We start from the raw sequence: 71445 nt of genomic DNA, 5'->3' as shown, positions 1-71445 counted from the left end.
ATCAGTTTTGGCATGTGTAATTTGGTCAGCTGGCTTTCACAAAAAAGTTTAGCAGACCTAATTTATACCTGTAATTCAGGTGAACAAGTTCATATATTGGCATGCTTGTCTGCATGTAAGCAGGATACGTCATTGTTCAAAATTGCTGCAGCGATAAGTGAGAATGGCACTGGCCACAACCCCATGAAAGAAAATGGAAACACTGAAAACATAAATAATACAATGTCTGGAGAAGGGGAACTGAGTACCGGTGATGAACAACAGTTGGATGATGTTTCTGATGTTGAAAACCTTCTTGAAAAAGAGGGTCTCAAAAAACAAACTTCAATATTGTTGCAAAAGTTTGAAAATTCTCACTTCTTTGTGAGGATTTCCGAGTCAGATGATCTTCTTTGGTCCAAAACAAGCTCTTCAGAAAACACTTCTAATGCAAATAATGAAAAGGGGTCAAAAATCACATCTGAAGGATCCACATTGTCCTCTATTTGTGCTGTTATTGATAAAGGAAATTTTGATTCAAATGTTTCTGGTGGAGTGGCGAGAAATTCTGCGAAGTGCGGTGCTTTACCTAATGGAGACATAGTGGTATGTGTCATAAAAGTTGGAAAGTATGATTGTGGATTTAATTGATCCAATATTGGTAAGGAGAGACAGAAGTGTTTTTTGTTTGTTACTATTTGAATTTAAAGTTCCACTGTCAGATAAACTACTCTTCATTCAATAAATTTGGGATTAATCAGTATGTTGGTAAAACCATTTTGAAGGAGTTAGAGGTTAATAGTTTGTCAACAGACACGATTTATGATAATAAGTTATGTTGTTGTTTTATTCTATGTAGCCAATCCCACGTAGTGGGAAAAAGATTTCCTGTTGTTGGTTGTTGTGTACGCTATTTTTTCATGTTGCTAGCTTATGTCTGTTGTTTTCTTCTTCTTTTGGAATAATTCTATTTTTCATGCCGTATAATTTCTTATGATGTTGTTGTAATGAATAACATGCAAATTAGAGGAGGATCCAAATCTATATTTTGGTTTAGATGCTTACTTTATTATTGTTGCCACTGAACTTATTATAGATATAATTACGTTTATTGTCCCTCTTTAGTCTTCAGTCGTGCTTATGTTTTTACCCGTTTTTCTTGTATCTAGGTTTTCTCTTGGATGATATCTTGCTCTTACTCTAGTTGCATTTTCCTCTTCTCTGTAATGAAATTTCTGTCTTCAGTACAATAATCCAGTCCAATACATTGTTTGTCCCTACTTTTGTAAGACTAGAAAAAGCTTTTACAGAACTAAGACATGCAACACTGCAGTTCAATCCATTTGTTCGTCTTGTTATTGTTAGTTAATATGGAGAATCTTTAAGTTAGATGGTAATGCTCGAGTGCATTTAGATGAGGTCGTAGAATGGGTTTATCGTATTCTCTGCTTTGAGTCACTGTTTAACAGACAACATCTGCAATTTTATATTTTCTCTAGAGTATTTAGAGCATAAATTTCAATATGCATTCGATCTTGGACCTACTATTGTGGAGTATATTTACTTGTGTAATTACATCATCACTGGCCTATCTGTAACATGTTCTTTACAACTGAAAATTCATTGCTTCAAATTGTTTTTTGAATGCTTTCACCTCAGTCTCTTCTTTTTTATTGGACATTTCCTTTTGTTAAATTTTAAATATCTTTTCGCAGTGTATACCTTTCCTCTTTAACGCCTTTGAAAGCATTTGTGAATTTTCGCCGGGGAAAATCAAAAAATTCTTTCTATATAACTTCTTGACTTCTGGGGTGTTATCCTTTAATATGCAAAAAAACCTTGTGGCAAGTTTAATTATTTTAATAAGTCTGATCATTGGTCTAATTCAGTTTTCCTATGTGGAAGGATGCAGGTTATTTTACAGGTGAATGTTGCTGTTAATTTTCTTAGAGATCCTTGTATAGAAGTTCTTCAATTTGAAAAACTTCAGGAGAGAATGTCATCTCCTGACAGCAGGGTGGATACAATTTATACTGATCGAGATTCATGTGCAGACCTGTTAAATTGGATACTTCCTTTGGATAACGGGAAGCCTTCTAATTGCCCACCATCTCCTCATTTAACTTCAACTTCAGGAATTAATAACTCCTCTCAGAGGTCCAACATGTCAGGATCATCTAGCTCTCAAATATTCTCCTTTAGCAATTTTAGAAGTTACTCCATGTCATCATTGCCGCAACCTGTGAATCCTCCACCTGCTCCTGTTAAAGCAGCTAGTTCCAAACCAAGTTTTGATATTGAGGAGTGGGATCAAATCTCATCTCAGAAATATTTATGGAAAAAAATGGGGGCTGAAGGACTTCTATCTTTTCGAGGTGTTTCATTGGAACGAGATAGATTTTATGTTTGTTGTGGATTAGAAGGCCTATATACACCAGGAAGAAGGTGGAGAAGGAAGCTTGAAATAATCCAACCATTAGACATTCATTCTTTTGCTGCTGATGTCAATTCGGATGATTTTCTTTGCGTTCAGTTAAAGGTTTGAACTACGATGTCATCCATCAAATTTAACAATTATTTTGTGTATTGTTTCGTGAACATACTATCCTAATATCTTAATCTGTCAGATGAAGATACATGAGTGGTTTTATATTATATTTCAAGCACTCTGTCACGCAAGAGCCCTTAAGCTTGAACCATGGTGAAAAGAAAATATCTTATGATGAAATTAAACTTAATTTTATAAGAGAATGGGACTAAGAGAGATTGAACTCTAGACTACTTGATCCTTGAGACTTTGATACCATGTAATAAATCAACTATACTAAAAGCTTAAGCTGTTAGGTGAAAACATGAATAGTTTAACTATTTATATTATATTTCTAACTATTTTATATTATGTTTCATGTTTTTCTCTATTTCAACTGTTTTTTTTTAGTTCTGCTTTTGTTAATAGTTCTTTACCTGTTCTCCAGAATGTTGCTCCTACACATGCTCCAGATATTATGATATTTATAGATACCATTACTCTTGTTTTTGAGGAGCTAGCACAAAACGGATCAGTGTCATCGTTGCCGATTTCATGTATTGAAGCTGGAAATGATCATTCTTTACCAAATCTAGTGCTCAGGTTATTTTACGGAATCAATATTTTAATGTTTGTTATAACACTCTATCATTAATTTTCTGATGTCTTGGTTGATCTTAATACATGGCTATCAAATTAAATCTGCTTGTGTAGATGGATAACTCCATCCCCAAACATGTAAAACATTGTCAAACAAGGGAAGGGGGTTCAATAATCAATATACACTTGAGAAAGTACTAACTAGAGTTCCCTAACAGTTTGACTTCTAGAATCTATACCATTACCACCATTAAACTAGATTCAAAAGATAAATCAATATGTGGAGACTGATAGGGCATGCATCGTGTTAGAATGGATATCTCATCTGTTAAATGATTGGCTTGTGCTTTGTGAAGCTACTAAATAAGCTACTCTATATTATAATAATTGTAACAGTTGTTCAGTTTGCTTTAGGCAATTGCTTTCTGCAACCCATTAATTTCTATCTGCACCACATCATCTTTTGGAATTCTACTTTTACCCTTGATTGTTTTATGTGAAAGTTGTCTCCTTCCTAGTGACTGGTTTACTGTGTTCGTGTGGGTTCTCCGGAAAGCTTTGTTGGAGGTGCGTATTGGATAAAACGTTGAAGGTAAGATCTCCGGAAATAGAAATCTGGAAATAGACTTCGGAGAAATATGATCTGGAATAGGTGTGGGAGGTGAGAAATGGTTTTCCTTTTTCTGGAAGAGTAAAGTACCATCCTGGAAGATCAATTTGGAAGTAATTGAAGTGACATGCATAAGGCTTTCCAAAAATGAATTTCATATTGTATTGTTGAAAGTGTGTTGGAAAATGAAATTCCGTAGTATAGATGTGCTTTTCGAAAGGCCATTCCGAAAGTGTGGAAATGTTCATTTCGCAATTCTTTATCCCGAAGTACAATTGACAATTCCGGAATGCCTTCGGAATTGCACCACTGCACCGTGACCAAGGAGGGAGAATCTGATTAATCGACATAGATCGTGAAGCTAAAAGAGGAAGTTGAATCTAAATCCAAATTCCTCCGAAACAAACTAAAATTTCAACTACCACTACATAAACTATGAAATGGACTTCAATCGAATAAATAGCTAGGTGTGAAACCTAGAGTCACGGCTCTCTGATCTTACAACGAAGAAGTTTTCGGAGCTTATAACGGAGTGAGAGAATCTTCCGTTTCCATTTTCTAGAATTTTGTGAAGAAACTTGAAGGAAATTGAAGAGAGGAAAAGATACCTCCATGGGGAACTCGGCACAGAGACGGTGACAGAGGAAGATGGCATTCCCGGATTACGAATCCCGGAAATGCTTTCCAGAATGGGAAAACTTGCGTAGCTGCAATGTCCAGGTGAAGAAGAGGATTAGGTTTACTTTTGACACTTCAAATATTTTATGGATGCAGGTTGAAATTGAAGGGGATGCTGGAAGCAATTGCCTTCTTGGTATAGCTAGTAAAGTAGCCTGGGCTCATGGTCTAAGGTGGAACTAGTTTACAAACTTATGGACTGATATATTTTTAAAATGAAAAATAATAATATTATATATATATATATATATATATATATATATATATAATGACTTCAATTTAAAAAAGTACGTATTTTTAACTTAGAATAACTCTTTTTTAATGTTCTTTTAAATTGGGTCAAAATGTTTTTAAGTCATTTAAATTATGTGTACTGGATAGGATCAGTACAAGGCTGATGCTTCCAACACCTTATCAAATTTCTTTCCCACCCCGATATCAACAGCTTCTCTTGAAAATATTTTTGTATTAAAATGGGATGATTTCTTTCCGAAAAAAAAAATTCTGGAATTATATATCGTATTCTAGAAAATAAATTCCGGTAGTTGTAGGGTGCCACAAGAATTTTGTTAGGGTGCAGGAAGCAATTTCCCCATACCATTTTTCATTTGGCCCATTTTGTTGGCGTTCTCTCAACTGTACCATGGGCTTTTGTGCATTTTGGACTTCACTTCCATTTGTACGGCCCTGTAGAACACTCGTCGCTCTCTCACCTATTTACTGTGTTCAAATAAATTTACACAGTCTGTTGCCTTGTCTCTTAAGTTAAACACGGAAAAAAATACCAACAATAGCTCCTCCTAATATCACCAAGCCATTCATGCTATAAAATTGTCATCTGTTACACTATTTACTATAGTTTTGGGTACAGTCAGTTGAAGATTGTTTGTAGGCTTCATACATTGTCCACCTGGCAGTTGGCATCGTCCTTGTTCATGATGGTCATAAACAATGTATTCCCTTTCTACAACGGGTTTATTTGTTACAGAAATAGAGTGTTCATATTTTACTCTGACCTCCGTCAAGCTCTCTTGTCAGAATACCTCGACTGGTGGCCCCTCCGACACCAAACTCACTTTGCCTCCACTACAACTTCACTCTAGTAGCTGCAACTGAACAAAGACACTCTGGAATCGCATTATCCATCAACAAAGTAAGTACTTAACTTCCGAAAGGCAAAATATGCTCAAGCCACCTTCCACACCAAATCAAGTTTGTAAAGATTTAAGCATGGATTTCACTGCTCACCTTCCTCGTTCGTGATCGCCTTAGCTAATATGACCACTTCCTAGCCCAAACTTTGGGCCTCCGTTTCTTTGTCGATATTAGACACCTTGTAATACCCACATCTGCTTTCCCAACGCCACTTCACGAAGACTTAACCTACATGACCTGCCCCACTGTCCCCTCTTCCCAATCAAAATCACAATCCAACCATCTTGAAGCCTCCATCTCCCATGTGTTTTTTTATCAAAAATAAATAAATAAATGTTAGTCATTAGATTTTGTTAGTGAAGAACCTTACACCTCATTCTGTACCCTTCAAATCAACCTTATATATCCATGTTAAGAAGTTGAATCTACAACATCTGTCACCCATCCCATTCAATTTTTACTATTAGACCAACCTCGTAGCTCCTCCATCTTCCATGTTAATTTATTTTCCTCCCTTTTTGTGTCTTCCTCTTTTGTCTTTTTTATCTGTCCCTCGCACCTCTCTTTCTATCGTAGTAGTAGCAGCACTCTAACAAATCCCCTCCAAGCCTCAAGATATAAGTTGGTTGAGTTGATTGTTTATACTCTGTGGTCGATCTCTCAGCAGAAATGAACTGGTTTGGTATTAGTAGAGCGTGAAGTTAGCTTTTTATTTTTCTTATTGTTTAAAGCTTGTGAATTCCTTAATGTATATTTCTTTTGGCCATTTTCTAATGAAGGCTGCCCTCAAGCATGTCCCTTATCTTGCCCCCTGTTCTCTCATTCTTGAATGAAATTGCATATGATGTTTCTGAGAATTACATATCATGTTGCATTTTTTCTGTTACTTTCTAATAATGAAGTGTACAATAGTTTACGTAATCCAAAAATTACCTTGGAGGATAACGTATGTCTTTGTTCATGAAAAAAAGAATATATCAGCATCTAGACCGTGAAGGTGATGCGTGTGTTTCTTGAACACTTGATTTTCTTGTTGAAATCAATCTTTTAGTGGTTTTTAAATTTTAAATAGATGTAATATTCTTATTCATATTAGTAAACGTTTCTAATTACAGGAGAGGTGAAGAGCATTCTTTTATTCTTAGACCAGCAACTTCTACATGGAAGGGTCCCGAGATTCAGAATGATAGAAGTTCTCCCTTGTCAAAGTTCCAGCTTAGAAATAAAACATCAAAAATAAATCTCAAAAGACAAAAGACTGCTTTAATTAATGATCAGTATTCAATTTTGGTGTCATGTCGATGCAATTATACAGGTAGGCTTTTCAGCCACCTCGGTTTGTTGTTGTGCTATATCCGATCAATTAAGGTGTTAATTATTATTTTTTTTTCGCTTAATCTAGCGTCAAGGTTGTTCTTTAAGCAACCAACCAGTTGGCGACCACGTAGCTCAAGGGATATTATGATCTCTATTATGTCAGATACGTCAAGACAGTCTCCTTCAGCTTGTGAGAAAACTTGCCAACCTCCCGTACAGGTTAATATATGGTTAACTATTTTCCAAATCAACTTGTGCTTTCATGACAGCTCATTTATTTTTGTTTTATTATTTTCAGGCAGAAATTATCCGTATAACCTTTTATACTGCCATTATCCACCATCACAATTAATTTATTATTTGATTTAATTTGGTCAGTTCTTAACTCTCCAAGCTTCAAATTTGACCTCTGAGGATCTAACTTTGACAGTGGTCGCTCTAGCCTCATTTACTTCAAAAGCCTCCCTGAATTCATCGACGAATCCAACAAGCGCTTCTATAGGTTTCTCAGACATTTCAGAAAGAGTAAATGACGATAGGGGAATTGGGGCCACCCAGGGACAAAGTTTTACTTCTGTTGTAAAAGATAATGAGAAACAAAGTAATGAGGACAATGCTCAGGCTGTTTCTACGAGTGATGAAGTCATTCCTAGTGCCAATCTTAGCTGTACACATCTATGGTTTCATAGTAGAGTACCACTTGGGTAATGTATCAAATCTTTCTATCTTTGTCTCTTTTTTCTGTAAATTGTGTGTTTAGACTTGTACTAATATATTTGAAGCCGTGTTTGGGCCACAACAGATGTGTTTCTTCTCGATCCAATGCCACTATCAAGCTTCAACTACTTCCATTGACTGATGGCATAATTGTTCTGGACACTTTGCAAATTGATGTCGAGGAGAAAGGTATGGATTTACTGTACTTTTGGACCCTTTTTTTCCTCTTAATTTTATTGTTTGAGCATCTACGTAAAGAAATATTTGATTCATACAAATTAACGGGAAGAGGATCTGGTGGTTAAAGATCCGTTACTTGTATGATTGTTATCTCTTTAGGTATTTATTTACATGTGAAGAGCATATGTTCTTACGAAACACGGGTGAAAACTATGTAAACAAACAACATTGTTTATTTTACATTCCGCTCTATTGGTCTTAGGAAATACTTATTTCTTTACAAAAATAGGCAAGCCTGTCATGATACAAAATGGCAAGACGATACAACTCAAGTTCTCACTAAGTTTCATTTGGTTGTAACAGGTGTTACCTATATTCCTGAGCGTTCGTTAAAGATATATGCAACTTCCGGTATTTCCTAGGGAATTATGTACATTGGACGTATAGCTGGTTGCATTTTACTCGGGTGCAGTAGAAACAAAAATGGATGATTTGCATACTGAATTTTGCAAACTACTCTTAATGGCACAAAATGGGTAATTAGCTTGGACTTCAAATTGATCTTTCGACTTACTTTCAATAGCTCAAATGCCCTTTATTAGTTGAAAATTGGGATGAAGTCGGGATGTCAGTTTATGTTAAATATAGTTACACTTTTGTGTTGTAGACCCACGAGCTTAAATATAAGCTTGTTACACATCTCTTGTAGGGGAAGAATGTAATTTTTATTCCTATCATCTAACTCGCAGATTTTTCACTGTCTTGAAGGAGGGAAAGAGAAAGAAAGAAAGTGTTTGGTTCTTTAAATTTCATTTCGTGTAAAATTTCTCCTTATTTGATATGTTTTTTAACTGAAAGATTATCGTCCCAACTTCCAATTATTTAATGCTTATCATGGATCTGAAGTTGGGTCGAGCAATGATGATGAGTCTGTGATTTATGATTGAGGCCACCTTGGGATTTGAAAATTCTTTTTTCTTGTTTCTAAGCTGAAAGAAACTCGAGCTACAGGATAACCCCACATATATCCTTCCCATCAGAAGGATTTGGAACATACAAAAGTTCCAATACTTGCTACTGTTGGGAGTTATGGTACCAGAAAAAAAAATACAAAGATCTTAATTTCAGTTCACACTGTAGAACCTTCCTTTCGGTTCTCAACTAGTCAAGAGACTTTGTTAAATGTTTATTGTTACATTGAGATATGAATTCAACTTTGATCCATACCCTTTGCTGACCATAAAATGAAATGTAACGTAGATAGAGACATAAATAGCATAGAACCATAATTAAAGTAAGGAAAATAATTTTTTTGACTATTTCACGACTTTTTCTCAAATCAAAATACGAAATCAGAAGCAGTGAAGTAAAGCTCCACATGCCACTTCGATCCCTTATAAAAGCAAGAAATCTCCTAATCAATCTATTCTCATGAGTCTCATGTTCCCTTTTACTCTCACTCCTATTCATTTATATCTGTGTATCTGTTTCCAGACTATAGTTTTAGGTATCAAATTTTGGAAACTAATTCTAGCTGCCACGTTTTTGTTTTCTCAAATAAATAAGCATGGGAATACAAGAAAAGGCCAATTCTTCAATAGATTGGGGAAGTAATAAGAAAATTGTTACCTTAATTTTTTTTTTAATTAAAATGTTATGCGTTGATTTTCCATTATTTCTAGTAGGTTGTGCACAACTAATATCTATAACTACCTCCAAGAATATTCTTTTACATATTTTACTTTTTGTTATACTCTTTAACTTATGTAAAATTATTTTGTATTATGTTTTATGGTATCAAAATTGATTCTCTGTCACTCATCGTTTTTAATTTGTTTGTTTAGAAAGGTTTCTATTAGATCATATGTCATTGGTTAAATGTCTTTTTGTTATTTAACTTTTAGTGAATATTAAAATTAGTTTCTTTCTGAAATTTTTGTTTATCCACCTTTCAATTTTAGAAATGTGTGAATTTAGTCATTTTAATCAAATTTTGTTTCTCAACTAATATTGAAGTGAAAATGTGTCAAATGGTGTAAACAACTCATCTATCATGAAACATATTTGAAATATCAAATAAACTTGACAAAATCTATTTTTAAAATAACTAAATCCACACATTTCTAAAGTTGAGGTACTAATTTTGGTTAAAGTGATCAAAGTTAAAAGTTAAGAGACAAAAAACATAATTAATCTAATTTGTTATTAATTTAAATTTTAACTTCGAATTCTTTTATTCTTAATTTTAAATAAATAATATCTTAAATTTAAACAAAAGAACGAAACCATAAATATATATTAAATAATATAGTAAATTTAAAATTAATATATCATAAATATGAAAAATAATAAAAGATATAATAACTTATACCTTTATATGAAATGGTTTTATATTTTTTTTATCCACAATTTATTTTTGTTATGTTTGTTTTTAATTAAAATAATTAACTTATCAGTTTTATATGTGATCCTTTTCAAATTTAATCATCTTTTCTATCTCATAGTTTTTTTAAATTTAACTATTTTTTTAAAATAAAGTAATTATTTACACTATTATATAAAAAAAAATATCTTTGGTATATATTATATTTGATTACCTATTGTACACTGTAAATAATAATTTTTTTAAAATTAAAATAATTAACTTACCCATTTTATCCTTTTAAGTAGTTTTTTTTTTTAATTTTAACATTTTTTATTTGACTTTTTTAGTAAAATTTTTAAAACTAAAATAAATATGTATAATAACAAAATTATCTTAAAAATAAATAAAATTATTTATAAGAAAAATTAAAAAAAAAAATATTTATATTTACTTTTGTAATTATAATAACTAATTTTATTATTATTATTATATATGTATATATATTTCTACTGTTAATAATAATTATAATTAAATTTGAATTTTAACTCTTAAATGAAATAACAATGAAAAAATTCAGACCCATGAATTCATTAGCACTGACTATAGATATAATTAAGTGTAGATGAATATTATAAATCTAGATGAACGGGTGACATCACTACAAAAAAACATAATTTTACTTGGGGTTTTTTAGTTGGGGGTATAACAAACTCCAATAAAAAATGATATACTTGAGGTTTTAAAAACCCTTGATAAGTGCTAGAGGTTTTTAAACAACCTCCGTTGAGTACTTAGGGGTTTTCCAGAAAACCCCCGTAGAGTTTAAATCTTAATTTTAATGTTTATCATTTTAATAGACAAACCTCTTCCTTTTTTTTCTTTCGCGTTGCATATTAATCCAGAAGAAATCGAAACAGAGTAATACATTTGCCACCACCGTTTGTCTCCACCATTATCTTCTCCACTGTTCGTCTCCACCGTTCGTCTCCACCATTATCTTCTCCACCGTTCTTAAGGTAACAAATATCAATCTTCGTCCTTCCAATATCGTCTCCCTATTTCGTCTCCATCAATCTCCCTATTTCGATTTCGATTTCATCTTCATATTTCTTCAATTTCGATTTCGATTTCAGTTTCGTTTCGATTTTGTTTTCCTTCGTCACTAATTGCGATTCTCTTTTCCTAACTCTGTGGAAAGTGAAGTTATAACCACTTGGATATGATTATTATGAGCAAGAACAAGTGAATTTGGGGTTCAGAGCTGTTAGAAATTTTGGCAATAGAAATTAAATGAGCTTTGCTTTAGTGTTCTTTTTAGGTATAGCTTTTCATTCTTCTTAATTATGGTAACCCAAATATCATGAGGTTTAAAGTTATAGTATTGATTAGCATCATGATTAAAAACTAAATTTTGCTAATAAAGATTGTAGTTTATTATTGTTCCTAATTATTACGTACCCCGATGGCAATAAATAGATCCGAAAATAGTTTAGTTTCATTGAATTGAACATTGAAGTGGAGTTAGTGATATGTGGTGAGGCTACTGCACAACAAACTCCTTGATTTAAGGTTTTAGAAATTAAGATTAGGATAAAAAAACACTTGATTGTTTGTTCGTTAGGAATAATAATGATTTTGCATATGTTATTCCTACGACAGAAAGGAAGTATACATTGCAATATCAATGAACTTACTAATAAACTACGACCAAACAAACTCTGGTATGGTTTTAACAAATAGAAACTTCCAAGTTCCAATGTTATATCTAGCACTAAATGGAAATTACTTAATTTGATAGGTCACAACTAGCATCAACTAACGTATCATTGAGAAAAAAAGTAATATAAAGAGAATGAAAAATAGAATCTTGCTACATATGCTTTTGGCTTGAAGAATTATGTTTCTTCAGAACTAGAAGTATTTCGTTTTCTGGATGCGATGACCCAATTTTCAGAGTCTTCTTGATTTTGTTTCACTATACAATTCCCACATTTATTGTTTGACGTGATGATTGCTTCAGTCTTTTTCTCCAAGTTCTTTTAACTTACATAAAATTATTATATAGAATCATGTTCACATAAAATAGTATAAACATAATTTACACTCTTGGATTGAGTTTCTTGGTTGATTGGTTGAGCTTGATACTTGTAATATTTTTTAAGAGTTGTTTTTCTGCTTTTCCCTTTTGAAATGAGAACAAAAGGTGATTAGTCCTCTGAAGCAAAATTATGAATGCATAAGTTCAGTAGTTTCAATCACCTTATAAACTGGTCTGAAACCTCCCTGTTAAATATTGGCTTAGTTATGGAAACAAATTACTTGATGGCTTCAATTTCTGGGATTTAGACATGGAAGGAAAATATTTATATTATTTGAGAGATTTATATATACAAGAGGGGTTGTACTTATTTATAATTCTAATGATGTTGATAACTCTAAATATGTAACTGCATTAATTATCATTAAAATAAACATAATATCTATTTGTTGACAAATATTTGTAGACAACATTTTCACCCTGAGGCAATGGTGTTCGAACAATTTCCCCGAGGCTAAGGAACAACTTGAAAATTTGTACAAGGAGGTTAGTCATTTCAGTTAAATGCCTCAATAATCAACTAAAGTGTCATTTGCCAGGACTGCTTTTAGCTATGAAATAGATACACGAAAGGAATGAATGTAACTTGGAAAACATGGCCTTAATTTAGGTCATTAAATTTGACTATCCTCGTCTCTTTGTTTCTTTGTTTCATATATGGCTTGCTCCTTTTGTCTCCGTGCAGGTTGGTCTAAAAGATGAATTTGACTATTTGGAGTTAGTACCACATGTCCCACTCAAAGCAGTTGCTGAATAATTACTTAGCCTATCAATGACCATTGCTTGTTGTCGTGCTGCTCTCAAATACTGACAATAAAATGCAAAGTTGAGCATTATCAATGACATCCTCTAAGATGGTAGGTTATTTTCTATTCCTCTCTTTCTGTATTGATCATGAAGTTTGAGAAGCACTTTGCTTCCTGTGGCAAAATATATTGCATTACAGATTATGTATTCTGCCTCTATCCAAGTATTTTGGTCCCCATTTTGAGTTAGGTTGGCGTTACTTGCCTTAAGGAGGCTACAATCCTCAGTATGATAGATATATAGATCCTTTCATTTTTTATGTTTGTTTTTATGGATAGAGGAAAAAGAGGTTGGTGTATGACATAAACTAAGAACTGCTTTATTTATTAGGGAACCATTTTAAATCCTCGAGCCACAAGAACTTCGTTGCTTGATATTATTCTTTTTTAATCCTCTCAGTTCACTTATATTATCATGGAACAGAGTTCTTTTAGCCTTTAAAGGTCAAATACTAAAAAAGCTTAATCCCTTGAAGTGACCTATCAAAATATATAAGTAAAGGGTTGAGTTTTGTTCCTAAATGTAACTTAACAATTACATTTTATGATGGCTCTGTGAAACCAAGTAAATGTAGTAGCTATGGGGACCACATCATGAATGGCATTTCTTTCCTTCTCTTCTCTTTTGTCAAAGTACATCTTGCTTAAGTCCTCTTTTATCAGGTGTTGAAGAACTGGAGCAGCAAGGGGACCCTGCTACAAAAGAAATATTGGTTATTTGTAAATTTTTAAGTGAAGAATAGTTCACTAATTCAAAACACTGACATAAAACAGACTAAGATTTTCTTAGACTAGATAACATGTATAATCTATAGTTTTTCTGTCAAACATTGTAGAAGAAAATTGAGGGTATTTATATGTGTGTGTGGTGTATGATGAAATAAAAGAAATGATTGATTTTATGATTTGTTGATACGAAGGAAATGATTCTGCTATAATTGATAGATAGAAGTCAACTATAATTGGTATTGTAAGAAGCATTATAAAATGTAGAATATATGTGTATGTATGACTAGAAATGAGAACAAAATGCAGGCATTATATGCAGATAATAAGGTAATTATTAAAAGAGATAGCAACTTTGTCTTTCGGCATATTATTATCACTCAGTAGCTTGCTTCGTTTCAAGTTGCATTTTATATTAGCAAAAAATATGTATTTTAGGAGATTTTCTATCATTACTAGAAATAATTTTGCACTAATTGTCTTACATCATATTCTAATGCATTCATTGTAAATTCTTAGTAGCTATGGCAGCAAGCTCTATGTAATAATAGCACCAACGAAACAAAGTTCTGCATACAAACATTTTGGATATTTAGCTTCTCAAAAAGTCATTTGCCACCATGCTGTGATTTAGTTCATGATGCTTAAAATAACTTTTTGCAACATGATCAACATTTGTGATAGAGTTAAGAGAGCTAAACATTGTCCAATATTGCAACAGAGCTTATCCATACAAATAAGCCAGGCCCGAATGCAGAAAAATCTACTTTTCATCTTTTGCATTCATTACAACTACTCTTGATTATTAATGAGTTTACTATTCATGTATACTTTTCTTTGAGTCATTTTATTTAATCATAAACAAAATCTATGTAATTTCATTCTTCAAATACCGATTTTTGAGTTGTGAAAGAGAGATCACATTTAGTAATTTGGAACCCCGGGCATTAACGGGGTTTTTGAAACCCAGACATTACCGGGGGTTTTTGGAACCTCACGCATTACCGGGGGTTTTCGAAACCCCAGGCATTATCGAGGGTTTTCGAAACCCCATGCATTACTGGAGGTTTTCAGAACCCCAGACATTAATGGGGGTTTTTAGAACCCCAGGCATTAACGGGGGTTTTCAGAACCCCAAGCATTAACGGGGGTTTTCGAAACCTCCGGTAAGTTGCGCTACTTCTAGGGGTTGCTAAAAACCCCCGGTAATCCGTTAGCCACGCTTGCTTTTCTGGGGGAATTTCAAACCCCTGGTAAAACCATTAGTGGGGGTTAAAACCTCCAGAAACGCCAAATATAACCCCTATTAAAAACAATTATTTTTGTAGTGCATAATACACATACATACCACGTACAACTCTTAACTAGATCATTAAATATCTTTTATTTTCTTTTAACCAAATTTGAAAAGAATATTTCTGATTTCAAGTATTATTGTAATATAGTGAGAAGATTTTGAGTTTTAAAGAGATGTATAGAGAATATTCACTTAGAAAAGATTATCAATTATATATATAATTATATATGTGAGTAATGAGAAGAAAATTATATATTTATTGGACTCATATGAAATTTGAAGGACAAAATATATTTAATCCAAATATGAATTATATGTTTATTGGACTCACGGATAAACAAATATAATTTATGTTTAACAATTTTTGTTATTTGAATTTTTTTTAAGATAATATATTTATAAATATCTTATATTTAAATTTTACTATCTTGAAAGGTAGCACACAAGTCTTCAAATTTGGAAGTTATAAATGAGATACAAATGAACCAATTTGATGGTCAACATCAATATAGATAATTAATTGTATTTTTTAAAATAGTTTTATACAATTATTTTGATCCGATTAAGTGACTGTTTGTTTTAAAATGATTTTCACATATTTAACTTTCTTTCACATATTTTAATGTTTTAAGTAGAGATGAGATAACTTTGATTTGAGATTTAATAAATTTGATTGTGTAAGTAACTGATGGATATACAGGATTTGAACTTATATACGTCGGATGCATACAAGCTTATTAGTAACTTACAATATGTCAAGTGCATCTACCTTTAATTGTATCTTCCAACGATTTGGGAGGTCTAAAATAAATTTAAGAAATAAAATTTTTTATTTAAAATTTATTTTTGAGTTTTTTCTATGTAAAATTATTTATTAAATTGTCATAATTTATTTCATTTAACATTTATTTTTTAATAGATAATAGAACTAATTTGTTTAATCTTTTTTGAGACATTGTTGATTTTAAATAAGTTTTTATTATCTTTAATTTTGAGAAACTCTTTTTTGACAAAAACAACTTACACTATAATTGTTAACATTATTCTATAAGTTATATATTCATTTGGAAAAGAATTTATTCTTTTTATATAATTAAAAATGTCAATTCACTTATCATTTTCTAAACCTATAATTTCTCTTAAGATATTTAATTTTGAAATTAAATTAAATTCATCAATATCCAACAAATTATCATGTTTTAAAAATTTTTCAAGTTTTAATCATTTTTTCTTTCAAAAATGAAATATCTACAATACACAAGACATTTGCTATTTGCTCTTTTTTGTTCATAGCTCATTTTTGTTATTCAATTAAAATCTCAATTCTTTTTTTTTTTTTTGAATTCTTGAATAGCCTGATTCAAATTTTCTAGTTAACATATCTATATATTTTTATATGAAATAAAAATGATAATATATAAAACACTACTAAAGATAAATATATAAAAACGAATGAATTAAAACAATAAAATTTAGTTTTGATTATCAAGAAAATAAACTCGATAGTAGACTTTATCTTAAAGTCTCAAGTTTCTTTTTCGTTCTTAAGTCTCAACTTTTTCATAAACTTGCAAAGTTATTTATTTTAAGACTAATCAATAATAAAAATAATTAAAAAATAGTGTTCTTCTAAACTCAATAGTAAGTCTTTTTTTTTTCCTAAACTTGAATTATCTTTCTACAAAAAACTTAACTTTGAATTATGCTCCAATTAATCTATTACCCACTAAAAGACTAAACCATAATCTAATTCATAGTTTTGTAAAAAAAAAAATTCAGTTTTTCCTTAAGATATATCAAAAAAAAAACTATGAAAATATAAAAGTACTGAAAAACAAAACTAGATAAAAGAAACACATTTCTAATTCTAATACAAATTCAAAACAAAATAAAAATAACAACAACACAAATAGAAAGAAAAAACACACTAACCATAAATGAGATTGATACACACGAGCAACATGAGATTCAAGAGATTTAAAGGATGTAATCTCTCAATACCCTAGACAAAAAACTATTAGAAGAAAATAAAGTAAGGAGGGGATAAGAGAAGTCATAGGGAGAGAAAAGAAAAAGAAAAAGAATCCAAATTGATTATAAAAGAATAAAGATAACTAATAATTCTTTTTCTTATAAACAAAATTATAATTTATAATCTACTAAACATATGTTTTAGCTCATTAATTATTATTTTTACTACTAATAAAAATTAACATACACTAATAATAATTTAATTAAATTTTATTCCCAAACATAAACTTATAATTAATTTAATAGAGCTATATTAGTAATAAAATATTTTTTGGAAGTCTTTTTTATCTTAAACATAATTCTATAATTAGTTGAATAGAGGTATATTAATTAGTACTAAAAATTGATCACAATTTGACGAAAATGAGGACATAATTGAATATAAAACGAAAATAGGGACCAAATTGAATAAAATTAACAAAAATAAGGACCAAATGTATATTTAAGTTTTTAATAAATAAATATTAGTAATAAAAAATAATTTTGAGACCTAAAATGAATGTTTTACTAGTTTTATATTTAAGTCGACCCTGAATGCATATGAACTTTCTGATAGCTTAATTGATATTATGACAATGACTTCAATATTAAACGAGTTACACGTTAAAATCTCAACACCCTCCTCTATTTAGAAAATTTGGATGCACCATTACTTGTTGCCAATCTGGTTAATCATCAAAAGCAAATTGAGATCATTTATATGCAGTCACATTTTCAGATAACAAATATTTTGACAAAGTCATTGTTAGAGATGGCAAATAAACCCGTCCCCGTGGGTATTATCCGAACCCGTCCCCGTTTTGACGGGGAATCCCCGCATTGACTGGGTATGGGTATGGGTATGGGGAATCCCCGACTTTTTCAATTGGGGATGGGGATGGGTATGGGGATGTACATATACCCGCCATAATACCCGTCCTCGCCATATCTTTATTCTCGTTTAAATTATTAAAATATTCACAATTAATCAAGTAACCCATATATATATATATATATATATATATATATATATTCTATTTTTTATTTCTTTTAATTATTTCATTTGTCATTAAACTCATTCTCATATCCAATATATTTTTTATCTTATCATAACCTTTATGTAATTATGTTAAAATAATGTATGTTAATAAAAAAAAATTATGCCTTACATTTGAATATTTATATTATTTTTTAATATTTTTATTTATTATAAATTTTCCTTTCACATGAGAATGTTTATACTCTCAATTTAAGGTAATATAAAAAAAATTCTTTACTTATTATTATTATTATTAATTTTTGTTTAATTTGAAGAACTCTTTTGTTTCATTAAAATAATTTTCGTTATTTTTCAACCATTAAGTATATATGTTGATATTTGAAAAGTTTTCTTAGTTCTCTGAGATATTTTTCGTTTTATCATACCTTAGTTATACATTTGATTTCCTTTGTGTGATTTTTTTCGATAGTCTCTCAAATTATTTCTAAAACACACATTTGTTAGTTTTTTAATATTTTTATTTATTGTTTTTATTTTCATCATGTAGAATAATATATCATAATGTAATTGTTTCACTTTAAATTCTGTTTGAAGTGGTTAAAATTTTATATATATATATATATATATATATATATATATATAATGATATTTAGGAATAGTATATGATAATTCACTACAAGAAAAAATGAAATGGTGACTGATTTAGTCAGTAACCCATATCAGTCACTATTTTTCGTCATTGGTGGTAGTAGTTGATTTATTGTCTAAATTAGTGACTGATTCAATGATCGAATCGGTACTTGATTTAGTGACCAATTTAATTACTAATTTATTTGTAATTTAATGACAAATTTTTTGGTCACTAATGATATTTCTATTTATTTTTAACCACTTCAAACATAATTTAATAATTAGTTCTCTAAGGTTTTTTTCATTTTATCATACCTTAATAATACATTTGATTTCTTTTGTGCGATTTCTTTCGATAGTTTCTCAAATTATTTCTAAAACACACATTTGTTAGTTTTTTAATATTTTTATTTATTGTTTATTTTCATCATGTAGAATAAAATATTTCGATATATTCTATCTAATTATTTGTTATTTTATAACTCACTATTAATCATACTGTAATTTTTTTTTACTTTAATTGTATAAATAACTTTTATTTACTACAATATACAAATTTAATGTAATTTCTATGAATATTTTTTTGTCACTATGCAACATATATTGAAGTTCAAAAGATACAAAATCTATGTCAAAAATTTATTATTATGTTTATTATTTGTTTTTTGTGTTATTTTGATCAAGTGATGTATTATAACTTTTTATTAGTGTATAAAAAAGAAATTCATTATAATTTAAAAAATTGAAGTAAACAAATATTTAAAATATATTTTAATTTGAATATTTGTTCTTTGTATCATTTTGATCAAGTGATATATTATAACTTTTATTAGTGTATAAAAAAGAAATTCATTAGAATTTAAAAAATTGAAGTAAACAAACATTTAAAATATATTTTAATTTGAATATTTGTTTTCCTTTTATATTTTTTTGAAATATTTTTTAATTTTATCAACTAAGTTCATCAATGTTATAGTTTGCAAATTTAATAAATGTTTTGGTTCACATGAAATTTTATTTGGTATTCTAATATAAAATATAAACAATTATAATTTATTTTATTGTATTTGGCATCGAAGAAAATCCTCCTAATATTGAATATTTCATAATATTATGTTTTCTTTACGGTAATTTTTTTTCTTTTATAAAAATTAATATTGAAGTAGTTAGAACATGGGTACGGGTATGGATACGAGATTATACCCGTTACCCGGTGGGGATGGGGATGGAAAAAAAGTTTGATACCCGTTGGGTTTGGGTATGGGGATGGGGATGAATTTTTTATGCGGGGATGGGTATGGGATAGTGAAACCCATCCCCACCCCGCCCCGTTGCCATCCCTAGTCATTGTGCTTTTCTTCTATTCAGCGCTTCTAAGAATAGACTTACGGTGACTTTGAAATGGGTCATTTATTCTTTTAACTTCTGTAATCATTCTTTGTTAATGATAAAAGCTTTCTCTTTTATCTTACAGAAATATATCCCAACGAATGTGGTAGATGGATTATAAAGTAGATTTCATGTTTAAAATTTTTTATGTCGTTATAAGTATTATTTTTGTACAAATTAGGAAAAGTTATCAACAATAACTATATTAGTTTTCAAGATAAAAAAACAACTTATGGGTTGTATATGGTATTGGATAAGATAAAGTATAATGAGATGCTATGATTTAAAAATATTGAGATCTTTGAAAATTTTCATGTTATGATATAAAAAGTAATGTGAATTGAGCAAGTTTGTGTGTCCATTGAAGAAATTCATGTGAATAGCAAATAACTAGTTATTGATCTAATAATGTAAATATATTATATTAGTATCAACGTCATTAAAGAAAGGAGATATCACCGGCTACACTAATTTTCAAATGATGTAAATAAGAATATTAAATCATGTAGATATAGATGAGAATATTAGAGATGCAAAGTCAACAAAAGTTTTTTGCACCGAACTTGTGACTGTGAACTTCTCAAGAAGTTACCTTTTTAGTCTCTATGTGTGGAGAGACTTTTATTTCAGTCCAAGTGTTATATATTTAATATATGTCTTCAACCAAGTTAATACTTAAAAAAGAAATTAAAATTCATTATATTAGTGTTTGACTCTACATAAAAGAGTAAGAAAAATATTATTTCAATTATTATTTTTTATTGTTACGGTTAAAATTTTACATTAGTGACTTATATATATAATGTTTACAATTATGATAGTCATGTATAGGTATGGATACAATTTCTTTTATCCTAACTCTGAGTAAAAAATTGATGCCTAATTCCTTTTATAACTCAAACCCAAAAGTAAAACAAAATTATACTCCAACATTATATTGAGATTTATGTAAATCTTACATAATATAAACTCCAAAGCCTGAATTTTTATTCAATTGTTAAATACATAAAATTATAATTATTTTTTTATAAATATATATTCAATTTCTAAATATACAATTATAATAACATTTGACTCAATTATATGAATTCAGCTAAAATTTACAAAATCTAGATCAAGTACGTCTTCCTCACATAGTTTTTAAAATTCACATTTTTTAGTTAGTCATGAATTATTAATCAAATATATCACAAACATATAAGCAGAGACTAAATTAGTTTCCTCATTTTTATATTTTTTGCACTTTGGAAGTTCATAAGAGAAGAAACTTGAAAAACAAGAATTGAAAGAAGAGAATGAAAAAAATAAAATATATATATATATATATATATATATATATATATATATATATATATATATATATATAATATTTTCTTGTAATCGGAGATGAAGAAAAACTTTCCATATTACTATTTGCACACCTTCTTTTACTAAGTTCGATCTCAACTCTTGTTTTAAAAAAGCCCAAATCTATTACAGTTCCATCTTCAAACCCAATATACTCTTTTTCAGTTTCCACTTTCAAAATAGAAGTCAAGACAATTTTATTTAGTATGTGCGTCAATCATTCCAGCACATACCCCATGAAATATATTATTACATAAATTAAACTTTAAAGGCAAATTTAATTTAATTATAATTCATAAATTATTTCATACATCTATTTATCACGTCTAAAAAAGTTCATATGAGTGCACTAAATTCATCTTCTAGTTTGAAATATACATTAATATTTAAAATAACCAAATAAATTATATAATAAATAACATTAAATTTATCATAAATAACATTACAATTCTTCTATATATGTGATACATTTTAAAATAACAATTTAAACATTAGCATAAATAATTAATAACTATATTAAAATGATAAAAATAAATAATTAATGAATTAAATTAATTTTTCATAGTCTTTAACAGCAAAGAGGGACTATTATGAAATATTAAAAAAACACACATTCTTAGACCTGGTAGTCTGGTTTTACCTGGTGAGGGGTTCCACTCTTCTACAGTTACAAACTCTCTTATTTAGTTATCTAGTATTTGGTAATAAAAATTTCTCTCTTTTATTTTCTTGTAACAATAAATTTAACCAATATTTAGCATTACATTACAATAATAAAATTAATTTAATTACCAAAATCACAGTCTTTATCAGATAACAGCAAACCAAGGAGAGAGAACTTGTAACTTGTAACTGCTTGCTCAGTATTATCCAAATATTTAAATTTAGGAAACTGTATTAAATATTATTAGTTTATTAGTACGTTTAATTTGAAAGAAAAATCATAAATTTTTGTTGAACATGGTGTGTGTTGTGCTATTGTTGCAGAGGAGGACCCATTTCAGTTATGTATCTTTGAGCGGAGATTACTGAGTTCAGCCCAGGTGCTGTTCACTCTGTTCTTTCTGGCCCCACTCTCCTCACTTCACTTTTCATTTCCCAATTCCCAATTTATCTACCCTTCAAGTTTTCCTTTTTCCTTTTTTTGTTTGGGTATTTTCACTTACTTAATGTGATCTGTTACTTTTCCCCCTTTCGGGTCTTTATTTCTGGGGCTCCTGGGTTACTCGGTTTCAAGGGTTGTTGGTTGGTAAAGTTGTGATCTTTAGGTTTTATTTGGGAATTTGTCATCTGGGTTAGTGGGAAGGTAGGAGGAGGTGGTATTTGGAATTGATGATATCTGGGTTTGGTTGTCTAGGAACTGGTAGAGATGGGTTTGGGTGCTGAGAATGGTAAGGTGGTGGAGCCTTGGGATGTGTGCAAATCAAAGGGGAGAAAGAAGAAGAAAGGGAATGAAGAAGTAGAAGGGGCTGGGTCTGGTTGTTGGTTTAGGCTCAGGTTTATGGGCAGCTGCATTTCCTCAAGATCCAAGGTCGATACCTCGGTCAGTGGCAGTGGCACCAGTACTCATTATGGTAATCATTACTGTTTCCTTGAAAGAATTGGTACCGATGTTGCTGATGTTGTTCTTGTTCTTGTGTGATGTGCTTGAAATTTCCATCTATGTGAATGTGTTTGTCATTGATTTTGTTGGTGCAGAACTTTCCCCCATTTTTTGTTTGAGTTATTAGCATCCCTCAATGCACGATTATTTGCCTGTTTTGCTTGCTACCTGGTTGCAATTACCATGCTATGTGATGTCAAATGGTACACAAACGATTAGGAATGACATGGGTGCTGTTTGGGGCTGCAGCAAACAAAGTTGAAATTGATATGTGATTTTGGGATTTTTCATTCACGTTTATACAGAACTGCAGTGAATTACATTTTTAATCCCCAGAGATATGACAGTGCATATGTTAGTTTCATCAATAGAATGTGTTCTTTACCCACCACCATGTGTGATTTTCCGGTTCAAAGTGAGAAGCTGGTGAAAAAAAATCTAAATTTTAGACTGGCTAGGAAATGCATAAGTGACAGATTTGACATTTGTTGTGGTAGGCAATTACTATCATATGAACCTGAGATTAGATATAAGGAAGGAAGTTACTCCCATTTGCTCTTTGGGCAAAACTGAATTTCAAATATATGCTGTAAAAGTAAATTACTTGAGATTGTGTTTAATTCTGAGTATTGGTGTCTAATATAAAACTTATGGTGCTTGATGCTATTTTTAGTTTTTTACTACTTGTCCTGATACACTTTTCTATAAAATTCTTTTTCTGGTGGCTTCCCATTAGCTGAAAGTAAATCAACTAATGATACTAGTAGAGACCAACCAACAGCTCCGGCAGTCTCTTCTACAACCACTAGTATCGCAGAAAGTAATTCATCCACTTCCAAACTTGAAGAGGAGCTTAAAATTGCTTCCAGGCTGCGAAAGTTTTCTTTCAATGATCTTAAGTTAGCTACCAGAAATTTTCGGCCTGAAAGTTTTCTTGGTGAAGGTGGGTTTGGTTGTGTTTTCAAGGGTTGGATTGAAGAAAATGGAACTGCTCCAGTGAAACCTGGCACAGGGCTTACAGTTGCTGTAAAAACCCTCAACCATGATGGGCTCCAGGGTCATAAAGAGTGGCTGGTTTGCACATTTTCAGATCTTTTTCTTTTGTTCTATTATTATCTACTGAATTCTACATTTCTAATTATCATTCTCCTTTGGATAACATGACAGGCTGAAGTAAATTTTCTCGGCGATCTAGTTCATCCGAACCTTGTTAAACTTGTAGGTTACTGCATTGAAGATGATCAAAGGTTGCTAGTGTACGAGTTCATGCCTCGGGGTAGCCTAGAAAATCATTTGTTTAGGAGTAAGTTACCCTTTTCCATCTAGTTAGTTCCCACAGTTTCTTCTTTGAGAATACTAGTTAGAAACTACTGCACCCTGAACTTTTTATAACATCAAATGAACAATCCTGGTCGATTTCTCTCGTAAAGGATTGTTTCCTCTCCACAGAAAGCAGGTTATAAACTTTTGTTAGTTTGGCATGGAGATATTTTCTCCACGTACAAGGGAAAAGGGGTTTCATAATTACACTACTGTAGCGATCTGCATATTTGGAATGATGCATGAATCTAAAAATACCATTAAAATGATTCCATTAACTGCCTTTGTTTCTTTAAGTATTGCACTTGTAATATAATGAATTCACTAGTTTTCTCTATCAGGGTTAGAACTGTAACTCATGATTACTGTTGTATATTTTATATTTTGGACTATGTCCTTTTTTATTCATGTACTCAAGTTGAAACTGTCATATGTAGGATCGCTGCCTCTTCCATGGTCCATTAGAATGAAAATAGCCCTTGGAGCTGCCAAGGGTCTTGCTTTTCTTCATGAAGAAGCCGATCGACCAGTAATATATAGGGATTTCAAAACTTCAAATATACTATTAGATGCAGTAAGTGCCCAAAACTACAATAAGTTTACACGTTTTCCCATTTTAGTTTGTATAACATTTTACAAATTCAGGAGTACAACGCCAAGCTCTCAGACTTTGGTCTTGCCAAAGATGGTCCAGAAGGTGATAAAACCCATGTGTCTACTCGAGTGATGGGAACCTATGGCTATGCAGCACCAGAATATGTCATGACCGGTAACTTTTTGTTGATATAGCACTTCCAAATCTGAGTGTTTTAGTTAATTATTTATCATTATATCTATAAAGTCTTGAATGCTTAGGCGTTGATGCTACTTCTATCTGACTTTATTTTGTTAGGTATTTTTCATCTGCTAAGTTATTAGCTTTTTAATTGATGACCATTACTTTCAACAAAATTCTGAACAAAACATTGTAAACATAATTTCTTGTGGGACTGTTTTAATGTTTGAAATGTATCAAGCTCTTTATATCAGATATCATTTGTTTTCCACTCTAGACAAATTTATGATTAAGATAGTAAATTAGTCTGTCTATATTCTCCCTGTCTGATTATCAATTCTATTGATGACTTTGATATCTTCAGTTGTGTTTTCATAATGTTTATGACTTACAAAATTGGAGTTTATGTATATTCGGTTGATAATTTTTAGTTATGTTTTTTCCAAATGCATCTAAAACACAATCCATCCAATATCTAATTGTGTGGCAGGTCATCTTACATCAAAAAGTGATGTGTACAGTTTCGGAGTGGTACTACTAGAGATGTTGACTGGGAGAAGATCGATGGACAAACACAGACCCAATGGTGAGCATAACCTTGTGGAATGGGCTCGGCCGCATCTAGGAGAGAGGAGAAGGTTCTACAAGTTGATAGACCCTCGTTTGGAAGGCCACTTTTCGGTGAAAGGTGCTCAGAAAGCTGCCCAACTAGCTGCTCACTGCCTTTGTAGAGATCCAAAAGCCAGGCCTCTCATGAGTGAAGTTGTTGAAGCTTTGAAGCCTTTGCCAAACCTCAAGGACATGGCAAGCTCTTCATATTATTACCAGACCATGCAAGCCGACCGCATCGCAGCCAGCCCCAACACAAGAAACGGACGAACACAAGGACCATTGCTCACCCGCAATGGACACCAGCAAAGGAGTCTTTCCATACCAAACGGAGCCTATGCTTCTCCTTATCACCATCAGTTTCCTCAACCATCCCCCAAGACCAATGGCAAAGCATAGAGCTGGTGAAAATTCTCTTTTTCCCTTTCACCTTTTATGTCATTTCTTAGTTTTTCCTTGTAGATGTACCTTCTGTCAAAGCATCCCTTCATGGAGATCTTCAAAGCAAACCAAGCATGTTGCTTTATCATATTATGTTATGGCTTTCGCTTCAAAGAATATTTGGGTGAGAGCAAGTGAAGCTTATTCAGCTACTGTCTCTTCTGTCAAATTGTTATTCAATATTTTCATCAGGTTGTTTGAAAATATTGAACATTATGAAATCCTCATCCTTATTTTATTTTGTTTTCACATTTGTCACCGGAAAATGTTATCTCCTCATTTATCTAGGCTTTGCTTGTGATATCATACCCTGCAGCTCTTTAAACTAATCACTGTCTTTTGGTTTATAAAAAGATGAGAAAGAAGCTTTATTGCTTAATTTATAGCAGTGATTTGTTCTCATATGATCCGGATCCGTATTTTGTTTAGCTTACAGGCAGCAGGTTATACTTTATAGCACTTTATGGCACCTTCTTGTAGTTAAAAATTCAAATTTCAATGTTTATGGATCGATCATTTGCGCTGTTCATTCTTATCATTTTGGTCTCTAAAGACTATACTGTGTGGGGTTCAAGTGTAGGATAATATACTTTTTCTGTGGGGTCGCTTGAAAATGTTCCAAAAGTATTAGTTTATGATTTTTACTTGTTAAAATGATTTTATGAAGAGGTATGGTGGAAGTGTATTAATAATGTAGTACTTTCCATTCTTTACTTAGTGTTCTAACATTTTCCTTTTCTTACCTTCTGCATAATAATTGAAGATCCAGAATGGCATGTAATTGTTTAAAATTTTACTATCAATAGCAAAAATACGTGTTAATAATGTGCGTCTTATATAATTCTTGAAATTAAAGTTCTAGGTACATTTCCAATTAGGTTGACACAGTTTAAAAGAGGTGACTAAAATTTGTTTTTCTCTCAAGAGAATTCGACAATTTAATTAATTGCATTAAACTTATTTCAAATTTCTATGTATTTTTTGAAAGTTATTACTTTAACTTTGTTAGAACCTACTCTTACTTTTTCGACTGTTTTTATTTACTTTAATTCTTTCAACCTAATGTGCTTATTTCTATTGTTTTCAAATTCTTAAAATGTTATTCACACTATAGACTGTAGAGACGACTAAAACATTAGTTTATTTGATCTACCATATAATAAATTTATATTAATGATTCAATTAAAAATATACTCTAGATCGATTCTTGAAGAATCACAGAAGTTCTCATTTGATTTCTACAAAATGGACTGGAAAAACTGACATTGCATTGTATTTTCAAATACTAGGTGTATTAAAATTTAAATTAGGTTTTGCTTTCTGCACCCCATGATTATTGTCTGTACCTCTATGTACTAAAAAAAATAGCTAAAATATGATCTCTTGCAGGCGGAAGAAGGTTATGACATAGGTGTGCCATGGCTCCCCCAACCATTTCTTTTTTTTTTTTTTTAAAAAAAATAATATTTATATATTATTATTTTATTTATATTAGTTGATTTTTCTTTTATTTTATTTTTTACATATTTTAGACAAATATATTTATATATTATTACTTTATTTATATATTATTACTTTATTTATATTAATTTAATTTGGATTTTTTTTTTAAATTTAAAAATCATGTTTTTTTTTCTATTATAATTTCTTATACTTTTCTATTTGGTTTTTCTCTTCCGTGCTTCCATTTCTTTCTCTCATTTTATTTTTATCTCAATTTTCATCATCATTTCCTTATTATTTTCAAAATTAAATTGCACTACGACAAAATTGAAGAGTTAATGAACATTTTGGACTGAGCAATTTCTTCTTGTGAGTAAGTTCATTTTTTTCCTTCTTTTTTTTAAGCAATTTGTTTTTCTCTTGTATGTGGCTTTTCTATACTCTAGGCATATCTCTATCTGTTAAAGATCATAAAATCATGCTTTAATTGTTGATCAAACTCTTCTTTGTGTAGATAGAGCTATTTTAGGCTTTGAAGTTGTGTAAGGAAAGAGCAAGATTAGGAATCTACTCTAAGGTAAGGGAAGCTGATCATTTAGAAGTTATTAGTTTTCTTAAAATATTGAGTCTTGCTTTTAAGATTTAATTTGAGTTATTCATAATTTTATTTTTTTTGTAAAAGAATTGACAAATTTATATTAGAAAAAATATGATAAAGAGTAAAAGAATTTATTCTTTTTTTAAGAGGAAGACTTGTGATGAAGATGAAAAAAATGCATCTACGTCGTCTAAAATTGAGAAACTTCATGATAATCCAAATATTGAAGAAAACAAAAAACAACTCTCTAAGGTTCCTAAAGTTACATATAATGAATTTGAAAATACTTTAGAACGTGATCCGGGAAAGCGTCTTCAAATCTGATAATACCCACCAAATCAAATTGATGAGGTACGAATGACTTATCTAAAATGGGGTCCATATCAAATGCATCTAGAAAATTATCCGTTGTCTGGAAAGATGATCATCCAAGAAAATTTCAGTACACATGGTTTAGCTTATTTCCTTCATGGTTAGAGTATTTACCATTAAAAGATGCTACATATTGCTTACCGTGCTATCTTTTTAGTAAAAAACCAAGTGGACGACCTGACTCAGATGTTTTCATTGTTACATGTAATTGAGTTTATTTTTATTGAATTCTAATTGGCAATAAGTTGATTGTCGTTAATATGTTTTAACTTTTTGAATGTTTTTTTATAGGTTTTAAAAGTTGGAGGAGCATTTTGACTAAAGGTAACATTTATTTATTTTTATATATATTATTGTTGATGATAAACTTTATATTACTCTTTCATATATATTATTGTTTGGATTATATTGTCATGAGTGCTTATTTTGAATAAAAAAATGATGTAAGAAATTAATTTTTTTTTAATTAAAAAAATAATTTATATATAACAAATATAATTTGGCCCCTCTAAAATTTTTGATGAAGTTCCGCCACTATAACTAAAATCGAATTATGGAGAGCATGTGATAGAACTCATTATCATTAAATTTATTGACGAAAGTTTTGTAGTTTTTTTTTTCCTTTTGGAAACCCTAAATAAAAAAACTTCTTATTTGTTAAATTCTTAATATTTTTAGATTTTTCAGTTTGGAAAAGAAAGATGAATGTTTATGTCAACATCTTGTATGTTCCGAAAAACTTGTTCTAGAAAATTTGTTCCGAAAAAACTTATTCCGAAAGATTTTTAGAATAAATAAGTAATCCTAAATTCACATTGAAATATATCATGAAAGATAGAGTTTTCATTTTAAAAATTATGGGGATCCAACTAGTATAATTGTGGGTGCAGAAAAGAAAAGGCTAGAAATTACCCTATTTAAAACATATCCACGATAGTAAAAGTATCATGTGATGGAATACAGAATATTTTTGGGAATGTTTAATATGAAATTATGCAAGTATACGTCCTGGAATGGTTATTTTGAAAAGTCATTTAATGCAACTTCACCCATTCATAAGTAATATTAAAACGTTAAATACATTTTGAATATATTTTTCAAAAATGTAAAAAGTATTTCGAACGTTTATCTTTTCCATAAATAACTTAGTTAGACCATTGATTTAAAAAAAAATAGTAATACATTGTTAAATTAGATAATAAGAAAATAATAGTAAAAAAAGTCAGAATTGTCCATATACTTATAAGAAAATAATAGTAAAAAAAGTCATAGAATTGTCCATATACTTATATACTTATAAGTGTGGAGGAAGAAAATGTCAGGTGCGTAAAGATTTTTTTTTTTTTATCAGGGTGGAATTGTAACACCCAATATATATTCAATTAAATTGAGATATTAGTTTGCACATGAAATTAGACATAAATTATAAAATGCATGGTACTAGAATGAGTATAGTTTCTTACTTAACATAAATGAATGAAACCCACGTATTTGCATTGTCATCTTAGGTGAGAGCAAGATAATGAAAAATATGAAATCAATTAGTGAATGGTTTGATGAGAATTTTGAATCTCACACCTTTGACTTTCTATTTTATATTTATACGAGTTATGTAGTTTTCTGTAATTTTATCACATCTTATAATTACAATACAATAATAAAATAAATTAAATATATTTTTACTTATACTATTAAATAAGTATCATTTTTGTAAAGAATTGTATATTTTGTTATACTATTATATGATCTCAGATTAATTATAACTTTTTGTAGAGTGCTGATAATCAGTAACATATCCAAAACATGTCCATTTCCAAAACCAGAATTGAATGACTTAGTTATAAAGACACAATCCCAAACATGAATGAATATAAGTGGGTGTAAAATGTAACATGTTTTGTGTTGGATCATAAGGCTCTTAGCCTACTCTGCTCAACTGCTCCTTGGATGTGCTTTCAAATATCTTGTCAGCACTTGCTACCTCAAAACCATCCCTTCTATGGAACTCTTTAACCTGTTTCATTAGTTACAAGAAGAATTACCAAATCCACCATTTTATGTTAGCAGGTACTTCTCAGTTTCATCTTTAACCAGTGTTGGTCAAAAACAACCAAGAAAAGAACTGTCATAAAAAGAATGATGCTTACCTCTGTGTCAGGTAAATTTCTATACTGTGGCAGCACCAGACGCTGGGCAAATTCAATGTATGAGCAAGGGACTGATTCAATTATACCATCAGAAAATTGGAAAGAGATTGAATCTGCTACAGTTGAGCTTTGCTGGAGAAGACCATCAGGGCTCACTGGAAGCAGAGCAAGTATTCAAATCATTCACATCATCACAAAACTACAACTTGCTATGATTATCTTCAAACAGCATGTTCATAAAGATATAGATTTGATGAGTGAGGCCAAATTTTCAGAAGGTGAACGAACACAAACATGCTGAGATTGTCTGACATTGAACATTACAAAACCTTGTACTTGCATAATAACAAACAAACCTTTCAGCAATCCTCCTTCAGAATTCAACCTGAATCCACTCTCCTCAATAAACTCATTCAGTGCTTTTATATCCTTCAAATGAGTGCTCAGCCGATGAGTGGATATAGTAACATGGTTCAGAGCATAACCATTGACTAGGGTCCAGGCAGCATACTCACTTTCACTGTGTATCAGATACCAACAAACAAACCATAACTAAACCAGATGATACAAGAGAATACAAACTTTCCTCAAAAAATAAACCCTAATACCTTGCCAATTGTTGAAACTCTGAATATAAGGGCTTTTCCCATGTTAAATGTCCAAGGGAACTTGAAAGTGCTGCATACTTGTTTCCATCCCCGGATGATTCCGTGTATTTTGTAATTATTTCCTTCACAAAAGATTCCAAATTCTCAGTTAAGTTGGGCTTGGGGAAGAAACTTAGATATAGATTGCAATCTTAAGAAATCAATCCATTCTTTGGTTCTCAGATTATAGTAACACTCTTCAATACTTAATATTACAGCAACATCATAGTCTTAATGGCAGATCTAAAATCCTAAGTCAGTATGTAACGTGTATGTGATCTTTCTGAGAGACACACCTGAGTTTTTGGACTCATTTGATCTACCAGTAGCTCTGAAATAAATATTCTGGGCAAGGGTCCATTAATGCCACTGCCATTGCCAGCCAGTGAATCTGCAGGTGGAGAAAACCACAGTGCCCTCAACTTTTTTGCTGGGAATCTTAACTCCTCTCGCTGAGTATAGCCATAATCCAGAAAAAAGCTAGCCATTGATTCAATTCCATAACCATTCACCTAGTTAAGTTCAACAACACACATGAATGAGCTAATCAGACATAATCAAATCACACAGAAAAGTCTACAATTGCAAGGAAGAAAAGCCCAGAGAAGTACCCCAAATGTCCTGAATGCAAGATGATCATAGCATAATGAGTTGTTCTCAACAGAGTGAACAAGTTCCAATATGGCCTTTGCAGTAGGGTTTCTGTTCAAGTATACGGATTGCATACTTCCCAACACACCCCTGAAAAAACCTTCACCCCCCTGCACCAAAAGAAATTGTCTTGGCTCAAGAGAATCTCGTAATCACGACCATTGCTTGGAATTCTAATTTGATGTAAGCCACAGCCAATAAGATCTCAAGATTTGATCTTTTATTTTCATTGTGAAAACTGTCTTCTAGAAACATTTCTAACCAATTTCTCATTCAAAATATATCAAGTTTTGAGCTTTTTTTCCAAGACAAGAGTTTGGAAACAAAACATACATAAATAAACAACTGGGAGATAGTTTCTCATCTTTTTTCTCTTCAAACACTTTGTTCCAAGTATTTTGGGGAAAGGACAGACTTTTAGTAAACAAAAACAAAAACACTTTCAAATGTACTCAGGAGACAGAAAATTGTTTCAAAAACAGCAATCAACAAGACATGATATTTTGGGTTCAGTCAGAACTAGAACATGAAACAAGAAATCATAATACGATCATTAACAGATAAGTAAATGAAAAGGAACCTGAATTGATGATGATCTCTGGGAAGCATGTTGTGATGGGGAGTTACAAGAGACGTGAAAGGTTCTTGTGGCCAAGTGCTCCGGAGAAGAAGGGTGTTTCATTGGAATCAGATTCCAGAAATTGGGATTGGAAGGGACAGAGATTGTTCTGCTGAAGAAGAAGAAAGGTGACAAATTAGAGGACTTGGTAGTTGCAAACATGGTAAAGTTTTTGGTGAGTGATGAAAGAGACTACATGCAACTTCAATCTTGAAGCGGCGAAGAGGTACTATGTTCCTATGATGCACATTCCATTTTCCTTTTCTGTCTATAATCTTTATCACTCTCTTTCTATTATTATAACTTTTTTGTTTTTTTTTCATTCAACTAATAATGTTACAAATTTACCGATTTACTAAACTTAGAACAGATGCGTACAATCTAAGATGAACAAAAGAAGATGGGATTGATACCTAAAAAAAGTTGTACAAATCAAAATACGCAATCATATCAACTTATATAAAAGGAAAGTCTAGAAAGCTTTGGTAAAATATTAACATAAAACAATCATGGTACTTTTAAAATTAAAAAATATATTCATAATTCAATTTATTATCAAATACTCAGAGTCGATTAATAGATCATAGTGGCACATTCATAATGAGTTTTGGGTATTTTCTATTATAAAAATAATTTACAATATTAACAATGAATAAAATTATTTATTTGACCTAATTAATGTTTTTTCCTTCTTCTTTTCTATTATTTTGCATGCAGTCACTTTCTTGTATCTAATCTAAAAAGGAAAAAAAGAAAGAATAGATTTAGTGTAATGAGTGAGATGGAGAAAATGGAGCGAAAAGAAAGAATAGATTTGATTTAGTGTAGCGAGTGAAATGGAGAAAATGCAGAGCGCGTGAGGCCATTCAAGAGAGTCTTACCATAAATATCACATGAGTTGCGTGGCGTGTGGCATGTCTTTAATCTCGAGACTGATGCTATGCTTTGACAAGTCATTCTTACGAGACAACTTGGAATGTGTCACCTCAAAACTCGGTCCTTATCCCTTCTCTTCTTCATCATCCAAACAAACAAACATTTATATTATTTATATTATTCAATTCAGAATGAATAATAATCACTCTATTATTTATTCATTCTATTTATTTAATTAGCCTTTCATTATGTATGTTCATGTATTACAAATCAACTTTGCAATTTCAACCTGTCAATTTAGCTATTTAGGAAAACAATATACTAATTATATTCCAACATCTCACTATATTAAATTAAATTACGAGAATAATTATAACTTGTAACAAATATATATATATATATATATATATATATATATAGTTTAGTTATTTAAATATACAATTTTCAGGAGATACTATTAGTGGTTGGTGGTTAGTAATTAAATAATACAGGATAATGTTTTACTTTTCTTTTTATATGTATAAATGTCATTTTTGTCTTAAAAGATAGCAATTTCTTTTATCATAATCACCGACAATATGTTAAATTTTGTTTTTAATTATTCTTTACAAACACATTATATTTTATCTTTTAAATATTTTAATTTAATATTTTACCTTTTTAAAATTTTTAACTCTTATTTATCTTATTCATAGAGTCGGATATCTTATAAAATACTATATTATATATTATAAAATGTATGTTTGTGATTTATTGTTTGACGTATTATATCTAATCCAAGGTCTTCTATATTAATTATTTTAATTTTTAATATTAGTTTTAGTTTCCACATTATCATAGAGTATGTAAATTTATGTTGTATAAAAATACATATTTAAATTTATTTGAATTATATTATTTTTCACGTCAATTTACGTTAAATATTATTAAGTTTGACGTAAAAAATTTTGTCACTAATAAAATAATTTATAATAAAATAAATTTTTTTAAAGGTGTTAAAATTGAAAGTGTTGCATGTTAAATAAAAAAATTGATAAAATTGAAAAAAAAAATTAGGAAACATATAAATATACATTTTTATGAGTTTATTTTTATTAAATATAAATTAAGTTACTGACTATTTTTCGGTTCATGATGTTATGATGATTACACTTAACAAACTAATCACAATGGACAAAATTAATAAAAGTGAAAAGAAGGACTGAAAATTAAAATAAACCATGAAGGTAAATTTGTAATGAAAGGTAAAAGTACAAGTTTAATATAAAATATAGAAATGATAAGGTAAAGTAGAGTTGTCAAAGCAGGTAACCTAGTTAAACCTGACTCGATCTGACTCGACCTACCACATGTTATGATTGAGTGAGTTAATTTAATCCGACTCATTTTTTAGTGAGTCAAAAAATTCTGAACCTGACTCAGTCCACCACGGATTAACAGGATAAACGGATTGGCTTACGGATTCACTTAATTCAAAAAAAATATTATTTTTTATTTTGTTTTCAGTCAAAACTAAATTGTAATTCTAATTAAAATCTAAATAAACTTTAATACAATCCAAATACAAACTAAAATATAAAAAAATAACCTAACATGACCCAAATGTAAAGTCTAACCTAATAAAAATAAATAAAAACACTTGTGTGACCCTTTTATCTGCGGGTTGATGAGCTAACCCAGCTCACCACGACTTCAACCCGGATGAGCCGGATTCTAAATGAGTCGAGTCAAAAATTAACCTGTATTGAAATTTATAAAAAAAATTGAACCCAACCCGATCGAACTCGTAGTGAGCCGAATTGGCTCACGGGTTTCAACCCATTTTGACAGCTCTAAGGTAAATTATATTTTTTCTTGTTGAGTTGTAGAAGGATGCATGGCAGTGTTTATGATTTGCAATTCTCCAACTTTATAACCAATTATTTCTAATACTTTAGTTGATGCATATGATATCATTTTTGTATGCTTAACTTAGAAAACTTTAACCTCTTTCATCACAATTATCGTAAATTTATTATTCATAAGTTAAAAAAAAAAATATATCAGCTAAATTTAAAGAAAAATTAAAAAATTGAAAATTAAAATGAAAAAATTAAAAAATTAAAAAAATTAAAAAGAATTATAACAAAAGAAAAATGAATAGTTTAATTGTAGATAGATTCTTTTATAAGATAAATAAGGTTTATATGTTTTGGGTTTAGCATTGAATTAATATTTGATTATTCTTTCTTGTAAAATTAATTTTTGACGTAATGATCATTTAAAAAAAAAATGACTGTACGTATAATTTTTGTTAAATGTTCACATTTATTAAGTATTAATAAAAGAACACTTCCTCTCTCTGAGACCCCACTTCCTTTTCCCTTTTCTTTTCTTCTTTCTATTTCACTCTCCCTATACTTTACTGCCACTCTTACAACCAACTCACTACCACTCCAACCTTTTCACCATTTTTGTTTCCTCTGCCCTCTCTCTAAGCTGGGAATTCAATTTCCAACCTAATTCTTTCCTCAATTCTGCAACAGCAAACAAACCAGAAACGAGGGCAAAAGCTTTCCCCCTAATCAAGTTTCCCTTTCTTCCATGTAACTTAACTTCAGCTCCTCAATTCCCTTCAATTTCAAGTTCTGGAACTATGTTCATGCTAAAATCGGATAAGGATCACATTCTCACCCTATGAATCTGCATTTCAGCTCCTTAAGTTGTACGTGGGAAGTGCTTACCGTTAAAAAGGGGTCTTTCTTGTGAGTAATTCTAGAGGTAAGAGAGGCTAACCGAAATTCTTTTCATTTAAACCATGAATCATGTTTGAATGAAGCTTGGTGTGCTAAATTGATGCTTGAAACGCATGTGTGGGTGTTTGATTATTGTTTGCCATGAAATTAGTGCTCTTGCATGTGGAAACAATGGAGTGACCTGGTATTTTTGTCTAGGCGGGTGGTTTTCGCCCAAGCGAAAACACTAGAAAGCCCACCCCTATTACTGCGCGAAGTCTCACCTAGGCGAGCTGGAGTCGCTTAAGCGAGAGATACTCTCATCTAATCGAGCTAGTTTAGCCTGAGCGAGAGTTTACCCAATTTTTTAATCTTTGTGACTGTTAAATCCTCGCCCAGGCGAGACCGACTCGCCTAAGCGAGATGGCCTCTCGCCTGGGCTAGAATGTCTAGCTTGAGCGAGAGCTACTGCAGTGGGATACTTCAGCTGCTGTTTTAAAGAGTGAAATCGTATGTTCTGATGTGGTTTTGTGCAAATAGACTCTTCTATGCTTGGAATGCCATTATTAATGTGTTGTGTGATGAATTTGGAAGAACATGAATTATAAGGAGTTGTGGCTGGAATAGAATTTCATGGGAAATTCAAGAGAACTTGTAGTGCGTGTAAGGATGTGTGGAATCCATATTGGTTGGTATTCTGAAACTCCAATAATCATTCACGCTCAGATAGAGCAGAATGGATTATGTCGTGAGGAGTAACAGGAGGTCCTAGTCTTTAGACTCGATCAAGTCCTAGACACGAAGGGGACTTACCCTAGGAACGGTCGGGTGATAACTCCTTGTGTACAGACTTTGCAGAGTCTGAGAACCGTTACAGGTGCAAGCCACCAAGAGCTCCAACGTCGCTTACAAAATCCGAATATCGAGTCTAGAATTTATATTATGGAACTATGTGTTATGAATGATGTTTATATTGTGAATTGTATCATTTTCTCTTATTTCAGTTAGTTTACCCCTTTTGTTTATGTTTGCTTGTCCTTGTGTGTTCTCCTTTGCAATGATCACCTACGGTTGGTGTGAACAGAGCCGAATCCAGATGATGATGCCCCCCTTCTGAGTAGGAATTGATCCTTACTCAATGTTGTGGTAGTTTTGGGCTAGATTTTGTGGAGTTTTAACTTGACGCGTAGTTTAGGCCTTTTTCTTATATCTACCCTTGCCTTCTAGGGATTGTATGGCTAATTTTGGATGACTGTACCAGCAGTATATACTTATGTGTATATGACTGTTATTCCTACTATCTGCTATGCTTGATCATAATATAATGTTTTATTTGATAGCGTGAAAAACTATGTTACACTCTCTATTTTTTATGTTTACATTTATATTTATATAATAATTATATGTAAATACAAACATAAAATAATTAAATCATACATGTGAATTAGTTAGAATGTTATAATTTTATGATTCAAAATAAATCACGGAAACATGGATAAATTAAGAATGTTATTTCCATCCAAATTTGTAGGATCAAGTTAAGAAGAATAACTCTCAATATTTTATTTTTTAAGAAATATTTCTATGTTATTGTGTTTCTCTATTTTGTGAGATATGTCTAATTAATGTGTGTAATTTGTTTTTCTTATTTATATCATATTAGATATACATAATAGAAGTTGTATCCATTGATATTTATAGGTATTCATTTTTTTATGAGAAACTATTGGTTTATAAAAATACAAATTTTCATATTTTTACAAGTTATATCATAATTTAGAGACAGTACAATCGTATGATATTTATAATACATATTAATTATATAAATTTTTAATATTTTTTTAATTAAAATATTTTAAAACTATTTTAATTTTAGTCTTATTTAATATGATATTTTAAAAAAATATATAAGTTGTGACATCCAATTTAATAGATAAATCTAATAAATAAAATATCACATAAATATAATATTAAATAGAGCACGAAATCAAAAGTATATACTAACTATTACCATCATCCATAATATACTTAGAAAGAAGTCTAAGGCATACCACTATGTCATGAGTAGACCCTGCTAATGCAACTGTTTCACGTAAGACTGCTCTCAGAACAAGAAATTTAAAATAAAATAAGAGTTCTTCAAAAAGGCTCAATAACGAGCCACAACCAACCATAGGGACCATACTACACAGCAACATCTTCACCACCCTGAGGACTACCAGAGGTTTCCACATCTACTCACACCAAATAAATGGTGATCATTGCAAAAAAAGAAAAATCACACAAGAAGACAGACACAAGCAAGAATGGGTAACTAGAGTAAAAAGAAATTTTTGAACATGTTATAGCAAGCAGAAATTTAAACAGATCATAGACATGCTACACACAATACAGTAGGCATACAATCATGTGATAGCAAACAAACAGGACAATATGACTCAATTATCCGGATACATATAATAATATCGAATTCACTGGATACTTGCATTTGTGGTGGCCTCTATTACTCTGCAGAGCCATTGCCAATGGGTTTCACCCTACCACGCACAAGGTTAGCCTTCAATCATCTAAGGTCATTTTCCTGCTAAAGACTAGGGCCTCCCGCTACTCTCACCACTTCAATCAGTCTGCTCTACGTGAGACTAATTGATTCCTTAGAGTTTCAGAATGCAATCCTTACTTGAATCCTTATCTAATTATATACATTACAACACCACCATGAAATATGACCAAAAGATTCATGGAATTACGTCTATCTCATACCACATTCATGTTTCTCACACCAAAACCACATGTTATCTCAAAACATCCCAATCTCATGCCAAAACACCACCAACCAACCAATCCATGACTTATTTCATACCCAAAACCATGAATTCCAATTTCATTATATTACATACAACATCCAAAGCATCATATTTCATATTTTGAAAGGTAAATCGAACAATCATGGAACCAATTTAGCCTACACAGTGTTTCCTGCACGAGTCTCGCCTAAGCTAAAGGCACTCACTCAGGCAAAAGAGATTCTCTCACTCAAGCGGGCCCTTCTCGCCTGGGCAAGAGCATGATATAATGGGTACTGCAATGTTTCAGCGAATTCTTATTTAGGCGAGACCTTATCACCTGAGCGAGATTACTCATCGCTCAAAACGAAACCCGTCGCCTAAGCAAAAATTCAAGCTGAAACCAGGGGTGAGTTCCTACTACTCTCGCTTAGGCGAGGGCCACTCGCTTGGGCGAGATTAGCAGGTTTCTCACCTGTTCACACATGCAACACCAAATGTCCTACCAGAAGCACAAACAATATATATTTTCATACGATCAAGAACATCATTCAAACACCAAGAACATAAAACATACCAGAAACAGGCAAAATGACTTAAAAACATGAAACCCTAGCTTCCCTTACCTTAATAAAAGCTACTGCGATAGGGGTTTAGACACTAGCAGAAAGAGCAAAACAACTCCAAGAACACCAAAAGACTGAAAAGACATAAACACTAGCACGAAGGTGAGGTTCTGAAAGAACCCATTTTAGAATCAGAGCATAAGAACTGGAAAAAGAGAAAGGTGAAAGCGAGAGCTCAACTTACATGGAAGAACATCGTTTAGTCAACTTGGAGGATGATCCGTAACTGCCTTAGCAGAGCTTCTGTAGCAGAAAGGGAGAAAGAAGGTGAGACGTTTTTAGTTTGTGGAGACTGAATGAAAGGGAATGGACAATTGGTGGTTCTGAAGTTATTAAGTGGACTCACCTTAGGCCCAACTAAAAGGCCAAGCCCTACACTTATAAGGCAAAAAGAAAAGAGGCCTTATAAGAGTCAACTCCTTAAAAATATAAGAGAAACAAATATCATTTAATAATTAAAATAATAAGATATAATTTTATTAAGAATTAAATATGATTTTCATTCTCAAATATTATACAAAAATTATATTTTGTCTAAATTATAAAATATTAACTCTTCACACCTTAAAAATACATATTTAATCCTTTTATTAAAAACAAGTCTAAAACTATGTTTAACATGTGTAGCAATAATTAATTATATCTAAGGTTTATTTTTAATTATTTTTTCAACCTTTTCTTGAAGAGTCTGCAAATCTATAAGAAAAAAAATGTTCTTTAACACCTTGACGACTCTTATAAAAGTTAAATAATCTTAATAAAAATTAATTTTCATATTTTTAGAAGAAAATAAAAAGTGAACAATAATAAAAAATAATATTAAATTATAGTAAAAAAATATCAAAATACTAGGTGTCCAATTTATAAATAGATATCATCCCACGTATATACCCACATGTATACTCATTCCATTCTCATAGTCACTTTTGTCCTGGTACCATTATCATCATCATTTTTTTTACTCATACTTTTTTTTTTTTTGTATTTTTACTGATTTAAGTGTGGAAAAGTTATCTCATTATTATAATTTGCCTTGTATACACACTCTCTTCTTCGTTTTTATCTTAGAAGAACAATTATAATATTTATAAAAGGGTAAAATAATATACTTATATCTTATTTTAAGAAACTTCTATAAATGAATTTAACTAAAAGTCTAAAACTTTCCTAAAACTATTTCTCAACACCTTGATTTTGACGGAAAACTACCATTTTAAAGTATAATAATGTAAAATAAATAACATGTTAATTTGAAGGGAATCTACATCACTCTCCCAATCCACACTACACGCTCTTTGCAGGCTTTTTAAAGTGCATAACGCGGCAACACGGACTATAAATTGTATTTTGGATGATGAAAACTCAACCCTGCGAAGTTGCTATGTCACTGCCATTTCTTTACCTTTCTCTTTTCCATTCATTTTCTTGGTCTTTTCCCATCACTTCTCTGCCTTCCTATATAGACATACCATTCTCTCTCCTTTTCATTCTCACTCTCTCGCTATCAAGGTGAGTGCACTATCTTTGAAAATTAACCAATGGAAAATCATGGTTTTTGTTATTCTTCTGAGCATTGAGAACAATGAATTCATGCATCCTATTTATGTTGGTGTGTGTTTAGGTGCTTTCTGTTGGAGTTTTGTTGCTGTTCTTTGAGTTGTGAAGATGGGGCAAGTGTTTGGATGCGTCCAAGTGGAGCAGTCAAGTGTGGCCATCAGGGAAGTTTTCGGGAAGTACGATGATGTTCTTGAACCTGGTTGCCACTGTGTCCCATGGTGTCTTGGCAGTCGTGTGGCTGGTGCCCTTTCTTTGCGTGTCAAACAGCTTGATGTTCGTTGTGAAACCAAGACAAAGGTTCTTTCTTTCACTTTCACTTGTTCTTATCATCTTACCAAAATTGAAGCACAAAATTATATTTATCTGAGTAATGTCTGAAATGATGAATCATCTGATGATGTTGTGATGCATTCGATCAGGACAATGTATTTGTTACTGTGGTTGCTTCAATCCAATATCGAGCATTGGCAGAAAAGGCAGTGGATGCTTACTACAAACTCAGCAACACCAGAGCACAGATACAATCCTATGTCTTTGATGGTGACTATTCTAATGCTTCTGAATTGAAAGAAAATGGGTTTATCTGTGGATTCTCATATTGAAACTTTTTTACTCATGTTGCTGCTATTCAGTTATCAGAGCAAGTGTTCCAAAGATGGAACTAGACGCAACTTTTGAACAGAAGAATGAAATTGCAAAAGCAGTGGAGGAACAACTTGAAAAGGTATATTCTTTTTGTCTTATTCTTAAATTAAGAATGGAATAGAACATCCTTAATCTGTTTCCTTCTTTGTAGGCTATGTCAGCTTATGGTTACGAGATAGTTCAGACTCTTATCGTGGATATTGAGCCAGATGAACATGTGAAGAGAGCTATGAATGAAATAAATGCTGGTATGTTCACATGTCGCTTTATCTTGTTTGAAGAACTTGTTTTTATGTTTTGTTGGTGACCCTTTGCAAATAGCTGCAAGATTGAGGGTGGCTGCGAAGGAGAAAGCTGAAGCAGAGAAGATATTGCAGATAAAGCGAGCAGAAGGAGATGCAGAATCAAAGTACCTAGCAGGGCTTGGAGTTGCGCGTCAGCGCCAAGCCATAGTTGATGGGCTTAGAGACAGTGTGTTAGCTTTCTCTGAGAATGTTCCTGGGACAACATCAAAGGATATCATGGACATGGTTCTAATGACCCAATATTTTGACACAATGAAGGACATTGGTGCTTCCTCCAAATCCAATGCTGTTTTTATTCCACATGGACCTGGTGCTGTTCAAGATGTTGCTTCACAGATCAGAAATGGTCTTCTCCAAGGAAATGCAACACAGTGTTCTTGATCTTGTCCAAGGAAATGCATCACAATGTTGAAGAATTATTTTACCATGCTACAATGCTGTTATCAATTCAAAGCACTTTAGTTTTCTATCAAATTTTACGATGCAGAACACAACCCAGATCAATTGTCCCAATGATGCATCTATTGTATGTTTAATAATTTTCCTGTATAAATTATTTGGGGTTTTTAAAATGCAAAACAGTCATAAAACACAAATGCAAAAAGAAATTAAAAACAGAGGTTGAAAAATGAAAGAATTGGATACCAAAAGTCAATTGATATAGATTTAAAGTTCTTACGGTTCATCTTATTATAACTTTCTAAACATTTCTGAAAAATTTTAATTGAAGTTTGAATAATTAACTCGTTCAATTAAAAAAAGATATGGTATTGAATTGGTTAATTAAACTGGATATTAGAACCGAATCAAATTATTATTCAATCTAATTCATGTTTAATTATTAAATTAAAGGCACAGAAGAAAATAGAAGATATAAAGAGAATCAACTTAGAAATTTAGAGCTTCTCTAAGAGAAGACAAAATTTTAAATTGAAAAAATAAATAAATGAATTCAATATTTTCAACTCATCAATTGTATGCATGGGCCTAAGCTTAAGCTTGATTACAAAAATCTAATTTAAAGAAAGGAAATCAATTCCACGTTCCTACAATAACAAAAAAAATATTAAAAAGTCTCTAAATCTAATAAATCATATATTTATTTTGAAATATTAGATATGTAGAATAGAATCTAATGTAACTATAATTAGTCCCAAACAATATTTACATTAATGGTTCTCTCACATAGGTGTGATAGATGCACTATAAAGTACATTTTATAGTTAGGGATTTTTCGTGACTTTTAAGTATTAAATTTTGTACTAAATTAGAAAAAGTTATAAACATAAAAGTTGTAAACAATTATACTAGTTTTCAATCAAGATAAGAAGCAATTAGATGGAATTAATATAACTCTATACATTATATTTAGATTTTATAATGGTCATATGAGTGCAAAGAGAGTTGTGAATATGAATTAATTAATTTAGATTGCATTACATAAATGTAGTAGTGAGTTTTACATGGAATGTGGTAAAGTATAAGAATGAATGCTATGAATTAAGTACACTTCATATTGAGATTTTGTAAAAAATTATGTTAAGATATGGTGAAATGAAAAAGTTTGTTATTCAATTCAAGAAATTTATGTAAACGTCAAATACTCTGGTATTTTGAAACTTGTCACTACATATCTATAAATAGAAACTTCATGCACTTCTAAATCAACTTTTAATTGAATGAAAGTATTGTTATCTTAGCAAAATTGTGAGAGAAGAGTTATCTTCCTCTTTTAGAGTTTTATCTTTCATTTATTTAAGCAACGATTTTGATTATCACTTATCTTGGAAAGTATCCGATTGACATGGAAAACTTTCCATTTCCACATTTTCTCTTTACTTGTTTTTTCTTAGTTATTTATTTTCTATTATATTATTCTTTTCTCCCATGATTACTCTTGTATTGTTGTGTGTTTCTTTGTTTTCCACTCCTTGAAGTGAGCTTTCACACTTATTTAACCCTTTTATATTAAATTTTTTGTTTAATAACAATGCTTATTGAGTCCATTTCCTTCCATCTTAAAGCATATAAACATCGCCTTAAGTTCCTTATGTTTAATTGTCTGATAAAATCATGCATGTGCAATTTCAACCTTCATATTGTGTATTAAGTATCAACATTATTAAGGAAAGAAGACATGACTCCACTAGTTTAAAAATCATGTAGATGAGGATATTAAAGGTGAGACGTGAATATAATTGCGATAGCAAATGCAAGGAATTACCTTAGTGACTTCTGAATTGCTGTATGAGTGACATTTATATTGGCATTTGTATAAATTCCATCGATAAAAACAAAAAACTAATTTCCTTTTTAAATTTCTAAATGTACACAATTATAATTATTTTTTGATAAATTTTCAAACATATAACAATCATTATCTCACCAACACAAAAACAACATTCTATGTCACCAATTACAAGTCAAGCAAAAAAAAATCTACGTAAAAAATGTGCAGTAGCATTTTTGTTAGAAGTGACTCTAAATACCACTTGATGGACCTTGTAGCACGAAAATGAAGAGGAGAAGGTCCATGGTTGCAACGAAAATGGAGTGAAATTGAGGAGTGGATTCAAGCTTGGAGGCTCTTGAAACAATGAAGGTGAAATGGAGAGGAAACCTAGAAAAGAAATTTATTCTAGGGAAGGAGGCTAGAGGAGTTCTTGGTAGAAACTAGTCTAGCAAAGTGACTCTAGAGGCAATAGGTGGAGTACTCTCAACACTTAGTCTATTACCAATCCAAAGTAATCAAAGACAAGCATAGGAAGCTCTCATTTATAGTAGAGGATCCTTCCTTAATGCAATGAAAATGAGAAAGGAAATGAAATGCAAATGCACGGCTTGCTCTCCAAGTTGCTCAGGGAACCATTGGATGCAAAGGAGCTAGGATCTCACGCCAAGTGTCCTCCTTCACATGTCTCATGCATTGTCACACTTGGCACCATGTGGAAGGAGTCTTTGGAGAGCAATTCTCGGCCAAGTTATAATGGGGCTTGAATTAGCCCAATTTGCAAGCTAATCAAGTAGTTTAATAAATCATGGCCTAACAATTGGCCCAAAATAAAAGATATTCTAATGCTCCAATCATGAGTGCTCTCATATCTTGATGTCTTCTTTAGCCCATGAGAACAACATATAAAGCCCATGATGAATTTGATCCTCTTGAGGAAAGCCCGTTTGAATTCTTCTAAGAATGTCTCTTGTTATTGGGCCTTTGATTGGGTTTTGATCTTTAGGAGCATGTGGGTCATGGATTGGACCTTGGCATTAGCCCAAACTATAAGCCTTGTTAGGATCACATCACTCTATGTGGGGAACAATGAACAAATGAGTGGAGAACTTCATATTACTTTTTGTACAATTTTTTTTCAAACTTACTAATCAATCTTTTGTTTGATATCCAATAAGATGTACTTATTATGTACTACAAATTTGATTATAAGTCACAAAAATCAATCCTTATTATTTGCATTGAATGACTGGCTTGGAAAAAAAATAAGTCAAACTAGATATGCAAATAAGTTGGACACAATGAACAAATATGTGTGGAGTTGTTTGTCAGTTTTCGTATAATTTTTTAAAATTTAATAATCAATCTTTTTTTGTCATCCAATGGGATGTACATCTTATGTACCATGAATTTAATTATAAGTTACAAAAACCAACCTTTATTGCTTGCACTAGGTGACTAGCTTGAAGAAAAAAATAGGTCAAACAAGATAGACAAATAAGTGAACCCTAATGAACAATCCGACTCACTTTTTAGTGAGTCAAAAAAATCAATCCTTATTGCTTGCACTACGTGGTTGGCTTGAAGAAAAAAGAAAAGGATAATAAATGGGGCACAATAAGTAAATAAGCGGGGAGCTGCGTATTACTTCTCGTACAATTTTTTAAAATTTTCTAATCAATTTTTTTTGTTATCCAATGGGATGTACCTCTCATGTACCATGAATTTTAATATATGTCACAAAAATAAACCTTTATTTCTTGCACTAGGTGGCTAGTTTGAAGAAAAAAATAGGCCAATAAATGGGGTTCAATAAGTAAATAAGTGGGGAGTTGTGTATTACTTCTTGTACAATTTTATAATATTTACTAATCAAATCTCTTTTTTTGTCATCCAATGGGTTGTACATCTTATGTATCATGAATTTGATTATAAGTTACAAAAACCAACCTTATTGTTGCACTAGGTAGAGATGGCTTGAAGTAAAAAATAGGCCAATAAATAGGGCACAATAAGTAAATAAGTGGGAGTTGCGTATTACTTCTCGTATAATTTTTAAAATTTACTAATCAATCTTTTTTTGTCATCTAATGGAATGTACATCTTATGTACCATGAATTTTATTATAAGTTACAAAAACCAACCAATCCTTATTGATGCACTAGGTGACTGGCTTGAAGAAAAATATATGCCAAACAAGATAGGCAAATAAATAGACCCCAATGAACAAATATGTCGGGAGTTGCGTGTTACTTTTCATACAATTTTTTTAAATTTAGTAATCAATCATTTTTTAACCAATAGGATGTACTTTTTATGTACCACGAATTTTATTATAAGTTAGACAAATCAACCCTTATTGCTTGCACTATATGGCCGGCTTGAAGAAAAAAATAGGCCAATAAATGTGACATAAGTAAATAAGCGGGGAGCTATATATTACTTCATGTACAATATTTTAAAATTTACTAATCAATCTTTTTTTGTTTTCCAATACCTCTTATGTACCATGAATTTAATTATAAGTTACAAAAACCAACCTTTATTGCTTGCACAAGATAGCTGGTTTAAAGAAAAAAAAAATACGCCAAATAAGATATGCAAATCAGTGGACCCCAATGAATAAATATGTGGGAAGTTGCATGTTACTTTTCGTACAATTTTTTAAAATTTAGTAATCAATTTTCTTCATCCAATGGGATGTACTTCTTATGTATCACGAATTTTATTATAAGTTAGACAAATCAACCCTTGTTGCTTGCATTAGGTGGCTGACTTGAATAAAAAAATAGGTCAATAAATGGGGCACAATAAGTAAATAAGTGGGGAGCTGCGTATTACTTCTCGTACAATTTTTTAAAATTTTCTAATCAATATTTTGTTGTTATTCAATGGGATATACCTCTTATGTACCATGAATTTTAATATATGTCACAAAAATCAACCCTTATTTCTTGTATTAAGTGGCTGGCTTGAAGAAAAAAATATACCAATAGATGGGGCTCAATAAGTAAATAAGTGGGAAGTTGTGTGTTACTTCTTGTACAATTTTTTTAAATTTACTAATCAATCTTTTTTTTCTTTTCCAATGGGATGCACGTCTTATGTACCAAGAATTTAATTGTAAGTTACAAAAATCAACCATTATTGTATGCACTAGGTGGCTGACTTGAAGAAAAAAAATAGACCAAACAAGATAGACAAATAAGTTCACCCCAATGAACAAATATGTGGGGAGTTGCGTGTTACTTTTCGTACATTTTTTTAAAATTTAGTAATCAATTTTCTTTTATCCAATGGCATGTACTTCTTATGTACCACGAATTTTATTATAAGTTAGACAAATCAACCCTTGATGCTTGCACTAGGTGGTTGACTTGAAGAAAAAAATAGACCAATAAATGGGGCACAATAAGCAAATAAGTGGGGAGCTACATATTACTTCTCGTACAATGTTTTAAAATTTTCTAATCAATCTCTTTTTGTCATTCAATGGGATGTACCTCTTATATACCATGAATTTTAATATATGTCACAAAAATAAACCCTTATTTCTTACACTAGGTGGTTAGCTTGAAAAAAAAATAGGCCAATAAATGGGGCTCAATAAGTAAATAAGTGTGGAGGTGTGTATTACTTCTTGTACAATATTTTAAAATTTACTAATTTAATCAATCTTTTTTTTTTCAAATAGGATGTACATCTTATGTACCATGAATTTAATAATAAGTTACGAAAACCAACCCTTATTGCTTGCACTAGGTGGCCAGCTTGAATAAAAAAATAGGCCAAACAAGATAGGCAAATGAGTGGACCCCAATGAACAAATATGTGGGGAGTTGCATATTACTTTTCGTACAATTTTTTAAAATTTAGTAATCAATTTTTTTTTTCATCCACTTCTTATGTACCACAAATTTTATTATAATAGAGGAAAAAATAGGCCAATAAATGGGGCACAACAAGTAAATAAGTGGAGAGCTGCATATTACTTCTCCTATAATTTCTTAAAATTCACTAATCAATATTTTGTTGTAATCCAATGCGATGTACCTTTTGTGTACCATGAATTTGATTATAAGTTACAAAAATCAACCCTCATTGTTTGTACTAGGTGGCTGGATTGAAGAAAAAAAAAGGTCAAACAATATAGGAAAATAATTGTAACACAATGAACAAATATGTGGGGAGTTGCGTGTTACTTTTCGTACGATTTTTTAAAATTTAGTAATCAATCTTCTTCTTTTTTTCATCAAATGCGATGTACTTCTTACCACGAATTTTATTATAAGTTAGACAATCAATCCTTGTCGCTTGTCCTAGGTAGCTGACTTGAAGAAAAAAAAATAGGCCAATAAATGGGACACAATAAGTAAATAAATGGGGAGCTGCGTATTACTTCTCGTATAGTTTTTTAAAATTTATTCATCAATCTTTTTTTGTCATCCAATGGGATGTACCTTTTTTGTACCATGAATTTGATTATAAGTTACAAAAAATTAATCCTTATTGTTTGCTCTAGGTGGGCTGGCTTGAAAAAAAAAAGCCAAACAAGATAGGTAAATAATTGGGACAAAATGAAAAAATATGGGGGCAGTTGCGGGTTACTTTTCGTACAATTTTTTAAAATTTACTAATCGTTCTTTTTTAAAATTAACCCTTATTGCTTGAACTAAATGACTGGCTTGAAAAAAAAAGATCAAATCAAATCTAACTCTAGGTGGGGAACAATGAACAGAAAAATGAACAAAAGAGTGGAGAACTGCATATTACTTTTTGTACAATTTTTTAAAACTTACTAATCAATCTTTTTTTTTATCATCCAATGGGAAATACTTCTTATGTACTACAAATTTGATTATAAGTTACAAAAATTAACCTTTATTGTTTGCACTAGGTGACTGACTTGTAAAATAAAGGCCAAATTAGATAGACCAATAAGTGGTGCACAATGAATAAATATGTGAGGAACTACGTGTTAGTTTTCATACATATTTTTTTTGAACTTATTAATCAATCTTTTTTTATTAATCAATCTTATGAATGACTGACTTGGAAAAAAAATAGGTCAAACCAAATAGGCAAATAAGTGGGATACAATGAACAAATATGTGGGGAGTTGCGAGTTACTTTTCGTACAATTTCTTAAAATTTACTAATCAATCATTTTTTTTTTCATAGTATGAGATTTACTTCTTATGTACCACGAATTTAATTATAAGTTACACAAATCAACCCTTGTTACTTGACATGCGGACATTTTTTTAAAAATTAAAAAAATTAAAAAAATTAAAAAGAAATTAAAAAATCACAAAATGACACGTGCCAGTTATTGTTCATAATCTGTTAACTATTTTAACAGTGTTAGTGAAAAGTATCAAATTAAATAAAATTAACGAATATTAAGATCAAATTGAAAAAAAAGTAAGACCAAATTGAAAGTACCAAATGAAAACTAGGACAAAAATATTTATTTAAGCCTATTAAAATTATAACAAATATATATAATTGTTAAATTTAAATATGAAAAAACATTGATATCTATCATTTAACATTTTATTAAATATAAATAATTCCGTTAAATTAAACTTTATCAATAACTAATCTAAGGTTTAGATGTAAATAAACGGTTAAAAGTTTCAAATATCTAGATAGATTGATTGAAAACAAATTTGAGCAATCATTTTATATATAAGTATAGATAACTGCTTAAAATTAAAAAGATCAAAGTTAAAATTAATTATTAAAATGGTATACAAATAACATTAATTTCATCCATACAATTATAAATTTTTTATTAAATTAAATTCTACTTTGATTTGGCTCATTACCACGACAGATTTATCCGTTCCTCCGATTGAATCTAATTGTGTTTATATCCATTAAAAAAAAAAAAGACACAAATCACTTCAGAAATTAATTATTATGAGCCTATGGATAAAAATTTATATATTTATTCTCAAATATATTAAACAAACATTAAATATGCATGCCACTAAGTGTACAAAAATTAACTATTTAAGTAGTAGTAACAATTTATCATTCCATCTCATCCATCAACTCAACATTTAGCAAACTAACTAATAATGCTGAAGCACACATAACAATTACAACAGGGGACAATTTCTCATTCACAGATTACCATCTTATGTTCAATTCATTCACAACCAACAAAATAACTAATTTAAATACCTATCTCTTCTTATATAATTTTAGAAAAATTATGTTTCGAAAAAGTTTTATTAACAAATTTTTAATAAAGTATACGTAATAATATTTTAATGGATGGAATAAAAATTTGATATAATTTGAAAAAAGAATGTTTGATGTGTGTTAAAAAATAAACTTTGTGAAATTTTATTAAAAAAAAATTTCTCAAAAGATCATACTCCATAATCTTGTGAGGAATAACAGATGTAAAATCCTTCTAAGTTACTGAGATAATATATTATGGGAGAACAAGTATATAAAATTAAGATGAACAAAATAAATTTAAAACAGTTATGAATAATTTTAATAGATCTATTACCGATTATGATTCATTATCATAGAAGTTTCGTTGCCTCTAGAGAATCTACTTAAACAACAAACAACATTTATACAGAAAACTCATATTAAGAATCTTATTACACCCTGATAATCATAACCAAACAAATATTGATTTTTGAATTTGTATTCTTAGACATGAAGTCCAACCATCTCCACTTGCCACAAATTTCTAAAAAGACTAAAATATAGACAAAAAAAAAATATTTTGACAAGTCCCAATCTCCAAACAAGCAAAAAGAATAAAAAACTTAGAGAAAGTCAAGATGATGAAAAATATTTTACTCTTGAAAGAGATAATAATTTTATAAAATAAATCTCAAATAAATTTAATAAGTTTTATCAAGTTTAAAAGTTAATTACGTAATAAATTTATCAAAGATAAATTTGATAGAAAAAATACAGACAACAAAAATATATATAACTTGTTCATTAAATTAAACTAAAATTTTTTTAATTAAATTATATTCTACTGTTAGTATAAATTAAAATAAAAAAATCTATACAAATAAACACATAATGACTTATTTCCAAATTGACGTATTTATATAAAAACTAATTTTAAAAATGCTGAGAATAAATATTATTTAATATTTACAAAATATTTAATAATTTAATAAGATAAGTTAAAAAAGATTAAATATTTATGATAGTTAAAATTATTATTATTACATTCCAATAAATTATTTAATATTTGATTATAAGTTACAAATAGAATACATTTATATATATATATATATATATATATATATATTCAAAAACTGTCTGACAAATGATTTTATTTATTTCTATATTTTATTCCTAACAAAATTGCATAATAAATAAATGCCCCTACTTAATATTAAAACTATAAATGTTAATATTAATTATAATAAGTAACATTAATTTCAATTTTTGAATTCTTTACTCATTTAGTAACATAAACTCAATTTCCAATATGAAATTAAATGAGCAAGTGTCATGTAATATATTAAATAATTTCTTCCTTCAATACAATTAATAACATTAAATTCAATTACATCAAATATAAAACTGAAGTTTTGACTAAGGATAGCAGCTATATTATTATAATATATTAATTATGTTTTAAGTTTACGTAAAATTGTGAATTTTTAATTGAGTTATTGATAAATTTTTATAGTTTATTAAATATTTAATAAATATAATTTTTTTAATTGAGTCATTATTGAGTGAAATAATCGTTAAATGGATGACATGATTATTATTTTATAATGTCATTTCTTTCGTTTGTTTGCACTTGTTATTTTTTTATTATTTTTATTTTAAAATTTTGTATTTTTATAATTTCATAATTATAATTTTATATTTTATTATTTTATTATTTTAATTTAAAATTATATAATTATAAAATTATGAAATATAAAGTTATAATATATTTTAGACTTTTATTCAAATAATAAAATAATAATGTTAAAATTAGACAACTTTGAATTAAAATATTTAAATTTTAATCGTCTGTTTTAAAAATAGTTGGTTTTTTAAAAATATTATTTAAAAATAATTATAATTATAATTGTAATTGTAATTTTTATAATAAAAAACATAAATTACAAAAATATGAAATGTATAATATTGAAATTATGGGATATCAATTTATAAAATTTTAAAATTAAAAAATTTATAATTTTATAATTTTGCGTTTTCATACTTTCATAATTTTGTAAATAGTTTTATAATTATATAATTATATATTTTATTATTTGGTTATTATGAAATTATATGTTTTTACAATTTTATAATTTTGTAATTTATTAAATTTTACAAATTTATATTTTTTTAATTTTTATATTTTTGTAATTTTGTAATTTTTAATTTTATAATTTGAATTAAATTTAAAAATAATTTTCGTTAAATATATTAAATATTTGAAAAATATATTTTCATTTTTAGTAATAAATATCATGCAGTTACACATCTCAAAGTTAACAGTTAACTTCAATCTTAATTAAAAAATTTTAAAAATTGAATGACTAAATAGATCATACAAGTTTATTAAAGACAAAATTAAAATTCTTAAATTTATATGGAGACTAAAAACATAATAAAAACATAATGAATAATGAAGCTTTTATATATATATATATATATATATATATATATATATATATATATATATATATATATTATATAATACAATATGATATTAGATATAGATAAATAATAATAATTATATTTAATATTTATAAATAAAATTAGTTTCAACAATTTCATTATATATGCACATTTTATTTATTAAAGAAAAAAATAATTATATATATTGGGTAAATCAATAGTTAAATTATATTTTTTTATTATTGTGGTTATTTACTTCAATTTTTTGTTAAAATTAAATAATAATTGAAAAAAAGATATATTTTGGATTTATATAAAATAAATTAAAAATAATCTAACAAAATAATTTACAAATTTACTATTTTATGTGAATTATGTTATATTTAGTATAATTTAAAACGATAAAATTTAATAACTTCTCATATATATATATATATATAATAGATATTTAACAAGCAAAAATAATATTTAAGAAATAAAAAAATAAAGTGTATAAATATTTATATATATAATAATCTATTGCTTAATTATTAAGTAAAATAAAGTTTTATAATAAACACAAAATTACTATTTAATATTAAACTTATACATAAATATAAATAACATTGAATTCAACATTGAATTCACCATTACATACAAATAAAATCATTAAATTGAAATGTTTCCTAAACATTTGATTCATTTATAGAGGTCGAAGTCTCATTTAAAAAGGTAAATACTTAATGATAATAATAATTTTCTTAAAGAGCACCATTATGAAATAATAAAAACACACATGATAAATGTTAGTTCTGAAACAGTAAAGCTGACACTCGAGGTTGGGTTGGCTTTTGCTACTGAGGACAGCCTCGTCATCCTCACAGTGGGTCCCACTCTGTTGCAGCTCAAACTCCTTCCCCTCTTCTTCCACAGTTACACACTCTTTTTCTAGTCTTCTATTACAAAAATCTCCTTTTTATTCTTGCACAATAATATATTAATATTTATCAATTTTTATTCTTACAATAAAAAAGTTTAATTTAATTCAAATATACCAAAATCACAGTTTCATCAGATACCAGCAAACTAAGGAGAGAGAACCTTACGGAGTTAGTATAGTAAATTGATAACTGCTAACGCAGTATTATAAAAATATTTAAATTTAGGAAACTGTATTAAACATTATTCATATGTTTAATTTAAAAGAAAAATCATTAAATTTTTGTTGAGCAAGGTGTTTATTGTGCAATTGTTGCAGAGGAGGACCCATTTCAGTTATGTATCTTTGAGCGGAGATTACTGAGTTCAGCCCAGGTGCTGTTCACTCTGTTCTTTCTGCCCCCACTCTCCTCGCTTCACTTTTCATTTCCCAATTCCCAATCCATCTACCCTTCAAGTTTTCTTTTTTCCTTCTTTTGTTTGAGCTATTTTCACTTACTTAATGTGATCTGTTACTTTTCCCCCTTTCTGTCTTTATATATGGGTCTTCTCAGTTACTCGGTTTCAAGGGTTGTTGGGTTGTAAAGTTGTGATCTTTAGGTTTTCCTGGGGAATTTGCCATCTGGGTTAGTGGGAGGGTAGGAGGAGGTGGTATTTGGAATTGATGATATCTGAGTTTGGTTGTCTAGGAACTGGTAGAGATGGGTTTGGGTGCTGAGAATGGTAAGGTGGTGGAGCCTTGGGATGTGTGCAAATCAAAGGGGAGAAAGAAGAAGAAAGGGAATGAAGAAGTAGAAGGGGCTGGGTCTGGTTGTTGGTTTAGGCTCAGGTTTATGGGCAGCTGCATTTCCTCAAGATCCAAGGTCGATACCTCAGTCAGTGGCAGTGGCACCAGTACTCATTATGGTAATCATTATGGTTTTGCATAACTATTATTGTTGTTCTTGTTATCATGTGCTTGGATGTTCCATCTATGTGAATGTGTTTGTCACATGATTTATTTTTTTGGCGCATAAGCTTCCCCATTTTTGTTTTTAGTCATTAGTTTGAATTGGGTTTTGAGAATTCTTTCTTGAGCACCTAATGCAGGCTTGTTTACCTATCTTGTTTGCTATTTGGTTGAAAGTTACCATGCTATGTAAAGTTTGGGGGCTGCAGCAAAACAGGGTTGAAATTGAAATGTAATTGAGTTTTTTCAGTTCATGTTTATCCAGAACCGCAGTGGCTTACACTCTTAATCCTAAGAGATATGCAATGCATATGTAAGCTTTATATATAGCATGTTTCTTTTACTATACCTCCATGTGTATTCCAGTTCACAGTGGGAAGCCAGTGAAAAAAAATTAAATTTTAGACTGGCTAGGAAATGCATAAGTGTCAGATTTGACTTTGGTTGTGGTGGTAGGTAATTACTATCATATGAACTTGAGATTAGATATAAGGAAGGAAGTTACTCCCATTTTGAGACTGTGTTTAATTCTGAGTATTCGTTTGTACTATAAAACCTATGGTGCTTGATTCTATTTTTAGTTTTTTACTACTTGTCCTGATACGCTTTTCTGTAAAATTCTCTTTCTGGTGGCTTCTCATTAGCTGAAAGTAAATCAACTAATGATACTAGTAGAGACCAACCAACGGCTCCAGCAGTCTCTTCTACAACCACTAGTAATGCCGAAAGTAATTCATCCACTTCCAAACTTGAAGAGGAGCTTAAAATTGCTTCCAGGCTGCGTAAATTCCCTTTCAATGATCTTAAGTTAGCTACCAGAAATTTTCGGCCTGAAAGTTTTCTTGGTGAAGGTGGGTTTGGTTGTGTCTTCAAGGGATGGATTGAAGAAAATGGAACTGCTCCAGTGAAACCTGGTACAGGGCTTACTGTTGCTGTAAAAACCCTCAACCATGATGGGCTCCAGGGTCATAAAGAGTGGCTGGTTTGTATATTTTCAAAACTTTTTATTTTCTTCTATTATTATCTGCTAAATTCTACATTTCTAATGATCATTCGCGTTTGCATCACGTGACAGGCTGAAGTAAATTTTCTTGGCGACCTAGTTCATCCGAACCTTGTTAAACTTGTGGGTTACTGCATTGAAGATGATCAAAGGTTGCTAGTGTACGAGTTCATGCCTCGGGGTAGCCTAGAGAATCACTTGTTTAGGAGTAAGTTACCCTTTTCTATGTAATTAGTTTCCACAGTTTCTTCTTTGAGAATAATAGTTAGATCACTTCTGCACCTTGAAATTTTGATCACATAAAAAAGAAGAACCTTGCTGGGTTTCTCTCGTAAAGCATGGTTTCAGATCCACAGAAGTCAGGTTATAAACTTTTGTTAGTTTGGCATGGAGATCTAGACGTACAAGGGAAAACGGGTTACATAATGTGGTGCTTCTACTGTACTACTGTAATGATCTGCCTATTTAGAATAATGCATGAATCTAATCTATACCATTATAATGATTCCATTAATAACTTTGTTTCTTTGAGTATCTCACTTGTTATATAACGGATTTAGTAGTTTTCTCTATCAGGGTTGGAACTGTAACTCAATATTGCTGTTATCTATTTTATATTTGGATTATGTCTTTTCTTATTTATGTTCTCAATTTGAAATTATGTCATATGTAGGATCTCTACCTCTTCCATGGTCCATTAGAATGAAAATTGCCCTAGGAGCTGCCAAGGGTCTTGCTTTTCTTCATGAAGAAGCCGATCGACCAGTAATATATAGGGATTTTAAAACTTCAAATATACTATTAGATGCAGTAAGTGCCAACAAGTACATTATGATTACATATGTTTCACTTTTTGTTCATCTAACATTTCGGACAAATTCAGGAGTACAACGCCAAGCTCTCAGACTTTGGTCTTGCCAAAGATGGCCCAGAAGGTGATAAAACCCATGTATCTACTCGAGTGATGGGGACCTATGGCTATGCAGCACCAGAATATGTCATGACAGGTGATTGTTGTTTGATATGGCATGTCCAAATCTGAATGTTTTAGTTATTTATCATTACTGCTATAAAGTCACCAATGCTTAGACTTTGATGCCATTTCTATCTGTCTTTATTTTGTTGGGCATTTTTCAGCTCCTAAGTAATTATGTTTTTTTATTGATGATCTTTACTTTCAACAAAATTCTGAACAAAACATTTTAATGTTTGGAATGTATTAAGCTCTTTGTATCTGATATCATTTGTTTTCCACTCTAAACAAATTTATGATTAAGATAGTAAATTAGTCTGTCTATATTCTCCCTGTCTGATTATCAATTCTATTGATGACTTTGATATCTTCAGTTGTGTTTTCATAATGTTTATGACTTACAAAATTGGAGTTTATGGATATTCGGTTGATAATTTTTAGTTATGTTTTTTCCAAATGCATCTAAAACACAATCCATCCAATATCTAATTGTGTGGCAGGTCATCTTACATCAAAAAGTGATGTGTACAGTTTCGGAGTGGTACTACTAGAGATGTTGACTGGGAGAAGATCGATGGACAAGCACAGACCCAATGGTGAGCATAACCTTGTGGAATGGGCTCGGCCGCATCTAGGAGAGAGGAGAAGGTTCTACAAGTTGATAGACCCTCGTTTGGAAGGCCACTTTTCGGTGAAAGGTGCTCAGAAAGCTGCCCAACTAGCTGCTCACTGCCTTTGTAGAGATCCAAAAGCCAGGCCTCTCATGAGTGAAGTTGTTGAAGCTTTGAAGCCTTTGCCAAACCTCAAGGACATGGCAAGCTCTTCATATTATTACCAGACCATGCAAGCCGACCGCATCGCAGCCAGCCCCAACACAAGAAACGGCCGAACACAAGGACCATTGCTCACCCGCAATGGACACCAGCAAAGGAGTCTTTCCATACCAAACGGAGCCTATGCTTCTCCTTATCACCATCAGTTTCCTCAACCATCCCCCAAGACCAATGGCAAAGCATAGAGCTGGTGAAAATTCTCTTTTTCCCTTTCACCTTTTATGTCATTTCTTAGTTTTTCCTTGTAGATGTACCTTCTGTCAAAGCATCCCTTCATGGAGATCTTGAAAGCAAACCAAGCATGTTGCTTTATCATATTATGTTATGGCTTTCGCTTCAAAGAATATTTGGGTGAGAGCAAGTGAAGCTTATTCAGCTACTGTCTCTTCTGTCAAATTGTTATTCAATATTTTCATCAGGTTGTTTGAAAATATTGAACATTATGAAATCCTCATCCTTATTTTATTTTGTTTTCACATTTGTCACCGGAAAATGTTATCTCCTCATTTATCTAGGCCTTGCTTGTGATATCAAACCCTGCAGCTCTTTAAACTAAACATTTTTGTTTATAAAAAGATGAGAAAGAAGCTTTATTGCTAAATTTATAGCAGTGATTTGTTCTCGTATGATCCGGATTCCGTTTTGTTTAACTTATAGGCAGCAGGTTATACTTTATAGCATTTTATTGTAGTTAAAAATTCAAATTTCAATGTATAGATTGATCATTGGCGCTGTTCATTCTTATCATTTTTGTCTTTAAAGATTATACTGTGTGGGGTTCAAAGTGTAGGATAATATACTTTTATGTGGGGTCGCATGAGAATGTTCCAAAAGTACTAGTTTATGATTTTTACTTATTAAAATGATTTAATGAATAGTTATGCCTGGAAGTGTAATGCTTCCCATGTTCACTTAGTGTTCAATAAATATGTTTTTAATCTTTAAATTATAACAAACTTTTGCTTTTCATCAATATTTGAAACTTTTCTTTTTGTTAAGACTCGATACTTAAAAAATCAAATATTATCTGTACACAATTTGAAAAATCAAATATTATCCGTGTTTATATGCTGTAAATATAAAAACTTTCTACTAAAATTAGGTTGATTCGAACAATATTGTAGGAAGAGTTCATTTGTCATCTCCAAATAACATTGAACTTATTTTAAATTTCTGTATTTTTTTTAAATGTTGCTTTAATATTATTAGAGCATACTATTTCTTTCAAATATATTTTTAGTTTAATTCCTTTGATATAATGCATTTATTTATGTAATTTGTAACAATTACACATGGAAAAGAGTTATAGACTCCTAAAACATAATTTACATGAAATGAAAGACTCTAAAGAGTCACAATTTCTCATTTGATTTTTATAAAGTGGACTGGAAAACAGATATTACATTTTCTTTCTCAAATATCAGTTGAGCTTTTTATTCATGCAATTCCATAACTTTTAAAATTCAAATTGTCCTCTTTCTTAAGCATGTCCATATAGAGTTTTTTATTTATATTTTTAAATTTCATTTAAACTAAAAGGTATTTCTTTATCGAAGAAAATATTTGTTTCTCTCTCATTTTACTTTACGTGTCATTGAAATTAATAATTTAATAATTTTTCAGATTTTACTATGATGTACGATGCAACAATTACAATTTTATGCAATATTATTTTTGAAAGTATTCACTCTAATTTAAATAATTTCCCTATTAAAAAAACCAACTAGGTAGAAGAGAATATTGTAAATAATAATATGTAATGTTATGTTATTGCCCATTTAAGTTTGCAATAATTAGGAAGAATGAAATAGAAAAGAATATAACAAGATTATTTTAAGAAAAAAAGAAAAAGAAAAGAGAAATAAGGAGAGGTAATAAGGGCATACCGATGGTTAAATTTCAATGGATGCTTCAATTGAAGAGAAGAAGAAAGGAAAAGAACGGTGTATGAGACATTCAAGAATGTTATGTGTCTTACACCCTACAACTCAAAATATATGATTACAACTTAGAATATTAATAACTATTAGTTTATGTCGTGATGCAACATTCCATCATGTGATTTGGTTCATGTTGGATCGTTGGTTTTTTTACGTCAGAGTTTAATTACTTCTCCTAATTGTGTTCTTCCAAATCAACCATGCATGTGGCAACACCAATTGTGGTTCACAAACTCTACATTCATTTTCATTATACATTAATATTTATTATATTAAAAAGACCTTCTAACTTTAGATAATATCATCACAATTATAATTAATAAATGGTTGTTGCTTCCAACATGACACTTTCAAGTAACTAAAATTTTTTAAGCAACTCCTCCATGGCTAAAAATGCTCTGCAAATTTCCTTCAATTTTAAAAAATACATGGATGGAATTTAAAAACTAGGTTTTGAGATAAAAAATTAATGTAAAGAAATCACAGAATACAAATAGGAGGAACTATTCTGGGATTCTTTTGGAAAGAAAATTTTGAATCCAATGATTTGGAGAGAACACATCAAAAGGGATAATTTTGATCTACTCTTTTGTAAGTTAGTTGAATACACAAAAAGAACCAACAACGTTGTTAAAGGCCAATGCAACCACCCTCCTTTGTTCCTTTCATCTTTTTCTTCTTCCTCTTCTTCTTCCCATCTTCTTGCAAAGCAAAACAGCCATGTCTACCGTTGCATTAGAACCTCTCTTCCACCTTTGCTCCAGAAAACCTTCGTTTCATAGCCATAAACCAATCCCACTGAGACCCTTCTTTCTTCCCACGTGCTCCTCCAATCTCAATGATGCATCCTTCATCTTTCACCACCAACCTCGTAGGACTCTCTCTCCCCTGCATGCTGCTTCAGTTACAGACACACCTACTCTCCATCCTCTTCAATGCCCTCAGACCATCACCTACACTTTCGCAATCGACCGAACCCAAATGGTCTCAACTTTCCCTTCCAATTTTATATGTTTGGATGTGTGTGACATGGTTCATAGATAATCATGTCTCTTAAGCAAGAAGTCTTAGGTTGAACTCAGGTCAATGTGAATAAAATAACATATGTTGGAATATGTGAACTCCTTGTGCAGACTCTAGTAGCTGGGGAATATCATGCGTTTACCCACAAAAATATAGATGGATATATCTTGTTTGGTTTCATGACAAAGAGATGGGGAATATCCAAGAGGGAAAAGCTTTGATTTTTATTTTTTTAAGGAACATGTTTGGATGAAAGAAGTAGTTGGGTGTTTTTTTTTTCTTTGTTAATAAGAAAAAAGTTGCAACTTTTGATCAACCTTGATCAATTTTGTTATTGAAATCTTCGTTTTTTCTTGGGTGTGGCGTGTGGTGGGGGTTATAAGGGAATCACCATGCATGCAAGACAAAAAAAGATGTTTTTATTTTAATTTTGTTTTGTTATGTGTTTACGCAATTAAACTGTTTGGCATTGATGTGGTTCTTTGCGATGGAATAATTTAGGCGAAGGGAAAGGTGTTTGTGAGATTAGATCACGGAAAGGATTTGAAGGATTGGGAGCTTACGGTGGGTTGCAGTCTACCTGGAAAATGGATTCTTCACTGGGGAGTTACCCTTGTTCAAGATGTTGGAAGGTACATCAACCTAAACAAATGCTTGAATTCTCTTTGATTGTGGCTTTGAGCTTCCTTGTTATTTTTTAATTGATATCATTGCAGATCTTAATATTAAGAGTCCAACTAATTTTATGTATAATGATAACCTAAGCTTGATCCTCCAGGGAATGGGATCAACCTCCTCTTGATATGATACCCCCTGGATCTGTTCCTATAAAGGTAGAAAAAAAGCTTCATGAGTTGCCATGATCAATATGGCACATATTCACATTGCCATGCAGAAAGATTAAGTTGGAAGTGAACAATATTTCAGGACTATGCAGTAGAGACCCCTTTGAAGAACTCATCCTTATCTGCAGAAGGAGATACGCTTCACGAAGTCAGGATTGATCTAAAAGCTAAATTTGGAATTTCAGCTATTCATTTTGTTCTCAAGGTTTATTTCTAACAATTGCCACTTGATAATGCTCAAAGAGAAGGCATTGATTCTGAGAATCCTTTGTGACTGAACATTGTTCCTCCCTTTTTGTCATTTCTTTCTGCTTCCCAATTGGGTGTACCTGTTGCTGATTCAGGATGAGGAAACTGGAGATTGGTACAAAAACGAAAGTAGAGATTTCGTGGTTTCTTTGGTGGACTGCATTAAGGAGGATTCGGATACAAGTATAATTGAACCTAAAAGAGGCTTTGATTTTTGGCCAGGTTTTTCCCATCGTTAACACAGTAGTTCGTTTGCTTCTGTAAAAAAGTCTCTTGTTTCTCATAATGCTCTAGGATGTCAAATAAATCATAATCATGTGATAAACAGTCAAAGATTTGTGCTTATATTTCTTCTATCACAGGGAATTTGGGGCAATTATCTAGAATGTTCTCCGGGTTAAAAGCTGACGAAAATAAAAGAAGTGAATCCAGAGTTCCAGAAGGAGAAAACAATCAACCAGAAGGTTTCTATGAGGAAGTGTATGTAACAAAGAAGGTTTTAGTTAGTAACTCTATCAGTGTCTCCACCAAGAAATGCTTTGAGTCTGGGGCAGTTAAGGACATTTTATATTTTGAAACTGATCTACCTGGAGATGTTGTCCTTCACTGGGGAGTTTGTAGGGATGATTCAAGAAGGTGGGAAGTTCCACCTCCTCCTCATCCACCAAGCACAGTACCATTTAAAGACAGGGCTTTGAGAACTCAATTATGGGTACAGAACTCAATAATCTGTCCTTTTATTCTCTTTTATGTTTTGTAACTTATGTTAAAAAATTAAATGTCCTTCATGCCTAATAACAGCCGGGTTATGTGTAACTTCTTCCTCCTGTTTTATTCTACAAATATTGATGATCACTAATATTCTATACTGGGTTTTTCTTGATTGTTCTTCTTCTACTGTCTCTCCAAAATAAACTGATGAACACTGATTTTGTTAAAAAATATATTAAAAACAATTTTAATATACCAACATCAGGTATTTTTAATACTCAACAGAAAATAACACATAAAAATTCAGCAGAGAATTTGAACTCAGGATATTCTAATTTAGATTCACTCAAAAATTCCTCTGAGAGCTTTTTACGTGATCACCTCCTCCCCATTCTCTCTTTTGGTTATCTTATTTTGGTTGGGATATATAGGTACAATATTGTAAGCAATGCCCATCTTTGTGTTTTATGATATAGAAACCTCTAATATCAAACACACCATCAACAAAGAAGATAAAGACAATCATTACTTATTCTTCTCTTTTTGCAGCCAAGACACGATGGAAAAGGATCTTCAGTACAAATCACTTTAGATGAAGAATTTTCAGGATTTGTTTTTGTTATTAAGCAAAATGAAAATACTTGGTTCAAGTACTTGGGGAATGACTTTTATGTTCCCCTCTCAAGTTCTAGCAACTTGCCTAATATTGGCAACAAAGAGGATCTGTCAGAAGGTGTGCAGATTGAAAAGCCCAGTCAACAAAATTCTTTCTCTGCATTTACTGATACAGTAGCCTATGAAATAAGAAATTTGGCCACAGACAACTCCTCTGAGAAGAAACAAGAGAAAAAATCTAAAAAGGTTCGACAAAGCATTTTTGAAGAAATTGAAAGGCTGGCTGCTGAAGCCTATAATATATTCAGGAACTCCATTCCAGGTTTCTCTAAGCCAACTATTGCAGAACCGGAAGTAACTAAAGTGGAACCTGAGAATACTGTTGCAGTACCCGAGAAAACTTTTGTGGAACCTGAGAAGACTGTTGTGGAAGCAACTAATGTTGCAGAGACACTGTCCCTGGAGCCAAAAATATGCTCAGCGACAGGCACAGGGTATGAAATATTATGCCAAGGATTTAACTGGGAATCTCATGCATCTGGAAGATGGTACATGAAGCTTAAAGAGGTAGCTTCAGAATTAGCATCAATTGGTTTCACTGTGATCTGGTTACCACCCCCTACAGAGTCTGTTTCACCTCAAGGATACATGCCAAAGGATTTGTATAATTTAAATTCCAGGTACTTGATTAGATGCAGTCTAATTCTTTTAATAGTTGAAGTGAATCTTATAACAATTAGGTAAAAGGTTCAGTGTTAGGCAAATTACTATTTAGACAGTTACATTCAACAGCATATGGCATATGCTAGGCTTTCAAATATTATGATCACTCATTAACTTAAGTAGTGAACTGGTATATTTTTGGCTGTTGGCTATGTAATACCCGAGAAAAAAGGGTAATCTCAGAGTATACATAGCATTCATAACATTTTCATGAAAAGGAACTTGCTCATATCAGTGGTTATAATTTTTCTTTTTGAAAATAAATATCAGATATGGAAACATGGATGAACTCAAATATTTGGTGAAAAAATTTCATGAAGTTGGAATCAAAGTTCTAGGAGATGCTGTTTTAAATCACCGCTGTGCACATTATCAGAATAAGAATGGTGTTTGGAACATATTTGGAGGCTATCTTGACTGGGATGATAGTGCAGTTGTTTCAGACGATCCACATTTTCAGGTTTGTCTATGAAGGTTTTGGATAATTGTTCTGTTTTCTTATTCTTTGAACTAATAACATTTGTCAAAGTAAAGCAAAACAAGATAGATAAAAGTCTTACTTTTTCTCTAACATAGTTAACTTTTAGGGTTCAAGTTCATCCCTTTCTATTATGTTCCATTGATAATTTTAACACTGTCATACTTTTTACTTTCTTGGTGAACCTGAAAAAAATACTTAATATCCTGTCTAACATACAGGGTAGGGGCAACACGAGTAGTGGAGATAGTTTTCATGCTGCTCCAAACATTGATCATTCACAGGAGTTTGTGAGAAAAGATCTCAAAGAATGGTTATGCTGGTTGAGGTTGATATTTTTAGACTCAAATTTTCTTCAGCTTATCATTAACAAAAAATTGTGGTCAGGAAAATGCATACAATCAGTTTGTGACTAAATCATTGGTTCTAATTATTGAGACTAATGGTTTTTGTTGCCAAGATGGTTACGCTGGAGAGCTAGAACAGAGATTATAACCGTCTAAAAAATTTGTAAACTTTCATGTTTGAAGCTTTATGTTTCAGACTTTATTCTGACTGTTAGTTGTGTTGTACTTGACTTGGCAACTACTACAATGACTAACAATAGATATTTGTGTCTCATGTACGGAATTTGTAAGTTATAGCTACCACAATGACTAACAATAGATATTTGTGTCTCATGTACGGAATTTGTAAGTTATAGCTACCACAATGACATTTTGATGCTAGAACAGGTTATAGCTGTTTGAGACCAATCTGGTTTGTTCTCATCATCATCATCATCATCATCATCATCATCATCATCATTATCATCATCCATTCTGTGTAGTTGCTGAGATCAAGGTTGCCACTTTAGGCTTTATTGAAAACTTGTGTTGCACATGGAAATGTTCAAATATTGACATGGACCTTGTAGAATTGTTTACTTCTCTAATTCTGTATGTGACCTTCAGGAAAGAAATTGGATATGATGGATGGAGGCTTGACTTTGTGAGAGGATTTTGGGGTGGTTATGTAAAGGACTACATAGAGGCAAGTGAACCTTATTTTTCTGTGGGAGAGTACTGGGATTCTCTCAGTTATACAAATGGTGAAACTGATCATAATCAAGATGCTCATAGGCAGAGGATAATTGACTGGATCAATGCTACAAATGGTACCTCTAGTGCATTTGATGTGACAACAAAAGGGATTCTTCACACTGTAAGAATTAACTCTGGCACATCTTTTTCAAAACATTTGTTCCAGTTTGCATATTCAATGGAACAAGCTCAAAAGGATTTTGAAATTAAGCTAGTTTCATTTATTTGGTGGAGTTTATTGACATTTTCTGGTTGAGTAAAGCTAATTAAATTCTTTCTGAATATAGGTACTGGAAAAATGTGAATATTGGAGATTGTCAGATGAGAAGGGAAAGCCTCCAGGTGTTATTGGATGGTGGCCTTCTCGTGCTGTTACCTTTATAGAGAATCATGACACTGGTTCTACGCAGGTTTCAACTTCCTCATTCTAAATTAATCATGATACATCTTGACACCAGTGTAATTTCATATTTCAAATTGGACATTTTTCTTTGAATTTGTTCAGATTGTTTATTCAGATTTATGGACTTTTTTAATATCTTCTTTTGCAGGGTCATTGGAGATTTCCCAGTGGAAAAGAAATGACAGGATATGCTTACATTCTTACTCACCCAGGAACCCCATCAGTCTTTTATGACCACATTTTCTCTCACAACAAAACTGAAATAGCAAGTCTGATATCTCTCAGAAAGAGGAACGGGATCCACTGCAGGAGTACAGTAAGTATCACAATATTGTCCTGTGTACCAAATCTAGTACTGTGTGAACATTTTCAAGGTGGAAGAATAAGAATAAACTTTTTTCTTATCATACTAAAGCAAAATAATGTTGGTTCTCAACATCCAATAAGAGTTATTCCAAGTACTCAAAAATCATAATGCAAAATGACAAATGACATTCCATAATGCGTATCCACTGATGGAGAATGAAACGTGCCATTCTTTCATTAGATGCATGTTGTTCTTGAAGCTACTTTTAGTGTGTTCAGAAACACATAGATAACTATAATCCAACTATTAGCTTCTGAAAATAACACCCGAGACATAGAACAAACACACTGGTACTGTAGATTTTGCATCAAAGTCCACACTTAACATGCATTCTAGTCTTCCATAATCGGTTCAAAATACGCATTATTGTATTCTGAAACATAAATGTTTATATCGTTGGAGTACTAACTTTGAAACTTTCTTGCTCTAGATTCAAATTAGCAAAGCAGAAAGGGATGTTTATGCAGCCATCATTGATGAAAAAGTTGTTGTGAAGATCGGACCAGGACATTTTGAGCCACCAAGAGGCTCCCTGAAATGGTCATTAGCTATTAAGGGAAAAGACTACGAAATTTGGGAAGCATCACAACCATAGTATAGTCATTACTAATTAATACTTTATATATTCCCTTGTACATTATCCACCATGAGTGTCCCCTTCTGTTACTATGGCTGGCTTCTATTGAAGTGAGTTGTGCCAAGTAGTTGCTTAATGTATATATAGGCTTTGTAGTTATGGCAACATCAACAACACTACTGAGAAAACTGCACAGGGTAATTTTCAGCCAAATGCAGGCTCATGTGTGTTGAAATTGTGGTAGAAAAATAAGATAGGGAAAAAGGGGAAACAGAACGAGATATGAACATCAATTAAACCAAAAAGTGATCCTCCTCAAATGATGAAATCATGTTCGTTTTTCATTTTAGAGTCAATGATTTTGATCACAAATTGAATTAAAGACAAGAACGAGATATGAACAGTAGAACAATGCAAAACAAAGAAGGATAATGGATGTATGGAATGAAAAAACAAAACGAAAAACATTTGAAGACTCTAGGGGATGATGGAGAAAGGTGAGTAACTTATATAAAAGACGTTTTCATGTGTCTTTAAAATAAGCTCCTAATAAGATAAAATTCCAAAAAAAGTTTTACACAAACACAAAAGGCCAATCAAATTTACTATATTAAAGTTGTCTTGACAAAACATGACTATTTATGAGAAAAGAAATCCTCAAATTCATATGTTAATGAAAATGAAATTAATACAAATTTTTATTACAGATATCCTAGTTTGATCGATCAAGTGATAATAGTTATGTTTGGTCATTTATTGTAAAACATTCTTTATTTGTTCATTTTATACCGATGAAGCTCCGAGCACCTTTTCTCTTATTTGGATTTGAGAGGACCCAACTAAATACTATTCTACAAATTACTAATTGTACCAAAAATTAATTACAAGAAGAGTATCTCTTAATTACAAACTTAAAATATTACAAAATAAAGAAATTAAATATGTTTGTAAAAACATCTTGTCTTTGTTAGAGGAAGGGTGAGAAGTTAAAGAGAAAACTCAAATTTTCTTTGAAAATACTAAGTACAATGAGTCATTATATATATATATATATATATATATATATATATATATATATGTATATATAGTAACATTTCTCTTCTATAATTTGAATTTTTCTTCTTTACATCAATTTCTGCTCTTAGTCTTTGAAACTCTTCAAACTTTAGTAACTTCGTGAAGATATTTACAACTTGATCTTGAGTTTTGACATACTTGAGCTCCACATGCTTGGTATCTCTCCACCTCTCCACTAGCATTCTTCTTAGCTTTGAATCCTATTTTACTCCATTTGTTCATGACCTTTGGGAAAAGTTCTTAATTCTCAAGTATCATTCTTCTTGATTGAATTGATCTCCTTGTCCATGGCACATCTCCACCTTTTATCTTTCACGACTTCCTCAAAATTGAATGGCCCATAATCCATTTGAAGGCAATATAATTCTTCAAGATTAAAATTGGCTTCATTAGACCTTTCGTAGATGTCACATATATCTCGTGTCTTGCTTAGCCTTTTACTCATACTTTCTTCTTCAACATGAAATGTTGGTGATGGAGGGAGTGAATGAGGAAGAGTGACATCTTGAATTGTAATTTCTTGATCTTCTCCATCTTCTCCAAGATATGGAAGAAAATTGTAATTCTTTTCTTCTTGAGCCTCTTATTTCCTCATAGTTCCTTCATCAAATTCAAAATCACGACTTACCATCACTTTACCATTACTCAAATTGTATAATTTGTAGCATTTAAATTAAATATCATAACCGACAAAGACATGTTTGACACTTCGATCATCAAGCCTTGATTCTTGTTTTGGTACATGTTCATAAGCTATACTCCCAAAGACACGCAATTGATTAACACTAGGCTTCCTTTCACTCCATGATTTTTTTAGATTTGACGTTGTAGAATGATTAGACAAATAAACTACATTGGGAGCAGTTGCAACCAAAAATCCTTGTGCATATTTTTGGCTTTTAACATGCTTTCGACCATGTTGATAATAGTTATGTTTTTCTTTTCTACTACTCCATTTTGTTGTGGTGATCTAGAAATAATAAATGGGCGATGAGTTCCATGTGATGTATAAAAGTCATTGAATTCCCTTGAAGTGAATTATCCTCCTCAATCAGGTCTTAAAGGTCTCAAAGCTCTGATTTCAAAGTCACTCTTATTTTCAACTAGAGCCTTGAAATTATTGAAAGCAACAAAAGCTTCTGACTTTTGTATGAGAAAGTACACCCATATTTTTCTACTAAAATCATTAATGAAGAGTAAGAAATATTTATTCTTATTGAATAACGGTGGATCAACTAGACCACATACATGGCATGTATAAGTCGAAGAGGCTTGGTTTCTCTTAATGCAACTATTTCCACAAAACATCTTCTTTCATGCTTTCCAAGAAGACATGTTTCACACTACTAATTGAGATTGTTGATTGCAGACATCCTTCTCACCATCTCTTTTTCTTCTCAACTTTTAATTCTGCAAAGTTTAAGTGTCTGAACCTCATGTGCCAACACTATGCTTTATCATGCATTGCCACCTTTAAGCACTTTGCTTCAATAGTTTTTAGATTGAAGATAAACATTCTATACAAAAATATAAAATAATGAAGATTATATTTCAATGGAAGTATTCTTTAAGGCTTTGCAACATTTGTGTAAATGAATTGAAATTTTTTCAATGCTCTTACCATTGCCTTTGGAAAAGGTTTTTTTGTTATGCTTGTCAAATTGAAAAACTTTGCAATTGAAAAGTTGGTTCTCAAGCTCAAGAGCATCAAGTGAGAGATGATTCACTCAACTAGAACATTAATAATGATAATGCCTGAACCACATGTGTCAAATTCAACATTTTTGAGAATTTTCTTAATTAAGAAAACAACGCTCCTTCTCTAATGAATTAAGAGCACCACTTTTTCCTTTCATGTTCTCCTTAAAGATATTTTTACAAACTACATCTTTAATCGAACAACATTTTTCGTTAAAGACAAATTTAAGTCCTCATTAAATAAGTTGATTGACATTGAACAAGTTTTGATTCATTTCAGGAACATAAAGAACTTGTGAAGTAGTTTTCTTTGTTTGTAAGACTTGTGATTGTAGCTATCCACTTTCCTTTGATTGAGAGGTAACCACCAATGCCTATTTTGACTTATTTGAAATTGTTTGACTTTTATTAGCCCGGGAAAGCATTATAAAAGATAACATACTTGATAAATCATTATCAATAAATAAATTTTCACTTGATTCACTAATCAAGAAAAAAAATAACTACAAATTGTTTTTCCGACTCTGAACTAGAAATCTAAGTTCTGTCAATGTACGTGGTTTTTGTAATTGAAAGTAACAAACTTCATATTTCATGTAGTTGCACTAATTGCATTTTTGCATTTAGTCTCTTCCAATATCTAAAAGTTGGATGACCTTTTTTACCCCAATGTTGATAAGATGTATAGCTTTTCTGTCCTTTTTTTTTTCCTGCTAGCTCACCCATTGATGCATGATTTTGCTTAAAAATTCTTTTTATTTTGTTCAACAATATGATATTATTTCATCAACCATCATTGTTTGTGGGTTGTAGATCATGAACACTTTTTTGTCATAATAATCTTTAAATAAATTCTCTAGCAAGATTATAGATGTCTCACACTCTTCCAATACTATTACCAAAATATTTTCAACAATTATGAAATCAACAAAATATCTACCTATTAGAAATAGTCCAAGTTTGAGTCAAAGTTTCAGATTTGATAGAATAGACAAAGTTAAACATTATATAAGAACAAAAACCCATAACCTCATTGCTTTAAATTTTTGGGTTAAAAGTGGTGTCAAATACCTTATATGTGTAAGACTAATGTCATATATATAGAACCACAATTTCTCAATGACTATAACCAAACCATATGAAACATATCCTAACAGTAGTATTAGAGCCGAAAGGGACTCACCCTAGAGGGTTTATATAAGAGTAAAAATTCATAATCACATTGGCTTAAGGTTTTGACTTAAAAGTGGTGTCAAATGACTTATATATGTAAGTCTAATGTCATATATATATAGAATCACAATTTCTCAATAACTATAACTTCATATGAAATATATAAACCCATCACTACCCAACAAACTTTTTATATTAAAGGTTAAAATAACTATATTCAAAATGTATCAAAGTTTAAAGAACGAATTCCAATTTTACAAAACATATATAACTATTTAATTTTTAAAAACCAACTTTGTGAAACCTAACCTAACGAGTTTTGTTGAATTTGATATATCAAATAACTAAACTAATTTTTAAGACCAAGTCAAATGAGATACCATACCCAATAAACCTCGCTAGGATAGCCACTTATATTATATTAGAAAGTGAAATTAAACTTAATCCATTCTCACAAAGTTGGTTCATAATGCAAAAGTTTCTCTCACTTAAATACCAAAAACTAACATCATTAATAAGCGATGTGGGACTTCCAAATATAATATATAAATTAGATGAAAAATTGATCTTATAATAAGCGAAAGACGGAGTTAAAATTAAAAATTTGGCAATGCCCTGGATACTACATATTGATTGATTCAGGCTTTTGGTAGATTGGGGCATCACCTATCGTATTCTCCCTCCTACATTTTCGTGTCAGACCCAATCTCTCATTTTCTTTCACATTGCTATCAAACAAAGTTTACACTTGCTTTATATATCTTTTTTCTTCTCTTATTTTCTCATTTCGCAAC

The 71445-nt window shown here is 30.8% G+C and overlaps 6 protein-coding genes across 15 annotated transcripts in view; 5 read left to right on the top strand and 1 right to left on the bottom strand.

Moving 5' to 3' along the window:
- LOC114173804 overlaps positions 1-8573 on the top strand; it is a 10421-nt gene extending 1848 nt beyond the window's left edge. For 3 of the 7 annotated variants that reach the window (XM_028058419.1, XM_028058417.1, XM_028058421.1), the window contains exons 4-11: positions 80-585; positions 1892-2518; positions 2955-3109; positions 6665-6864; positions 6952-7085; positions 7245-7570; positions 7669-7772; positions 8127-8573. In XM_028058419.1, coding sequence (XP_027914220.1) covers positions 80-585; positions 1892-2518; positions 2955-3109; positions 6665-6864; positions 6952-7085; positions 7245-7570; positions 7669-7772; positions 8127-8185 — 2111 coding nt within the window. In that variant the 3' untranslated portion in view covers positions 8186-8573. Of the gene's footprint in view, positions 1-79; positions 586-1891; positions 2519-2954; positions 3110-6664; positions 6865-6951; positions 7086-7164; positions 7571-7668; positions 7773-8126 lie in introns of those variants that run through there. The other 4 variants (XM_028058420.1, XM_028058422.1, XM_028058424.1 and 1 more) reach the window with 3 other exon arrangements.
- A 13800-nt stretch (positions 8574-22373) lies between these two features.
- Positions 22374-26564, top strand: LOC114173937 (probable serine/threonine-protein kinase PIX7). Its single transcript, XM_028058631.1, has 7 exons — positions 22374-22474; positions 22789-23005; positions 23771-24108; positions 24202-24337; positions 24792-24928; positions 25000-25123; positions 25620-26564. Exons 2-7 carry the CDS (start codon positions 22801-22803, stop codon positions 26135-26137), a joined length of 1458 nt encoding a protein of 485 aa, XP_027914432.1. The 5' UTR covers positions 22374-22474; positions 22789-22800; the 3' UTR covers positions 26138-26564.
- A 3753-nt stretch (positions 26565-30317) lies between these two features.
- On the bottom strand, positions 30318-32944 carry LOC114173940. Its single transcript, XM_028058634.1, has 7 exons — positions 32618-32944; positions 31998-32147; positions 31683-31898; positions 31348-31469; positions 31096-31259; positions 30740-30894; positions 30318-30606 (listed from the first exon to the last, which is right to left on the bottom strand). The coding sequence occupies exons 1-7, from the start codon at positions 32816-32818 to the stop codon at positions 30511-30513; spliced, it is 1104 nt and encodes a 367-aa protein (XP_027914435.1). The 5' UTR covers positions 32819-32944; the 3' UTR covers positions 30318-30510.
- Positions 32945-35902: 2958 nt separating this feature from the next.
- LOC114173941 (hypersensitive-induced response protein 1-like) lies at positions 35903-42744 on the top strand. Of its 2 annotated transcripts, XM_028058635.1 has the most exons (7): positions 35903-36117; positions 36226-36292; positions 41280-41512; positions 41635-41755; positions 41848-41939; positions 42012-42108; positions 42182-42744. In XM_028058635.1, exons 3-7 carry the CDS (start codon positions 41324-41326, stop codon positions 42544-42546), a joined length of 864 nt encoding a protein of 287 aa, XP_027914436.1. In that variant the 5' UTR covers positions 35903-36117; positions 36226-36292; positions 41280-41323; the 3' UTR covers positions 42547-42744. The 2 variants fall into 2 exon arrangements, with proteins under 2 accessions (XP_027914436.1, XP_027914437.1); XM_028058636.1 differs by lacking the exons at positions 35903-36117; positions 36226-36292 and adding an exon at positions 40970-41167.
- Positions 42745-54115: 11371 nt separating this feature from the next.
- On the top strand, positions 54116-58204 carry LOC114173938 (probable serine/threonine-protein kinase PIX7). 2 transcript variants are annotated; one of them, XM_028058633.1, is made up of 7 exons: positions 54116-54307; positions 54622-54838; positions 55526-55863; positions 55957-56092; positions 56558-56694; positions 56768-56891; positions 57358-58204. In XM_028058633.1, the coding sequence occupies exons 2-7, from the start codon at positions 54634-54636 to the stop codon at positions 57873-57875; spliced, it is 1458 nt and encodes a 485-aa protein (XP_027914434.1). In that variant the 5' UTR covers positions 54116-54307; positions 54622-54633; the 3' UTR covers positions 57876-58204. The 2 variants fall into 2 exon arrangements, with proteins under 2 accessions (XP_027914434.1, XP_027914433.1); XM_028058632.1 differs by having other exon boundaries at positions 54180-54838.
- A 1900-nt stretch (positions 58205-60104) lies between these two features.
- LOC114173936 (alpha-amylase 3, chloroplastic-like) lies at positions 60105-67012 on the top strand. 2 transcript variants are annotated; one of them, XR_003602633.1, is made up of 13 exons: positions 60105-60614; positions 61155-61285; positions 61432-61486; positions 61581-61703; positions 61843-61969; positions 62110-62459; positions 63008-63753; positions 64067-64256; positions 64496-64602; positions 65228-65477; positions 65644-65815; positions 65908-66075; positions 66557-66654. XR_003602633.1 is itself a non-coding variant. In XM_028058630.1 (13 exons), the coding sequence occupies exons 1-13, from the start codon at positions 60351-60353 to the stop codon at positions 66719-66721; spliced, it is 2799 nt and encodes a 932-aa protein (XP_027914431.1). In that variant the 5' UTR covers positions 60111-60350; the 3' UTR covers positions 66722-67012. The 2 variants fall into 2 exon arrangements, 1 of the variants encoding a protein (XP_027914431.1); XM_028058630.1 differs by having other exon boundaries at positions 60111-60614; positions 65644-65766; positions 66557-67012.
- Positions 67013-71445: the final 4433 nt, after the last annotated feature.

The sequence above is a fragment of the Vigna unguiculata genome, chromosome 2 (genome assembly GCF_004118075.2).
Source record: "Vigna unguiculata cultivar IT97K-499-35 chromosome 2, ASM411807v1, whole genome shotgun sequence".
NCBI classification, from domain to species: Eukaryota; Viridiplantae; Streptophyta; class Magnoliopsida; order Fabales; family Fabaceae; genus Vigna; species Vigna unguiculata.
Note: the sequence above shows the minus strand (reverse complement) of the source record. Positions and strands in the feature narration are given on the sequence as shown.

Excerpts from the sequence above, each read along its gene's own strand:
- LOC114173937 (XM_028058631.1), top strand. The coding sequence starts at position 22,801 with ATGGGTTTGGGTGCTGAGAATGGTAAGGTGGTGGAGCCTTGGGATGTG. Across the intron at positions 23,006-23,770 it reads TGGCACCAGTACTCATTATG|CTGAAAGTAAATCAACTAAT; the intron begins GTAATCATTACT and ends GCTTCCCATTAG. Across the intron at positions 24,338-24,791 it reads AGAAAATCATTTGTTTAGGA|GATCGCTGCCTCTTCCATGG; the intron begins GTAAGTTACCCT and ends TGTCATATGTAG.
- LOC114173940 (XM_028058634.1), bottom strand. The coding sequence starts at position 32,818 with ATGTTTGCAACTACCAAGTCCTCTAATTTGTCACCTTTCTTCTTCTTC. Across the intron at positions 31,470-31,682 it reads AAATGAGTCCAAAAACTCAG|GAAATAATTACAAAATACAC; the intron begins GTGTGTCTCTCA and ends TCTTTTGTGAAG. Across the intron at positions 31,260-31,347 it reads GAGTTTCAACAATTGGCAAG|TGAAAGTGAGTATGCTGCCT; the intron begins GTATTAGGGTTT and ends TCTGATACACAG.
- LOC114173941 (XM_028058635.1), top strand. The coding sequence starts at position 41,324 with ATGGGGCAAGTGTTTGGATGCGTCCAAGTGGAGCAGTCAAGTGTGGCC. Across the intron at positions 41,513-41,634 it reads GTTGTGAAACCAAGACAAAG|GACAATGTATTTGTTACTGT; the intron begins GTTCTTTCTTTC and ends GCATTCGATCAG. Across the intron at positions 41,940-42,011 it reads TGGAGGAACAACTTGAAAAG|GCTATGTCAGCTTATGGTTA; the intron begins GTATATTCTTTT and ends CCTTCTTTGTAG.
- LOC114173938 (XM_028058633.1), top strand. The coding sequence starts at position 54,634 with ATGGGTTTGGGTGCTGAGAATGGTAAGGTGGTGGAGCCTTGGGATGTG. Across the intron at positions 55,864-55,956 it reads AGGGTCATAAAGAGTGGCTG|GCTGAAGTAAATTTTCTTGG; the intron begins GTTTGTATATTT and ends ATCACGTGACAG. Across the intron at positions 56,695-56,767 it reads CAAATATACTATTAGATGCA|GAGTACAACGCCAAGCTCTC; the intron begins GTAAGTGCCAAC and ends GGACAAATTCAG.
- LOC114173936 (XM_028058630.1), top strand. The coding sequence starts at position 60,351 with ATGTCTACCGTTGCATTAGAACCTCTCTTCCACCTTTGCTCCAGAAAA. Across the intron at positions 60,615-61,154 it reads CAATCGACCGAACCCAAATG|GCGAAGGGAAAGGTGTTTGT; the intron begins GTCTCAACTTTC and ends GGAATAATTTAG. Across the intron at positions 61,286-61,431 it reads CTTGTTCAAGATGTTGGAAG|GGAATGGGATCAACCTCCTC; the intron begins GTACATCAACCT and ends TTGATCCTCCAG.